The following is a 72,089-nucleotide window of genomic DNA, read 5'->3' on the forward strand; positions in this document are numbered from 1 at the left end:
AGACATTAGAAATAGGTACTTATGTCAATCAAGAAGAATAAAATCGAGACGTCTTTGGGTGCCTTCGATATTTGAATGTATTGACCCTCCAGCACAAAGACCTGTATTTGTGGCATCACTTCACAATCACTTAAGCGAGTTCTCTTTGAACATTATTATCCTGATCGTCCTGCTGTCCCGGCCTAGCACTGTGCTCTGTGTTCACTCCACATTCTGAACCCCATCTTGTCTGCCTGCCCCTCACCTGTTCTCACACATATTTCTTAGGCCTTTATTTTTGTTGTTCTGAACAGTTGGTCCCCCTCCCTTTCCATCTGCTTCAATCATCTATTTTCAGTTTATGGCTCAGGCCCGCCTTGCTCCTCCAAAAAACCTCTATTTATCTATTCTCAAACAGGTGAAAAAGAGCTCTCGCTTCTAAGAGTTATCAGTAACATTAAAAATGAGCTTCATATTTCTCGGAAATAAGCCAATGGCTGTAGGGTTAGGTTGAATTGCCAAATGGTGTAATATGAAGTCAGCATTTGTTTTTACTATTTATAAGAGGAATTACGTAAATTGGTTAATTTCATTTTTTTCCTTCTCTGTACGTACAGTTAATAGGTACTTTAAAATCACCTTACAAACACTTGTCTTGGTATGGCTTTGACTGTTGGTGAATGGCTCATGTTACAATCCTTAGTAACTATTTGTCCTTGTGGGATGTGGTTTCTGTACCACAGGACGTCCGGACCCCCCTCCCCCGCAGCGTGTACAGCAGGGCTTCACATATGTACATCAAATACAGCAAATGCACAGAGTACACAGTCAGACAATTTATTTTACTGAATTTGATTCAAGTTCAACTAAGCATCGTAACAGGTAACAAGATTCAAACATCAGAGGAAAAGCTATTTAAACCACAAGAAAGCAACTCACACAAGTCTATGGGCTACCAATGAACTTTCATTTTGATTCTCAACACCTACGGGGTTGCCAAGTATGGGACGTGACAAGACACCACCACATCCCCCAAAGATAATGACTCTCACCTTGAACGGAAAACATCATTTAAATAAAACACATTTAAAGACACTCCCTTAAGTTTCTGTTAATTCCTAACTGTAAAATATAATCTTAGTAACAGAACACAGAATTCTCCTTGGTTGAAAATCATTATCATGAAAAAACAAAACACCGAAATAGAAACAAATAATTTACTCGTAGGTAGCTTTGCTGCATTACCACGCAAAATCCTAAAGGTGATAAAAAAAAAAAAAAAGCTTGGAAAACACATTTCCCTTTTTGAGTTTCTTGCTAAGCAATGCCATGCTTCTTACAAGCAAAACCGTTCTGTGTAGGCCTGAGTTTCAAGTGTACGTATCTGTTCATCTAGAGCTTGCCAACCGAAGCGCACAGGTCTGGACAACCAGTGGTGCACTAGTGACCTTCGCAGCTGCCAGGGTGGCCAGGCTGAGCCACTGGCAGCCTCTTCAGTTTACCTCCAGGCTGGGGACCGCTGCCAAATGCCAGCAGTTTAGGGTGAAAATGTGCAAAAACCACTGGGACAAAACAGTGTTTGTCCTTTCACTGTGATTTCCTTAAAGGGATTGTAAAATCTCTGAGAACATCCTCTGAGGTTAAAAAAGGAGCAGCTCATAATATGACGATGGGGCAGACACGCTGCCTGTAGGTGTGCTTCTGCCAAGGTGACATGTAGAACGTCCTTCTCTGACAAGGCTTTCCACAAGTGCCCACCAGTCCAATTTATTTTGCTTTCTATTACGAGTACTCAGAGTTTACGGCCTTCTTGGCCAGCCCGTAAGTGACATTAATTCTCCTGAATGAAGCTCTCGCCCAGCTTGCCTCGCCCCAGCTCCCCTGCACCACTGAAAGCACCTGTGGTACAGGGCGGTGAAAAAACCATGTGAGATTGGCTTGTGACTGCAGATGTCTCACCACAAGGTTTAGCAGTGAGCTCTCCTGAAGAGCACTTTTTAAATTCGGGGGCAGGGGGGCATATTTCCTGGTTTATTAGAAAATTGATCTTGAAAGTAACCTAGAGGAAAGGTTAAGTGAAATTCTGGGGCACAAATTATAAGATTGAAGTTTTGTCACCTCTCTTGCCCATCTTTTCGTGCCCACGAGTGGTAACTACCTCTCTAAATTAAAAGGATGCTACCGTATATCCTTTCTTGCATGAGACTGTCCTTTCTTACATTTTCTGTAAAGGGACATTTAGTAAGTATTTCAGGCTCTACAGGACACATGGTCTCTGTTGCATATTCCTTTTTTTTTTGTCTTTACCCTTTAAAAATTGAAACACCATTCTAAGGGTCTTCTAGATTTTCCCTGTGGGCAACAGTCTGCCAAGCCCTGCTCCAGGGAGTCCTTTGGCAGGAGCACATGGGCACCGAACTGTGCAAAGTCCAAGGCTGTTTGGTGCCTTGAAACCCTAATTTGGTGATTTCTTTTGGAGAGTGAGGTGTCCTTGCAGAGGGATCCGAATGCCGGGTATAAAGCAGAACAACTCGGTCTCTACGCTGCACGAATGGCAAAGAGCTGGACCACTAAAAGTGGCTATTTACGGAAGAAAGTCTTAATTAAGGCCTATTTAAATCTGTGCCTATGCTGGCTTGATTTTAAAGGCAAAATCACATACCTAGGCATTTAAAAATTTTCATTCTACAAGTTAGGGCCTTACTATTGAAAAGCTAAAGTATAAACTTACTTTCGCTTGACCACTAAAGCTAGCCACAGTCTACAGGGCGAACCCATCTAAGAATTCAAGAAGCACGCCAGCTGCCTGTACTTCCGGGGTATCTATGACTCAGCATATTTATGGCTGGGTCTTGATACGGAACAGTGTTTACCAGGGAGCAAGGATTTAATATCTGGAGACCAGCATTGCAGAAGCTGGCTCTTTCACAGGGACATGTAGTCCCATCCCCTCTGAAACAAGACTCTCTCCACAGGAGACACAGCTCCTCCAACTTGCTGGGTATCTGAGAGGCAAATACTCTACCAATAATTTTTTCATTGTTAGAATATTCACTTTAAAGAGCAGAGAATAAGAGAATTTTCACTTGTTTCATAAATAAATTTGTAATCTTTTAAGTCAACATACAGTATGCCATGGCTTTAAGTAATTAATAAACAAGATAAAAATCCAACTTTTTTCCCCTAAGTTAAATAATGGCTTCAGAGTCTGAATTCTTTTTCTAATCAATGATTTTTTAAAAAGAAGCTGATGGTTCTCAAAATATAATTTGCTTCCAGCTAGATGAATTTAGCTGTTCTGGAGTTAAGAAGCAGCGTGCACACACACACACACACATAAGGAACTTTACCTAAAAAAGCTATGTATGAGAATTCCCAATGGTTCCAAATTAAATGAATAGGGGAAAGACAACTAATCTCGCATATGCCAATCCAGTCGTCCTTTTCAGATTGTTATTTAAAATGTCAAACTTGTTTTCTTCACAGTGTAGGTTTATTTCTTGTATTAAATTCAGACCCTTTTCTTAGTGTGGATTTACAGTGGCGTTGCCAACACAGCCTCAACCACAGCAGTGATAAAGAGTACTTGTCAAGCTAAGGATGGGGTCTCTGAAATAAAACTGCTGCGACCATTTTTAATTAAGAGGGGGAATACCAACTTGAAGAGGGAAGAAAGCTGGAGCACAACTAAACAAGCAAAGATGTACCACTGAGAAATACTAAAGCACCTGTCAGTTGGCACCAACTCGAGTTCTAGTAACACTGAAACCAGTGAAACTTTATGAATTTTCCAACTCATTCAAAAACATGGTGTTCTAAGGCCCCTGAAAGATGGGATCAAGAAAGTAATCACCTGTGGTAAGGAAAAGATGATGGTAATGGGGGAGTTTTCTAAGTAAAATGAAATGAAACAGTATTTTCTGATATGTGTGTTTTTAAAAGAAAGAGCACTGTATTCCTTCATTCTTTCATTAGCATTTTACACACACACACACACACACACACACACACACAGCACTCTAGTCATTATTTCACATTTTTCAGGTCTCTTCACTATCAGTTTTAAAAACAGTTATTTCCTGGTGACTATTTTTATTTATTTTGGATATAAACGGTTTTGATTTTTTAAATCTGCAGAGAAGACATAGTGACAGATCTGAACAATAAATAAAAACTAAACACCACCCTCTTTATGGTAGAGCTTTCAAGACAGAGGAAAAAAAAATAATTACAGTCAGCAAGTTTTTTGGTTCTGTGAAAAGTATCCCTCTTCCTTCCTATCTCCACTGAGAGACAACGTCTTTGCCATTTCCCTCTAATATCAAAGTGCGTTTGTTTAAAATTAAACATACCTTAAAGAAAAACCAAAAATTTTAGGAATTTTTGGCAGATACCCTATGCAGCAAAAATGAAGTGATTTTCCCTCCTTCCTATTCCTCAATTTAAAGCTATACAAAACAGGCTAAATGCAATACTTCCAGGACAACAGAGTTTACAAATAATGGATTTTGTTTTTGTTCCAAAGAACAAAAAGGGAAAGGAAACATAAAACCAAATGGGAATAAAGAGGAGAAACCCTGAGGTGAAAATGGCTTTTCCTTTAGAAAGTTCCTGGGCTCTGACTCCAGTTCACAAAGTGCCCGCAATCGTCTGGGCTGGAAATCCCTCCTCCAGCCAGAGGGTGGCGGCCGAGCCGCTGCGGAGTGTCCGCCTGTGGATGCGCCGCAGCCGCAGCAGGTAGAGCAGGATGGACAGCAGGACCACCAGGAAGCAGCCGGAGAACAGGTAGTGATTATAGACGAAGGAGAAGCCCCGCCAGTGGGTGTGACTGGCCCGGAAGGTCTCTTGCTGGATATCTCTGCCCACGTGGAAACAAAAATAAACAACCCTAATGAGAGGTAACAGAGAACTAACCTGGCAAGGAATGTGACAGAAGGGAGCACAGGAATGGGCTGGGGGGCCCCGGGTCAGGGCTCAGCTCCACAGACAAAAACTGTAACCTCCTCTTTGAGACTCAGTTTCTTACCTCTAAGATGTAGGATAATATGGCCTAACAGAGGGCAGTTGTAAGTACCGTGTATCCCCCTAAAACAAGACCGGGTCTTATATTAACTTTTGCTCCAAAAGATGCATTAAGGCATATTCTTAGGGGATTTCTTATTTTTTCATGTACAACAATCTGCATTTATTCAAATACAGTCATGTCATCTTCTTCCGAAACATTGTCATAACGTATTAAATGTGTCCATCTGGCTGACGATCTTACCTGGGGCTTATTTTTGGTGTAGGTCTTATTTTCAGGGAAACACGGTATTAAAGAGATAAGGTGTAAAAGTGTCTTCACAAGTCTGTAGCAGTTACCACCATTATAATTTGGGTAACAAAAATCAGAGACATTAAGATTTTTGTGCGGGTTTTGCTAATACACATAAGCAGACGTGGAATCCAACCATGTCTGTGATCAGTAATACCCACTACTCACAAATTTTGCAGTTAATCCAGCTACATGTATTGCAGAAGACACTCAATTAAATGAATCGTGGGGGGTGGGGGTGGGGAGGCAGGCAGAAAAAGCTAAGACCTCATTTATCAGTAAACCAGAGTTCTTATGTAGGGGTCAACTGACAGCTGGGTCTGTGAACTCGAATGGGGAAAACGCAGTCTTTATGTTACTAATCTCTGACTATAATGCAGTATTTCCATTGCATATGAGTGTGGACAACAAACTACTGTAGTATCAGCAGGACTTGTGACTTTGCTCCTAGTGAAACTCACAGATCTTTTATGTCACACTGTGGTGTTTTGCAGGTGCCTCAAAATATCAGTGACACACATCACTACATTGAAGTTACAGAAGGTACTAGTTCTGCTGCCAGACCTTGTTGTTTCATGTGTGAATAAAGAACATAGATTACTGTATCACAGATTTGTTTTCTGTAATGTTTTGATAAATAGATTTCAATACAGTGGTTTCCTCAGTAGCCTATGTATTAATGTTATGCATTAAAAACAATATTTCGAGAAGGGGTCCAAGGCCATAAAAGTTAAGAACTCTGAAATAAATCCTGTGCAGGGGATAGGGAACAGAGAGTTGAGAATAACCAAACCCTCTGTGCTGCATATGATGGGATGGGTAGGATGGGAAGGGAGGCAGTACTGGGGAAAAAAGAGCAAAGTCAAACTTCACTGACTACAATTCTGCCCACGGCCAGTGCTAACAGTGCCCCAGACACCTACAAACCATAGCTGCCATCATGCATCATAATTGCCAAAAATAATCTTCTGATTCTCGTTACCAAATTCAGGGCCATACCTTAAGGGTAGAAAGCGGGTCCTGTAAAGGATTGCACCAAGGGTCCATTGAACCTCCTTGTCATAAACTTGCAAGGCTGTCTTTAAATTTTTATAGCTGACAGGAAATGAAAAGCCGCTGTGAAACACCTCGAACATCCAGGCAGATTTGAAGCACTGATACCTGTAAACACCAAGCACAAACAGAAGTGAGGCTGATCACTTGTCAAAATGAACTGTACACAGAGACGGCATTCCCTTCTGTCGCCAGCGTGGGTGCACAGGCTTCCCAAGGCCAGTGCTCTGAGCAGCCAAACCAACTGTATGCATTGCAGGTTGATGTACTTGGTTTATGCCCCTTGTCCCACAACATAATACAGTCCGCCTGTCAACATCAATCAGCTCATGGCAACTTGGTCTCCATAGGATTTACAATATTGCCAAGACAGATTATTTTTTTCTTCAGGCATTCCATCTTTGATTCATTCAGTAAATACTGAGCAAGTTCCAACTGCTTGGGGCCTCAGTTTCTTTATTATAAAATGAGAAGAGAGGAAGGTCCTTTTCAGCTCTGATATTCTATGATTCTAAATATTTATCAGAGGCTTACTTTTGGCAAAGCAGTGGGCTAAGCAAGTTATGAGATATAATAAATAAGATAGTCAATGCACTTAAATGACTTATAATGAAAGAATTTTTAAAAAGCAACAAATAACTATAAACAAAGCAGAATATGACAAACACCACTTGAGAGACATATGAGTGCTCTGGAGACTCAGAGAGAAGGATAGAGTCTGGCTAAGTGGGCAGAGGAAGACTTGAAAGGGACAGCCTCTGATCTGACTCTGTCATCTGGGCAGGATACCAATAAGCAAAAAAAGAACAGGGGAATTCCAGGTGGAAGGAACAGCAAAACTGAGAAAAAATACGTCTTGAGCAAGATGTGTTTGGGCATAAGTATTGTTGTCCTGTTTGAAAGGAGCCCAGTGATTGATGAGGACAAAAAGGCTGGCACGGCCAGGGTGTGGTGAGCCAGGGGGCCAATACTGTATGCACAGTTTCTTAAAAATGCCCTGGACTTGGCCGTCCACTACTTACTTTAGCCTGTGGAGGTCAGCGTGAGAGGCATACAGTCCTCGGTCAAAGCGCTCCCGTAAGACTGACCACTTTGTTGCACAGTAATCCTGAAAGAAATTTCACCCAAAAGAAATCATTAGTAAAGTTTCATTAAACATTTTAAAAAGGGTTTTATCGAAACCATCAACAAAACAAAGAGGCAACCAACTGAATGTAGAAGATATTTGCAAACAACACCTTCGATTAGGGGCTAATATGCAAAATATATAAAGAACTGACACAACTCAACAACAAAAAGACAAACAATCCAATTAAAAATTGGGCAGAGGACCTGAACAGACACTTCTCCCAAGGAGACATACAAACTGCCAACAGATATACGTAAAGATGCTCAACTTCACTAGCTATTAGGGAAATGCAAATCAAAACCACAATAAGCTATCACCTCACCCAAGTCAGAATGGCTATCATCAACAAGACAAATAATAACAAGTGTTGGAGAGGCTGGGGAGAAAAAGGGAACCCTCATACACTGTTGGTGGGAATGTAAATTGGTGCAGCCGCTATGGAAAGCAGTGTGGAGGTTCCTCAAAAAATTAAGAATAGAATTACCATATGACCCAGCAATCCTCCTCCTGGGTACCTACCCAAAATAATCTGAAAACATTTATCTGTAAAGACGTACCATGTTTCCCCGAAAATAATACCCAGCCAGCCAATCAGCTCTAATGCGTCTTTTGGAGCAAAAATTAATATAATACCTGGTATTTTATGTTATATTATATCACATTATATTATATATGTTACATTATGTTGTTATGCTATGTTATGTTATACCTGGTCTTATAGTAAAATAAGACCTGGTATTATATTACATCATATCATATCATATCATATCATATCATATCATATCATATCATATCATACCTGGTCTTATTTTACTATAAGGTAAACTTTATAGTAAAATAAGACCGGGTCTTATATTAATTTTTGCTCCAAAAGGCGCTTTAGAGCTGATTGTCCGGCTAGGTCTTATTTCAGGGGAAACACGATATGTACTCTGATGTTCATTGCAGCATTATTTACGGTGGTCAAGACATGGAAACAACCAAAATGTCCTTCAATAGATGATTGGATAAAGAAGGTGTGGTATACATACACAATGGAATACTATTCTGCCATAAGAAAAGATGAAATAGGGGCAGCCAGAAGGCTCAGTTGGTTATAGTGCTAGCTCTGAACTACAGGGTTGCCGGTTTGATTCCCACATGGGCCTGTGAGCTGCGCCCTCCACAACTAGATTGAAGACAATGAACTGCTGCTGAGCTGCCGGAGAGGGGGGCTGGATGGCTTAGCTGGTTAGAGTGCAGGCTCTCAACAACAGGGTTGCTAGTTCAATTCCCGCATGGGATGGTGGGCTGCGCCCCCTGCAACTAAACACTGAAAATGGCGACTGGACTTGGAGATGAGCTGTGCCCTCCACAACTAGACTGAAGGACAATTACTTGAAGCTGATGGGCCCTGGAGAAACATGCTGTCCTCAATATTCCCCGATAAAATTTGAAAGGAAGAAAAGAAAAGAGAAGAGAAGAGAAGAGAAGAGAAAGGAAAGGAAAGGAAAAGAAAGAAGGAGGGAGGGAGAGAGAGAGAGAGAGAGAGAGAGAGAGAGAGAGAGAGAGAGAGAGAGAGAGATCTGCACATTTTAAAAAAAAAGATGAACTACAAAGATGAAATACTGCCATTTGCGACAACATGGATGGATCTTGAGATTACTATGCTAAGCAAAATATGTCAGACAGAACAAGTTGAAAACAATATGACTTCATAGACACAGACAACAGTTTAGTGGTTACCAGAGTGTCCAGGGAGAAAGGGATAGTGGAGGAGGGTAGAGGGGGTCAAATATATGGTGACAGAAGGAGAACTGACTCTGAGTGGTGAGCATACAATGTGATATATAGATGACATATTACAGAATTGTACACTTGAAACCTATGTAATTTTACTAACCATTGTCACCCCCATAAATTTAATTAAAAAAAGTGTTTACCAAATTCATATGCATAACAATACCCTTCCAATTAGGAAACACAAGCTTAACTTATGTGTGTGTAGCAAGAAGACCAGACATACACTCAGTGAATACTTGGATTAGCAAAGACAGTGCTTGTTGTCTTAAAATTCAGTCAAAGTTATTGTTAAGAGAATTTCACTGCCCACAACAAATCTCTTCAGAACTGCTTAGTTTCTCCCTCCGTGCCTGCATGTGACAGGTATAAACTTTAGGAAAAGTGAAGGGTACTTTAGCTAGTTCAGACTGAGTATCTATGTCTGTAGTTACACAGTGCGAAGTTCTGGGAACACAAACGATGACAAATGGCTCTGTCTTTAAGAGAAGGGAAAGACGTGCCATCTCTTCTTGAAGTTATTTGTAACAATATTAATAACTAACATTTATTGAGCACTGTGTAAATACCTTTTCTAAATATAGCACTTTAACACTTAAAACGACTCCTCAGCAAGGCTACTATTCTAACATCTATTTAAAGGATGAAGAAACCGAGGCTGACAGAGGCAGTTTGCAACAAGGCACACAGAGAACAGCACTCAGCCTGGGGTCATAGGGTAAGGACAGGCATTTCAGGAAGAGGAAACACCATGAATGAAGATGAGGTGGGAAGTAGCACAGACAGGAGGGAAATGAATAGATGTCTGATACAATTACAGTGTAAAGTTTTCGGTGGGGAGAGGAGGCTACAGGGTGGAGAGGACATGCTAAGGGATTTGAAATTCATCCTGGAAGCAAAAGGGAACTGCTCTAGATTTTAAATGGGAGAGCAGATGACTACACTTGTGTTTAGACAGAACGCTCTGGGAGCGGCTGGAAGATGAATGATGGAGGAGGACCAGATGCAAAGATCAACTGGGACGCTTCTGCCATTGACGGAGGCCTGGACTAAGACAACAAGAGTACATCGGAAAGCAGGGAGGGGTTTGAGACATATCTATGACATCACACAATGTGCCGGATAGTTGATTATATGGGGGTGTCCAGCAAGGGATGAACGAGTGACAGGGTGAAGTGTGTCACTCCTGGGTTTCGGGGAAAGCGACTGGATGGTTAGTGGTGCTGTTAACTGATACAACATAATAGGAACAGAGAGGGAAGAAGATGGTGGGTGTTTGGAGTTGTGACATCTAGCAGGCACCGGGCAGGAGTCAGGACTGCAGCCTCTTCTTGAGAGGCAGCAGCAATCCATGAGCACGGATGAGACCCTCCAAGAACTTGAAGGTCAGAACACCAGGAGCGGAAGTCTGGGCTCACCAAGGTTTAAGGTCATGAAGCGGGGAACCCTGAGAGAGCCTAAGAAACTGTCAGAAAGGCAGGGAGAACAAGAGATTAGGAGTCCTGGAGAACTGTCAGAGAGCAATTCTGACAGTAATATAAAATAATCTGGAAGCCACTGATGACCAGAGTAGTTTATGGAGTGGTAGGCAGAAGTCAGCTCACAGTGGACTTTTTACTTCCGCTTTGCCTATTTCTCTCGCCCAACCAAGGGAAGAGGATTCACAACATGGTGCATGAGAACCTTCCATCCTCCACCTTCTCCTTCTCTTGACCCGGGCCTCCAAATGTGAAAAGAGGACACGACCTGCCACTGTCTGCACCAGTCTCTCAAAAGTACACAGGAGACGATGGTTTCTTTGATGGTTACCTTTGCAGCTTTAGTAAATGCAGCAGCATTGTAGTCTCCCCCCATTCGCAACACATCCTCAGTGCAGTAGTAGAATTCAGAAAAGCCATAGAATTCGCTGTTCTGGAAGTGAATCGGGGGCTGGTAGACCCCATTGAGGGAGGTCTGCGTCTCGTTCGTTTTGTTCATGAAAGGCTGGAGAGTCTCTCGACACAGGTCAAAGTCTCCCGTTCCCCGCAGGTAGATGGTCTGTCCGTTTTGCTGGATTTCATCTTTAATGTCCAGGGGTAGGCAGGGATCCAGGTAAGGAGTATCAGGAACCAGACCAGTCTGCTTCCCCAGGAGCCTACGGGACAAAGGAAAACTTTATCATGAGACCGACATAAAACTGCGTTCTGAGGAAGTGGCTACAAGTCAGTGCCTCTCAAAACGTGTTCCGTGGAACACGATCCCCGCTAGGTGTTCTGTGGGAATACAGAAGGGCTCCCGGATAATTAAGTTAGGAAAAGACACACTCGAGCCACTCTTGGAGATTCATGATACACACTTTCATACAACAGGCACCTTAACAGAGGCCAGTGAAACAACTCCCGGGGCGAGCGAGCCGAAGCTTTGCGGCCCCTGTACACAGCCTGGTGTCCCGGCCGCTCACTGCTCATGGTCAGTGAGCTCCCCTCAGTCTCCTGTTCACGGCAGGGAAACGCCCACCAACTGTGTTATTCCCAGCCCCATCTCTGCCATGAGTGCTTGTGATTTTAATAATATATAGATGAAATGTGGCTGTGAAAAGAAGTAAATGGTCCTGTGAAAATGAGATTGATGCCTTCAGAAAATATGATAAAGACAAGGTGCCAGAAAACTGCTATCAAATTAGGTGTTAGCAAGATTTAAAAAGAACTGAGAAAAATTAGTAAAAATCTAGGCAAATTTGGAATCAAATTGCTTCACAAATGACTTTAAGTCCTTGTTATTCTCTAAAGAAAGCCCAAAGGACACCAACATGAGTGAGAGCAGTATGTGCCAGAGGAAATGACGAGCATGGCCTAAAAAAAACACACTTTAGTCCAGAGCAAAAGGTTGGCAATTAAATGCATAAGTTAAAACAAAATGCTTGAGGTTTGATTCTGTTTTTATGATTCTCTGTTTTAACTGATTTAAAAAAAATGAATCCACTACTGATCCCAACTGCTGCAGATAACAGTGTTTCTATTGTATTACAGGTTTGGAGACGTCCCATAGGAAAATCTTAACTTTGCTCACTAAAATGTACTATGCTTAGTATTTTCAATGAAATTTCCAGGCACGAAGGTCTGTCATCCAGCTATGTATGCTCAATGTGAGGTAACGGAGGAACAGGAATGAGCCCCGAACACTGGAGTTAGGTTTAGTGTTTGATACCAAGAATCCCACGGGCCTGAAAAGTATTTAACTATTAAGAGAGTGCCTGAATTCAGTATTTAATCACAAATAGTAAGTTAAGTTTTTACTTGCCACTTAACTGACAAGTTGTTTATTTGTAAGATCAGGACAACTCAAAATGCACTTGAATGTAATAAACTGAGGTCTTTACCACTATTAAAAATGTTTGATTAATTAAAAAAAAATCAATCATCACTACCAATGGCAAAAAGATAAATAAGCATTTCAAGGCTCAATTCATGACATATGTAAAAACTGATGACTAACATTTATAATTATTATACAAGTCCAAAACTAGTCAAATGCCACTGTTTTTAGTTTCTTTCCCTATATTTTATTAAGAAGTACCACCAATTGTTCATTATATAAGCTTCTTGACAGTAAAACCAATTAGTAAAAATTAGAGTTGTAGAAGGTGTTTTTCCAAAATTCTGATTCAAATATCATTTACAAAATATTTCTATTTTAAGACTATTGTAAAAAAATAATTATACTAAAATGTGCTCTATAATACACCAACTTTAAAAAAGAAACTATGGGACTACCAATCACTTAACTAACACTATTCAATTAATGTCTGGAGCAGACAAAAAACTAAGTTTTTATTCACATATATGAATTCTTATTCACATATAGTTCTTATTCACGTATATGAATTTCTGGAAATGTGATACTAAATGGCTCTGACGTGGTCTTCTTAAGTTCAGGCCTCCACAGCTTTGAGATGAAATTGATCAAAGAAATATATTAGTATTTATCCCTGTGAATTAGGATTTTTCTCCCCTCAAAATTATTTCATCAAAACACACAAAGTAAAACAGTAATTAATAGGATATTTTAAATAACGCTAGATTTCAGGTATTTTTATTCATGCAAATGGCTTTTCTGTTTTTATGGACTAATTTCAAATAATTATTATATACTTCAACTTATAAAGTAAATTTATTTGTTTTATATATTTTCTATACTAGAATTCTTCATAAATGCATTTTTAAAAGTTTCACTGCTGTAAGTGTTTAAAAACCACTAACTTTGACTTAGTCTAGATCATTTCTTTCTCTTGAATAACTTCCTTCACTATGGTCTTATCCAGTAAATAACGGCACAGGCTTGTTTTCCAGAACATCATGTAGTTGAATTTTATCAATAATGACAATCTGATCATCACTTACTGCGCAGGCTCTAGGACATCTGCTGTGGCCCACATGCTGAGTTTCCCAAGGACTCTGCAATCTGGAATGCATTAAGCAGGGCTGAAAACTACTGTAATGTCCTCATAGTGACATTTCTAATCCCTCAAGGGAGGTGGGTCTGAGAGAGAGACAGCCTCCTTTGGACCTGGTGGGATATAGGGCCCAAGGCACGACCTGGTGTCCTCTCACTTCTCCCAGCTCAGGTGGCAGGGAAATAAAAAGCTAACAGTGCTGACATGCTTCTGCTGACTGAGGTCTCCCTGCTTTGCTGGATATGTTTTCTATGAGGAGAGGCCTGGGTTTGAAAGTGACTGCCAAGCAGTGGAAGGTGCTTTACCTGTTCTTTTGAACTGTGTTGGCAAATATCTTGTCTTCATATCGCTGTCGAGCAGCATTGCCACCAAACCCAAGAAACGTGGCCACGTAGACTCGGTACACGTGCTCAGTCTGGTGAACATCACATCCCAGGTTAAATTCAGCTAGCAAGTTCTTCGCTACTTCTTCCTGAAGACATAAGGATAACAAACTTTAATATTTTAAGCAATATAAAAACAATTACCTTCTGTAAAAAGAAGGATCTAAAAAGATTCTCATCTAAATGGAGCAAAAAGTTCTGCTTCTGCATTTTCTTCTAAGGGTCCTATGACCATTCTGACTTAAGGAATTTCAGCTGTGCTGCCCATTTGTGGTATTGCTACAACTTTCTGAAAAAGGAAGTCAGCAATATTTAGTTCATAGCCTCTGATTGAGTAAATCTATTTATGGAATCTGATGCTTTGGAAATAGTCCTAAGTATTGAAAAGTCTCTATATACAAAGATGTCCTTTGCAATTCTGGGACAGAATAAGCTGGATGTCATCTAAACATACAACTCCTAGGAAGGTTTTTTAATAAATTATGGTAACCAATAGTTTATGGAGGAACATGTGTATGTGCTGTCCAAGGACATAAAATTGCATAAACACTAAGATCATAACAACCATATTTTTAAAAACTCTAAATAGGACAAAAAATGAAAAGAAATACATGAAAATGCTAACAATGATTTTTTGGGATGATGCATTAATGGGAAATTTTTAATCTTGATTTTTCAGTATGTTTTCCAAACTTGCTTTGTATCTATTTTTTAATTTCTCTTTAAGGGAAAAACATGACTTTTTACAAAGAGTGTAATACTTTCTGGAAGCATGTCTAAATGGGAAGTAGGAAACAGAGATTATAATATTTGAATTTACAAGGCGTTTTTCTAAGGAGCTTACTTGATGTATCAATAACATGTACTGAGTGACCACTAGGTACCTGGCAATGCATTAGATATATGCACTATCTCATTTAAGCCTCAGAGTAACACTATGTTATAGGCACCTGCATTCACATTTATAGATGAAGAAACCAGCTCAGAAAGGTTAATGGACATGCACAAGGTCACAAAGCTAGTGAGGACGCAATGACGATGCATGCAGCCTAGGCTTGTCCAGCACCAGTCTTTTTTATCCACTACACTATGCTGGGGGAAAGTGTAGGAAACTAGGCTTTGGTATTAATTTAGAGGAATGGAAAGAGTAATAAAGACATGTAGCAATTCAGGAATACATCTGGAAACCCTTGTGGGGCTCTCCACACAAGGCCACCAGCCTACTAGCAAACTACAGGCAGTAACTGAGAACACTGAAGGTTTGGAGGCAAGGCAGAGTAAACCATAAGTTCAGAAACGTGAAAGCAGTGGATGTAAACCTCAGCTTTTCGAGAAAAGTCAAGCAATGTCTGAGGCATTAAAAAAATAGTATTATCCCCAATTGTAACTTCAGAAATCTGATGTGATTCTATTAAGTTTTACAATACCTGTTGAGAAAAGAAGTGGTTGAGGAGACCATATAAACAAAAACTCAAGCATGTGGCTGACATATATACCAAAGAAAAATACTACGTAAGTTCAGAAAACAAACCAGCTGACTTCAATGAACAAACACAAACGGCTTAGGGGAGGACTGCCTTGGTTTCCTCCCGTCTCCTTTCTCCTTGGTTGAGAAGGTGGTACCTCAGGAAGCACAGTAAAGATGTGTTCAGACTCAGAAAACAAAACAAAAATGGATGGAAATATGTTAAATGAAACCAAATCAAAAAGAAGGAAATTTGTACAGATAATAACCTGCTGTGAGGAGGCAAAGCTTACAGTTTTGGGGACTTCGTATGCTATCTGGGTCGACACGCCTCCCATGTCGAGAATACCGGCAGTTCTTTTACGGAGAATGGCTTCGCTGCTTTCACTGCCAGGAATGTTAACTTCCACAACTGCCTCATCGTCTGGAAAGAGCGAGAAACATCCATGGGAACAGAACAAAACCAGAGAACTGGGATCTTTTGAAGAGTCATCTTATTTTCATGGCACGTTTCAAGCATTTCTAGGCCTATTCCTCCCAATTAAAATCAAGATAATTGTGTGAAATAGCAGCTTCTCTCATTACTACACACTCAGCTGTGCCACAAAACTTCGCTCCTTCCTTTTTCGTCCTTTAGATTAAATAGAGAAAGCCATCATTTCCAGTTAGCCATATTAGTTGGAAACGTGATACTCACCATCCTCAATATGCTCAAATCGTCCAAGGACAAAATTAATGCCGATCCAAGCATACACACCTATAGACATTGCACAGGGTGAAGATAAGAATAGAGTTTTTAAATATTTTGTATAACTCTTTATCAGTGCAGTCAGTGCAAACATTTCATTTATTTTATTCCCTAAAAACCTGTAAAAACATCCTGAAATAAGACATTTCTACTGATGTAGTCTATCTTTTCCTAGACTTTTCCCAAGAATTCTAAACTTTAAAATTTACAGTTTCAGTTCACTTACATAGGTTGAAAATATTTCCTAGATGCTAGTTTTCCTTAGAAATTTACAGGTTGTTTTGAAATCTGGAGTTTTTACTTTTTATGAAGTTAAACCTATCAATTGCAAGATTTTAAAAACAAGTTAACTTTGACTTTCATTTCCTTTATCTCCCACTTTCATTCAGTTGCCACATCTGATTGTCTTTTTACAGTATTTCCTACATTCAATCTTTACCCATTTTCATTACCACCTTGATTTAAGCTGTTACTACAGAGACCAAATCAATCTTCCCGCCCCTACTCTTCCACTCCAACCCACTCTATTTTCTGCTATTGGACTGATCTACAGAATGAAGTCCAAACTCCATAGCCTGACAATTCCAGACCCAACATTTTTTACTGAATAAACTTCACATGTAACATTCTGTAAGTACGGTGTACAATGTTACTTTGATACATTTATATACTGTAATATGATTGTCCTTACAGTGATATTTATCACCTTACATAATCATAGTACGACATTATTGTCCATATTCACTATTAAACAGTTGAATTTTTAAAATCTGCTGTAAGTGGACCCGCATAGTTCAAAGGTCAACTATACTGTGTATTACATTTCTATGGCTTATTTGCTACTCATTACAACTTTGTACCGTTAAACACCATCAGTCTTAGTCCCCCTCCCCCAATCTTTTAGCAACCACCATTTTATTGTTTTTCAGGGGGTTGACTTTTTCAGATTCCACAAATAAGTGATATTATATAGTACTTGTGTTTCTCTAATGACTTATCTAGCTTAGCATAATGTGCTCAAGGTCCATCCATGTTGTTGCAAATGTCAGGATATCCTCCTTTCTCATGGCTGAATAATATTCCACTGTGTATATGTACCACATCTTTTTTTATCCATTCATCATTCATGGGTATTTGGGTTGTTTCCCTATCTTGGCTATTGTGAATAATACCGTGATAAACATAAGTGTGCATATATTATATCATATCAAAGCCCTGTTTTCATTTCCTTTGTGTATATACCTAGAAGTGAAATTTCTGGGTCATATGGCAGACCCAGCCTAAATTTTTTAAGGACCCTTCATATTTTCCATAGTGATCGGACCAATTTACATTCCCACTAACAATGCATAAGGGTTTCCTTATCATCACATCCTCACCAGCATCGGTTCTCTCATCTTGATGACAGCCATCCTAACAGGTATGAGGTGATAACTCATTGTGGTTTTAAGTTGTATTTCCCTGATGATTAGTGATACAGAGCATCTTTTCATGTGCCTGTTGGCCATTTTGATGTCCTCTTTGGGAAATGTCTGTTTAGTTCTTCTGCCCATTTTTCAATCTGATTTTTTTTGTTATTTAGTTGTATGAGTTCTTCATACATTTTAGATATTAACTTCTAATCCAATAAATAGTTTGCAAAACTTTTCTCTCATTCTGTAGGTTTCCTTTGCTGTGCAGAAACTTTTGGGTTTGATATTATCCCATTTGTTGATTTTTGCTTTTTCCGTTTGGTGTCATGTCCCCAAAATCATTGCCATGACAAATATCAATGAGCTTTACCCCTACGTTTTCTTCTAGGAATTTTGTGGTATCAGGTCTTATGTTTAATCTTTGATCCACTTTGAGTTAACTTTTGTGAGTGGTATGAGACAGGGATCCATTTTCATTTTTCTGCATGTGTTTCTCCAGTTTTCCCAGCACCACTTGTTGAAAAGACTATTCTTTCCCCCATTGAATGTCCTTGGCTCCTTTGTTGAGTATTAGCTGACTGAATACGCAAGGATTTAATTCTGTGCTCTCTATTCTGTTCTTTTTTGCAGACAGCAAATTATCTTCATTTGCCTATAAAGGTTCCACCCTTTTACTCTTCCCCTTTTATATTTTTGATGTCACCAAATATCTCTTTTTATGTGGTGATTTTGTTACCAAGTTGTAGTAGCTACAGTTATTTTTAATGCTCTCTTTGAACCATTATGCTATAATTGTTTAACATAGTACTCTAAAAAAGTTGCAGTTTTCTAATTCTATTTATCACCTTAACCAGAGCTTTGTGTATTTCTGTCATTTCATTTCAGCTTGAAGAGCTCCTTTCGACATTTCTAGTAAGGCAGGTCTAGTGGCTGGTGAACTCCCTCAACTTTTGTTTGTCTGGTAAAGCCTTCATTTCTCCTTCACATCTGAAGGATAACTTTGCTGGACAGAGTAATAATCTTGACCGGCAATTTTTCTCTCTCAATACTTTGAATATGTCATTCCACTCTTTCCTGGCCTGTAAAGTTTCTCCTGAGAAATCTGCTGACAGCCTCATGGGGGTTCCTTTGTAGATTGCTGTCTTTTTTTCCCCAGCTGCCTTTAAAATTCTTTCTTTATCATTGACTTTCGACAGTTTTAATATAATGTATCTTGGCGGTCTTTTTGTGTTGAGATAATAAGGTGTTCTACTAGCTTTGTAGACTTGTATATTCAGTTCTTTCACCAAGTTGGGAAATTCTCAGCTATTATTTACTTAAATATGCTCTCTGCTCCTTTCTCCTTCTCTTCTTCTGGAATACCCATTAATCTTATGTTGTCTCTTCCAATGGATCTATAGTTCTTGTAGAGTTTCACCTTTTAAAAATCTTAGTTCTCTCTTCTCTTCCACCTGAAACATTTCTATATTACTATCCTCGAGCTTGCTTATTCTCTTTGTTTACTTCCAATGCTTTCTAATGCATTATTCATCTCATTTATTGAATTCTTCAGCTCCAGAATTTGTGTAGTTCTTTTTTAGAATTTCAGTCTCTTTGGTAAAGCACTCCGTCTATTCATCAATTTTATTCCTGAGATCCTAACATTGCCTTTCTGGGTTTTCTTGTAGCTCAATGAATTTCTTCCTAACAGTTTTTTTTTTTTTAATTCTTTATCAGTTAGATCACAATAGTCTTTGTCTTCAGGTTCAGTTGCTAGAAAACTTTCGTTTTCTTTTTGTGATACCATATTACCGTGATATTTCATAGTGTTTGATGAAAAGTGCTTTTGCTGCCGCACTTCAAGTACTGAATATCTTTCTTATTGAGGAAAGGCTTGGTTTACTTTGATTCTAGCAATTTAACATGTTGGTAATTAGGAGACTTCCCATTGTCTTCCAGAAGGTGGTGTTATAGCACAAGTTTTTCGTTTCTTTTACCAGAGCTGAGTAAGGTTGGGAGCATGTGCATAAAAACTGGTGGAGAGGGAAACAAAGGGTGGTTGCAGAGTTGGGGGTGGTATGTGCTTAGTACGTGGTGGTTTGGGTGTGCCCACAGACCAGTGGGGGGATCTTCCAGTGGGGGGGTGTCCCAGAGGTCTGTGGGTGGTCCTTTTGCTGGAATCCTAGGGCAGACAGCAGGTTACACATTCCTTCAGTTCTCTTCGCCTTCTTTCCTTTCCTCCCCACCTCCCACACCCAGTCACTGTGATTTTTTCTCGGAGAGAGAAACAGGTCCCTCCAGCTGCAGCATGCATGGACAGGTAGACGCCTACTTATCACCTTCACCCTCCACTCCTCTGCCAGAATGTTTGTACCAGTCCGCTGCCACCCCTGCCACTGTTGCCTCTCCTGCCACTCACCTAGGTCCGCAACCTCCTCTAAGATCCAATCCACCTACCTTTGGGTACATACATGAATGGATCATTTAGGTGTACCGGTGTGCTGTGCAGATGTGCTTATTTTTTTGTTCTGCAAGTCTGATTAGTTATAAAATCGAAGGGGAGAGAAAAAAGGGATGACTCATGCCGCCATGATGATGATGTCACCAAGACCTGTCCAACTTTTACTACCGTGTTTCCCCGAAAATAACACCTACTCTGAAAAAAAGCCCCAGTTAAGATCTCAGCCAGATGGACGCATTTAGTACGTTATGACGATGTTCCAGAAGAAGATGACATGACTGCATTTGAATAAATGTAGATTGTTGTACATGAAAAAATAAGACATCCCTGAAAATAAGCCCTAAAGGAGCAAAAATTAATATAAGACCCAGTCTTATTTTTGGGGAAACATGGTATTACCAACAGAATTCAAATGGGCTATAATCCAGTCAAGCTAAAATATTTTTGTTCCTCTGTCTGTAGCGCTGCTTTTCCAACCTGTGTTGACTCAAGCCATGGTTTTCTGTCTGGAATGCGCTTCCTATCCCTCTCTGAGCCCTATCATACCATGCTCTGCATGCTGTATTTATAGCTACCTCGTTAGGCGTAGTTCAAATGTCATTTTATTCATGATGCCCTTAGCTAGTAAACAAAATGGCTCCCTCTTTCAAATTCCCATGATACTTTTTCCTTATCTTCCTACAGTCCCTAAAATTCTACCTCATATAGCAGTAGACTGCGAACCCCCCTTGTCTGTAAATAGCACAAAAGCAATTATCTGAATTTCACACAATTTTGTATTCTCTACAGTGCTTTTCACAGAGGAGGTATTTGCTAAAATGATAGATGATTTTGAAATAAGTGCTTTTTGGTCTCTATTTCTAGCAAGGTATTCCCCAAATAATTTCATTGACCTGTCATTTCATTCTCAATGGAATCATTTCTTTGAAGTTTTCTCAGTGTATCAAAGTCAAGAATAATTTCCCCTTTCTAGTTAGTAAATTAGTAGAAGGCTCCATTCAATAACTCAGTAATTATCATAATTCCAGAAAGGTGTATAGCCTAGACAAGGAACAGAAAACTTTTCTATCAAAGTGAGTCCAACATTTGTTTCCTAAGTGTGGTGAAGACAAACTAAGTTATTTTTTTAATGGCTTAATGTTTGGATAATAAAGACCAGCCATGTAAGAAGCTAATTTTGCCATTTAAAAATTATAATATTTCAAGGCTATGGTTTTCCGAATTGTAAGCTATTAAGAGTAATTTAATAAAGTATACACAGGGGAAAATGGAGACGATTTAAAGAAATAGTTTCAAGTTGAAGACCCAGATACCAACCTTCTTGTTTCCCTGAAATTACTTCTGCATGAGAATCAGAAAACAGGAAGTCAAAGCGCAAGGGGATATCAGTCAGAAGATCTTCCAGGATGGCTTTCTGCTGGCTGTAAGACAATCCAAAAATTTACATTATCAAAATATTACACCCTGAATTTTTGTTTTTTAAAAAAGGATAAAAAACCACTATGGTCTGGTTTATGCTCTATGGAAACAGTACATTTTAAAATCAAAGCAATTCATTGAAAAGGTTATTTATTTTAGGAAAGAATTTTCAAGAGTTGTGGGAATGTGATTCCTAGATTTAAAACCACAAATGCACATAATCCTTAAACTAATAAAATAGAAAATCAGTTTTTAAAATAACTTTATAATTTACTATTTATACTCATACATATATTAAAAGATATTTGGTGAGTTCTGGCTGAGGGAACATTTCTGGTACTATTTTATATTTGAAGAAAGAATTTTTAAGGTCTTCCTTTTGATGATGATCAGAAGAGGAGGAGGACAAGGGACAGGAGGGGGAAGAGGAGGAAAATAAAATACCACCAGCACCACCACCTCCACCACCACCATCACCACCATCACCACCATCACCACCACCACCTCCACCACCACCATCACCACCATCACCACCAGCACCACCACCTCCACCACCACCAACACCACCATCACCATCACCACCACCACCACCACCACCACCACCACCACCACCATCACCACCACCACCACCACCACAGGCCTGGCCTGCCCTTGTGCAGAGGATTACCTTTCAGGAAGGATTCTCATTCCAGCTGTGCAAAGAATGTAGAGAGGGGTCTCTTTGTGTTTTGCCCGTGGTACATGCTCTGCAGCAAAGTTCAAGAGTGGAGAAATGTAATCACTGACTTTCTCTGGAGAGGTAGCAAATTCTGAAATGCCTACAGAAAAAGGACACTTCTGTTAACAAGCAGCTATTTTACCTCATAAGTTATGCTTTTTCAATGTGGCTAATTTGAAAGAAATTCAAGCTACACACCTTAGTCTCCTAGTATTTTCCTATCCCTCTGGCAATTCCTTCCACAGTTTCTCTTCCTCAATGATAGTGGTACTGAATATTCAGTCCTATGCTCTCTTCTCACTCATCAAAAAAAAAAAAAAAAAAAAAAAAAAAAATCACAGACCTGACTGAGTATCTACATATGTCAGACATTTGGGATTGATGGCACATGAGCTCATCCCTGCCCTCAAGAAAAGTGCTATTTTCCTCAGGCAAGCTCACTCACTCCCATGGCCACCATCATCATCTATGTCTCGAATCTCCAACTCTTATCAGTACCACCCAGATCTCTTCTCCAACCTACAGATCTGTATGTGGTAATTGTCCACTGGACAAGGCCATGTGTTTGTCCTCACAGCACCCCTCCAACTCAACCTACAGAAATCTGAACTCAACATCTACTACAAACCTGCTCTTACTGCTTGTTACCTACCTCAGTGACCACCATCATTGGCCATCTAGTAGCCCAGAATTCTGAATAAAATTATTCTCCCTTACCCCAACAAATGTTCTGGGTTTCATCAGTTGCCTCTCACTTGGTTCCTCTCATGTTTTCACTTCTCCTCATCTCTTTTCATCTGGCTAACTCTTGCTCATCCACTGAGCTGCTTCCTCTATGCAAGTCTTCCCGAACAGAACCCCGAAGATGAGCTCTTATTACATTCTATGCCTACCCTTATCTGTAATTGTAGCACTCATTACACCTTATCGAAATTACCGATTTACTTGCTTATCTCATTTCAACTGTAAGTTTCTTAAGGGTACAAACTGTCTTGTTCAAATTTATATTCTCAGCATCTAACACAGTGCCTGCCAAAAAGTAGGTGCTCAGCTAATATTTGCTGAATAAGTATATAAGTGAATGAATATTTCTAGCTGTCATTTAGCCTATAATATTAAAGATGAGGGAGATTTTAGAAGTCCAAAAATTCCTTATTTCACAGAATAGGAAATTGTGGACCCAGAAAGATTAAGTGATTTGTCAAAGCAATCAACAAAAACCAGACTGAAATCCAGATTGTTTGACTCCACATACAATACCATTTCAATGGACACCAAGCCCAAAACTATCCAGAATCTATTAAGGATATTTCTGGAGCTTTGCTGTAATGCTATACACAAGAGTTCTTGCTTCAGGACAGAGAAGTGTTATAAAAAGGTTCTTGAATTTCCACTTCAAACACTTCCTATAGCATTAGAGAGAACCATGTTAAGCCTGCTTTTAATGGGATTCTAGGGTCTACCCTGGGATGCTGTTGTAGCTTTCCCTTTGTTCTCAAAGGAAAACTCCAAGGTGTGAAAGGTTTCATCTTATTCCACGAGAGCAGTTTAGTCATTGATGGAACCTGGTATGTGAGGCTAGATGAAATGCAAAGTACTTTATAGAGTTTCAGTTTTTAGTCCTCTTACGAATTTTGACTTGATCAATATTATTTTACTCCTGAAACTGTTTCCATATTAGGGATACATAAAAATTTCAGGGGGCAGAAAAATAGAAAAGTAAAAGTCATTCACTAAGGCTTATAGAAAAAATAATCTTCATTCATGGAACTGTATTTGGTATCAAAATAATGCTGTACAAGAAACACAAATTAAGTTCCCAGTCTCTAACCTAAAAAATGAGGTAGAGAATTTGATTTCCAATATGCTGTTGTCCAGATGCCCAAACATCAATGAAAAACCAACGTGTTGAGGGCTGCCTGAAGAAGGAAGTGGGGCCTGAATTATTCAATGAAGAATGAGTAGGATTCAAAGGGTCTACAATCTATGTGGTCATGAACCATTTTATAAGAACGGGTATTTTATCATTTTAAAGCTGAATCTCCTTTTCACTCATATTTTTGAAATAGGACATAAGCTATGATTATTTTTTATTAACATCCTCTAATATTTTAAAAGATAAAATCCTTGGATTGTCTGTATTTTAATATTTTACTATCTAACACACTAGCAAGATGAAATAAAAGTGCTGAATCTCTATGAAGATCTATGGTTCACTGTTTTAAATCAGTGATTACCAACTAGTAAGATACAAAATGCCTATTTCAAGGTATTCCTGACACCTTCCATTCCTAATAGTTCTGACAGAAGGGGGCTGGCTGCACATGGAAATGTTGTAGATACAGAAAATGGTTAAGAACTACTGATTTAAATAGTCTAACAGGAAAGGCAAATCCCAATTTTTACATAACACACTGACTTAGAAACTGTGGTATCATTAAAAACTGGACATAATGGTTATCAACTCTTGTATGCTCTATGGTCACCAATATTAAATAATCTAGATAATTGGAAATATATTAGAGCAGCAATTTTTAAAAATGGCATATATACCAATGTATTAATATAGATTTCCATGAGTTATCTGAAATTACCTTGCATTAAGAATAGAAACCAATGGCTACCAAACAGGGGAAAAAAATCCCTCCAAAATTAATGTCAGCCAGCAACCATCTGAGCAAACACCATGAGTAAGGCACTATGATACATGTGGCAGGAAACAAAAGAAAGGCGTGGTGTTTGGACACTTTATTAAGGTGTTAGTCACCTTATGCAAGATGGATAGAAAAGAGAAAGTGAAACACGGAGACCAACTGGGTCCTGGCGTGAGCTCTGAATGAGGGCGATGACTGTGGGGAGAAAAAGGGGAAGATGTGAAAGACATCACAGAGATGAAAGGACAGAACCTGGTTATCAATCAGATCTTTGTTATTTACATACCGGGTTTTATTTTCATAACCACTGGCTTTCGGTTTTGATCCCTCATTTGTCTGATATCCAACAGATCGTGAGGATTGCCATTATGCCTGGGCCAGCAGTAGACAAATATCCGAGACCCACTGCTACCACAGTCTACCACGATGCCATAGTTCACATTGGGGTTATTGGTGTCTGTAGCTTCAATGTCAGTAACTCGGGCCCAGTACCTTGTTTAGAAAAACAAATGTGCACTTTTATTGAGATGGAGAAGATCATCCTAAACCTAACAGAGCAAATTCAGTAAACAAATACCAAGTCAGTGATTTCTAAGCTGTGCAGTAGCACCGCTATAACATTTTTACAAATGTCAAGTGATTAGTCAAAAGTGATAGTGATAAAGATAATCTAAATCAGATACGCACTCATTATTCCTTAAAAGATGTTCAAAGATGTTCTGAGAAGTAAAACTAATTCCAAACTATCAACATTACTGAAAAATCAGCTTAGAAGATATCATAGGAGAAGCTTATGTTTAAATCCTCTTATGATGTAGATATGGTGGTTAATAATTAAACAGTTTCTAACAGTTTAATTTTTCATGTCATGTTGTATTCAGTACAACATCTGTTTCCTACAGCCACAGGCTACTTAAATTCCAACCTAATCCCAGAATCTTGAAACCATGAAATGAAATTGTGCACCCCATCTAGAAAACAAATGGTGTTTCTTTTCTCTTACCTTTGAAACTTCTTGTCTCTGGAGAGCCGCCCGTACTTACTTCGGATTATGACAACAGAAAAGTATAAAAGTGAAACAGCAGCAGCTAGAATGCTAATAACAATAATTTGCCGTAAGTTGGTATTCAGAATTCGAGGACAACCCACTGGAGAGATGCTAAAATGCCAGGAAGCAGGAAAAAGACAGGAGATGCCGATCCTGAAATTTCGAAAAACAGATTTTAAAGCATATCTGCCCCAAAGAGGCCTCCCCTCACCTAAACTGATTTGAAAGTAAGACATTCAGTTTGAGCTGCTCCTGTTTTCCTGCCGGTAGGTACCTGTGTACCAGCATCTTCCATATTATTATGTTGGTACATAACCCATTATTATAAAATTATAGGAATGAGAATTAATCCCTGATGGTTATGACACTTCTGTGTTTTCCCCCTTTCTTGAGTGTATTAATGTAGATTTTCATTTGTACCCTGTTTTGGTCTAACAAAAGAATTAGAGACAGTTTCTAAAAATAATTTCAATAAGATAAACACTTAATTCTATAATGAAATCAGGTTTAAGGATGATGAAACCAAAAGACAAGTTAGTACACAGAAGTACATGTAATAAAGTAGGCCTTCAAAGCTAAATGAGCATCCTGCGGCCCAAACCTTGCCCATTAGATTAGAAACGTACAGTCATGCGCCGCATAATGATGTTTCAGTTTCGATCAACAACGGACGGCATATGGGACGGTTCTCATCTAAGATTATAATGTAGCTGAAAAATTCCTATCGCCTAGTGATGCTGTACCACTGCAGTGCAACACATGACTTGTGTGTGGTGATGCCGGAGTAAACACACCTACTGCTAGTCACACAGAAGTATAGCACATACCATTATGTACGATAATGATAATACATGACTGTTACTGGTTTATGAATTTACTATACTTTTTATCGTTATGTTAGCGTATACTCTTTCTACTTACAAAACAAAGTTTGCTGTAAAACAGTATGCCGTGTTATACTGGTGGCAGCCTCAGTTTACCTTATCTCTTGAGCACATTATTTTCTCTTGTGCTTGAATTAGTCCTGTGATGTTTGTACAGGTTTGTAGCCTAGGAGCAACAGGCTCTACCATTTAGACTAGGTGAGTAGTAGGCTCTACCTTCTAGGTTTATGTCAGTACACACTCTATGATGTTCGCAAAAGGAAACTGTCTAACAATGCATTTCTCAGAACACATCCCCATCATTAAACAGCGCGTGATTGTAAATAGCTCCGGAGGAATAAGATTTTCTTAACACTGGATTCCACAGCACATTTCTCCCTGATGAAGAAAATAGTATCTTTAACAATATCCCCATAACAAAGTCAACAAATAAGTTTTGTATGTCCTGTGCTTTTAGAAATATTCCTGAGACATTTCTGCAAATAAATACTTTTCTTCTCAGTTTATGTGAAGAATGAGAGACTATTACTAGACTTTAAAAAAAAGAAAATAAAAAACCTTGTTTCCTTTTGGATCAATTTTGTTGTTTTACAGTTCACTTCTAGTCTTCCCTTTAAAGAGTGCTTCATGGACTAAAATAGCTCACAGAAGGGGGAGGCATCCTGCTAACCCAATGGAATTTTCTATTTGTACTTTCTAGCCTCCACGTGGATTCTTGGGCCGGTCATGGAATTTATCATCCCTCCCCACACCTCCAAGGCTTAACGACAGTTCTCCTGTGCTCACTACAACCCCTCCCCGGTTCCAACGTGCACAGCCCTTTACTATAAACTACATTAACCTCTATAGGATCCACCTGGCATTATCACTTTCTTTCTGTGACAGTCACCCCTTGGGGCCCTCGAAGAACAAAGGTGTCAAACAGAAATGTAGCACAACTTTGAACACTTTTCAGTTGGGATTTAGATATTTCTTTCCTCTCACGAGCTGCTTCTGTGGCACCACAATCTTGGGTTTTATCATAGTATCAGTGATCAGGCCCCATCACTCACCTCCCCATGCTGACGGGTCAGAGGTCAGGCAATGTCCGGAGAGTCAGTCTTCACACACCATTATAGGAACAACGGGGTCCTCCCAGAGTTAGAGCCCTCCTGTTCCAGGAAGTGAGAAAAATCACAATGATGGCACAGTCCAAGAACACGTCTACATTCTTTATCAACTGTGTGTTTAAATCCAACCACACATAATCTGGTACATGATCCTTGCACTGGAGCTGTCAGAGGGTTTATTTTGAGCATGGAGCGTCTGCATTAGCACTGATCTAGTCCCTGTCTATCTTGGTCGTCTTATCCCCTGACAGGAAGACTAGACAGATATGGGCCCCATGCTCCAGCTACCTTAAACGCAAGCTGCAGGTCACTGAAATGCCCCACACTCCTCTGCATTTGTAGAATGACTCTCTTTTGGTCCACCTGGTGGAGTTCCTACGGAATCCTTATGACACAGGTCAAGCACGATTCCTCTGTGAGGACTTCCCTACTCCTCACATCCACAGTATCTGCTCACCACAGTGGTGGGCTACAGCATTGTACTCTGGGTTGACTTTTTCATCCCACGGCAAGCCCCTCATTGGCAGGGATAGCCACTTACTCTTCTGTTTCCCCAGAGACCAGTGCCTATCACACAGTGATGAGCCACCACTGTTTGTTTCATGGATGGCTGGAAACAGGAGATACAAAGATGAATCAGACATAGATTCAGCCTCTTAAAGAATTTATAATGCAGTAGAGGGGAAACTCACTCTCACACACACACACACACACACACACACACACACACACAGTATTAATAATGCCTACCTGACAAAGGGGAAAAAAATATCACTTTATTTAGTTCAGGTTTTAATATGATGTACTCACTGTAGCATATACCCAAAACTTAGGACAAACAATATTCGTGATTCAAAAGTTTAAGCAAAAAGAAAAAATATGTCAATTATTTAGGTGTTTAAATGAATTTCAATGTGTTTTTATAAAGTAGCTAGCTATCTTTTAGTATTTGAATATAGTGAGATTTCTACATTACACTTTCATTAGAATTCCAATGGCTAAAAGATTTAAATATTAAAAATATCCATAAAAATATAGATGAAAATGTAGGTAAATATTTACATAATCTTGGAATGGGTAAGACAATGAGAACAATGTCTGAAACCATAAATGAAAGAAAATACGTATATACATGGGTTTAAGACTTCTGAATGTTTAAAAAAAATATCCCTTCCCGAATACACAAGGCTTGAGAAAATTACTTGTAACATATATAACAAAAAGGTAAATATTCCTTACATATAAAAAGTTCATAAAATAAATACATAAAAGGAACACTAAACAGAAAAATGAGCAACGATAATTGGAAATTAACGAAATAAGAAATGCAAATGGATGATAAAAATAACATCATTAGTACTTAGAGAAGTATAAATAAAAACAAGATTTCACCATTATCAGATTGGCAGAGATTAAAGTCTGAAGATACTTTGCTAACAAGGGGGAGGGGAAAAGGTCATGAATACTGCTGGGCGAATCTAAATAGGTACTAACCTTCTGGGGGCATACGGGGAACAGATATGAAAGCTTTTTAACTTGCTTACCCTCTGCTCAACCTATCACACTTCCAGAAAGTCATCCTTAGGAAAATAGGGTAAAATCACTAAAATATGTATACAGATGTTTAGCATAGTATTGTGTATAAGAGCAAAGCATTGTTACTAAACTAATGTGCATTACAGGGGGTGGGTTAAATGAAACATGGTCCATTCATGCAATGGATGCGATGTGACTATTAAAGGTGATGATGCAGATCTATATTGACCTGAAAGATGTCCATGATTTAATAAGTGAAAAAAACTTCATTCAGTGTAGAGGGGGGAAAACAGTGGTTAGTAGTGAGATAATGGATCATCTTTATTTTCTTTCCTAGGCGTGCCTGTATTTCTTAAAGGGCACATATTAATTTAATCATCAGAAGAAACAACAGAACTATTTTTAACAGCTACCTTGACTGATAGCTCCGTTTTCCAGCATCAAATCCTCCTCTGGATGTATCAAGAAACCCTATCTTAAAAACACTTCATCACATAGGAATTCCAGTCTGAACATTTTTTAAAATTGACAATCATGTGATAGCTGAGCTAAGAATGAAAGAAAAGAATGTTTTAGTTAACAGCTTAAAGTCAAGGTCCTTGGGGAAAGAAAGGCCTTTAATGATTTGATGATGATTATTACTAAGAAGGGATACAAAGGGAGCCCACAGAGTCACAAACCTGACTCCAGATTTCAAGGAGTTTGCAAGAACTCCTTGCAAGGTTACAGAGAAAATACTAATACCCAGGAAATAATCAAGAGCATAACAAAAGGAAATGTTAAATTATCCGGACTATAAGACTTCAGATAAGAGCACAATGAAGGCTGGTTAACAGGAAAAGATTCCTAGAGGTGGGAGGCCGACTTTGGATGGGGGAGAACAGAAAATATATTTCAAAAGAGAAGATGCACTATTAGAATGATCAAAGCAAAGTGTCTGTATTGGGACTTTTTTTTTTGACATATGTGAGGAATTCAATAAAAACGGATAAATAGATATTTTTGCAAGTTACAAAGCCTGTATTTAAAGACAGAGGGAAAATGGGACAGCTTACAATTGCTGAAATAATCACTTTTATTTAGGACAAAAGTATGGCTAACTATTACCAAGCAGTCAACAATATGGTAATTTGATCTTAAAATGTAAACTCCAATTGTGTTTGCAGCTAAGAATCTTGGCACCAGCATTTAGGGAGGCAAACTCTTAGTACATAAAACTGCCACGTTTTTAAAAGGCCTAAATTGTGTTAGACCTAACATCAGAGAGATGCATTAGCTTTCATGATTTCAGCTAGTCAGGTCCTCCTTAGCTGAACATTCTTTAGTAAAGCCCATCCTGGCCCTGGGTCAACGTCTTTGTCAATCTCTCACTGACAGTTCTGAGAAAACCAGTTGAAAACACAATTCAAATCATTTGCAAAGTGAAATGGTTCCTGTGGTGAAAAATGCATGAGGCAATGAAACAGACAGCAAATTCTCGAATCACATGCAAACAAAATCATAGACAAATGAGGCTCTGGAAGAGCTAGACCTTTGAGTAAGAAAAGGTAAGATAATGTGAATGGTGCTTCAAAAAAGAATGATATCAATCAAAGGATTACAAGAGGACCTTGAAAAATCAAAGCCCACCCACACTGAGGCAGAATTTTGTAAGAAATAACGATCTTTGTGAGAGAAGCCCAAGTGAAGTGAAGGATGCTGTGTGGCGCTCGGTTGTGGGAAAAACACATCAACACAACTTGATTCATTCTTTAAGAAGAAGGCAAGTAGCTGCATTTATGACCTACATTTTCTTCAACATTTATTTTTAACTTTAAATTTTTATTGTTCATCATCAACTCCTACTCAAACCTTTTTCTACCTCTCACCATTCATTTGCAAAATTCTGGTCCCCATTTTAAATCTTTTTCTGGTCACACTTTTCTGCATCACCTCTATAGTTATCCAAACCTGCAACTCGGACTTTCTTCAAGTTCCAATTCCACATCCTGAGTTTATTGAGGACACCCTGTTACGGCAAATTCGTTTCGTCTAAGTCTGTAGTCAAAATCTTTTGACACAAACTAATACCGCCTTCCAAATTTCCAGGTCTAAGAGGGGTATCGCCATTGTGTGGGGTCGCTTGGTTCTAAATTTCTATTCCCACTCACCCACTTGTTGACAGATGACTGCTACATCAAGGCAGCTCCCCAGGCAGGTCACCCACCTTCTGCCTTCGCTGTGAACACCACTCTTCAGAAACACATCTTTGTAAAACACTACCTTCAAAATATGACCTGCTCAAGAAAACTCTGGAACCTCTGGGTCAACACCAATTTCCCTGTGTGCTATATGAAACCTCCGTTCATCAACCGATCCCCTCTAATTTCACTAACATGCTGTCTCCTTGCCCCAGATAACATCTTTCTGCCCCAGTGAGGTGTCTCTGCTCTCCAGCCACACAATTCTCATTCTTGCCTCAGGCCTTCACTAATGTCATTTCCTTTAAAATGTCCTGCTCTCAATATTGCACTTCTTTTAAGGCACAGGTCAATATTTTTCTTTGTCAAGGTTTAACTTGTTATACTTTCTAATGTTTTCCCGCACTATGAATCTTCGCTTTACTCATTTAAAAAAGCCATGCTGAATAAGCATGTAGAGAATATACATATAGGTGAAAATATAAACCCTGAGATGAACGTTAGTTTCTCCTTCTTTTTTCTAGACTATATACACAAGGGTTGAGATCATGTATTGCTACCTTTTAGGGCTAGAAGAATGTAAACCACAGATTCAACATGCCACAAATACAAGTGGTGACGAATCAATGTTAAGGTAAATACAGAAACAAACTACTTACATAACTTAGTATTCCACTTTATAATTCTGCCAATGTACCAATTCACAAACTGATACAAAGACAAGGTAACATCAAATAGAAGATAACAAAAAGAATATGACTTCCCTGGGCCTCTCCGAGGCTAGAAAATTAGGTATTTTCATTACACAAAGCAGGACAGTAAAGACTGCAGTGTGAAATTAAACTAGAGATTTCAGTCACTAATTTGGAAATCTCTAATAACCTCTCCCGTATCTTCTAGCACAGAAGTTCATGAATTGTAAAGCATCTCTTTTGTTTCCTAACAGTGACAAATGTTCTCTGAAAATGGTCTGCACCAGTGTTCATCTAACTGGGTTTTGGGACACCTTCCAGAGAACGAGAGAGCGACTCCCTTAAAAGGTGCCCACGCATTACTCAAGCCTGAGAAACATGCCCTCACCAAGACTTTATCGCCCAGTTAGCTCCATTTTTTCAAGGAGAAATGTAAAGCATGAAATTTAGCAAAAAAGGGGTAACGATGCTGAACGTGTCAATGTCATGATAGGGGGCAGGCGAGAAATACTGGGTCCTAAGTGCAGCATCCCGTCTCCCCGGCCAGGTCCCTCCTCAGGGTGGGCTGGATCCGCCCACACTACGTGGGAGAGGGACAATCCAGCGCGGTCACCGGAGCCCACGCGACAGCACGACTGCCAGGCTTCTCTGCCAGGGGCTGGGGGAGAGCACCTGCCGCCCGGGGTCATGGGCGCTGACGGCCGGCGCGCCGGGATGTGGCCGCGCCGCTGGGCTGCATGGACTCCCGGGAAGACCCACGGCCGGCGCGGGGAGGATCGCAGGCAAAGGGCTTGTCCGCAGCCGTCGCCGCCCCGCCGGGGCCTCTCGCTCCAACCGTCTCCGCCCGGGCTGGCCGCTTCGGCCGCCTGCTCTCCCCTCTTCTACGCTGGGAAGGCCTCCTCACCTGCTCGGCAGCGATCGACCCCGCGGCAGGGATTCCCAGGAGCCGGGAGCCGCGAGTGGAACGCATCACGGCTACCGCGGCGAGGCGGCGGCAACGCGGACCCCGCTCCCCCTACGCTCGGTACCTTCCCGGTAGCCGAACCTCCTACCGGCCGCTCCCGCGGTGCGTCGCGGCCGAGCCGGGAGCGCGCACGCCAAGGGGCGGGGCCTGCGTCTGGGGGCGGGGCCTGCGCCGGGATGACAGGCTTCGAAGGCTGAGCTGTACCATGTAACCACGCCGGAGCCCTTCTGCGCCGTGGGTGCCAAAAGTGAGAGTAGTGTCAGGGAAGTAACCAGTACTGTGGTTTGGTCACCGCCCGTCCTAGCCCGCCTGGTTGTCAGCGAGCCGCAATGTGCTAATGACACCGCGGTTTATCTTTCTTTTGTGCTCCTAAGGATTGTGGAAAAATAACATTAGAAAATCTAACAGGCACTGGGCATTTTTGCTCAACTTGAAGTTGAAATTTTTACAACTCTGCCAGTAGGTAGCCCTATTTTACAGATGGGGAAACTGAGGCTCAAACTCATTCAGCGAATCTCTTAAAGCCCACATAATTAGTAAGAGCCAGGATTTCATCCTTGCCAAAAGTTGCATATATCAGCGCTTATTCTGGGGGAGACAAAAGCCCCCTAACACACGCAATGGTTATGAGAAGAACTGGTAAGGTGAGCAGCACCGATTCCTGAGGTTGACCCCATGACCTGATACTTAGCTCAAGGTTCCTGTCTCTAGCTTGACCAAAAAAAAAAAAAAAGAAAAGAACAAAAATACCCAAACAACTGCCTTGAAGTCACAGAGCTGAAGAGAACATGAATGAGAATCATGGCTTCCATCCTTTTTCCCCCGTTTTTCTGTTCTCTTTTTAAACAGGTGACTACAGTGCTTTCCAGAAAAAGGAAGTGGCCAGTCAGCATCGCCACTTTAAAATGAAAAAAATTTTTTTTTAAATGAAAGCCCTATAAACGTCTACTCTGTTACTTTTGTCAAATAAAACAAGCTTGGACAGAACTACTAGTTATGCATTTTAAGCAGAATCTTTCTTTGTCTAGCACCAGCTTAGGTCATCTTCTCCTTGTGGTAATGTTTCATCTCTGGTTTCAGATACTATTCATGGAAGAAGGCGAGCATGACCAGGAGCCTTGTGCTTTAGAAGTAAATACTGTCTTTTTACTATTACTCCACATTACAATGATAAAACCACAGATTATTCCAGCCAAAGGGACTGCAGGAGCTGTCTAGTCCAAACCATCTCCTTTTACTGTTATGGAACCTGGAGCTCAGAGAGGTTGGGTGATGTGTGCAGAATCCCCTGGAGGCAGCGAGGAAAGTAGAACCAATAGTTCTGACTTCTACGTCAGTGCTCTTTATGGCTCTGTTGCTATATCAAAAAAATGACCATTTGGATAGCTTACACATTAGAAACCTCTGTGACTTGTACCTTCTCACAGCTAGCTCTGAGACGCTGAAGTAGCTAACTACTAATATGCTGTGACTTTAGGTCCAGGCTCCCTCACAGTTGTGTGTCCTTCAATGTCCTTGCCATTTGAGGTCCTGGTTTAGCTTACGGTAGCCTCTTAAGGAGGCCTTCACTAAAATGCCAGATTAATATTATAACATCATCAGTATTTCCTAATAATTCATATATAATAATTATCTGATAAGAGCTAGGATTAAAAAAGTGTGAAAACATGTAACATTGTGCATCTGTTTCGTAGATCTGCTATAATAAATTACCCCAAACTGGGTTGTGTAGAACAACAGAAATATAAACTTTCACAGTTCTAGAGGTTAGAAGTTTGAAAACAAGGTGTTGGTAGGAATGTGTTATCTCTGAGGACTCTAGGGGAGGGTTCTTCCCTAGAAGGATCTGGTAGTTGCTTGCAACCTTTGGCTTTTCTTGGTTTGTGGATGCATCACTCTAATCTCTGCCTCTCTTGTCACATGATGTTCTCCTGTGTGTCTCTGTGTCCAAATTTCCTTCTTATAAGGAACTCAGTCATATTGAATTTAGGGCCCACCCTAATTCAATATGATCTCTTCTTAATGTAATTACATCTGCAAAGACCCTATTTCCAAATAAGGTCACATTCACAGGTTCTGGGTGGATATGAACTTTTTTGGGGGATACTGTTCATCCCAGTAGATGAGAGGACCATCCCAGTCTGAGTCATCAGTGAAGACTTCTTTGATGAAGTGATGCTAAGTTCACACCCATAAGATGAATAGGAATTAACCAGGAAAAGGATGAAGTCTGGGCTTATATGAAGGAGTAGTGCTTCAGGCAGTAGAAACAGCAAAGAGGCTCTGAAGGTGGAAAGAACACCGCTGTCAGAGTGATCCATCAACTTATTCTCACTTATAATATAGTATAATAACATATCATTCTCCTTCTCAGCATCCTTCATTCATTCCTCATCAACTCTAGGTTAGAGTTGAAATTCCTAGCAAATCAACTCTGGGATTCAGTGGGGGTGATTAGATGTCATTGACAAGTTGGCCTCACCCACCTCCTTAGCATGACATCCCAAGGCCACAATCAAGAGCCTTCCAGCTTTTTACTCTCATGTCCTAACACTTCCCCATACATTTTCTGTGTTCTAACATTTATTACTGGCGTGCTCCCAGACCATTCCTTATTTTTATGCTTCTGTATCTTTACACACATTTTCCTATGACGGAGATAATTCCCTTTCTTGACTGCCTAGGGGGAAAAAAAACCAACTACTCATCCTTCAATTTACACCTCTGAAGTTGCGTTATGGTCACATGTCCCCAATCTCTCCAGGTGAGAGAGTCTCTCTCCTTTATCGCTCTGTACCATTGTTTGGTATGCCTACTGTTGGTCTTTGCTGCCATCTTATTCCTCTGTGTATTCCTTGCCTGGAGCAAACATGAGTTCAACTCAACAAATACATTTTTTGTGCCTGTGACCTGTTCCTCCCATGCCCTGCAGAACTGAGACTCTAGCTCCCTATTTTCCACGGGCAGAAATAGGTGTCACCTCCCCTATCCCCTCCTGCTGCAATGCTTCTGCTTTTGCGTTATCTCCAAATTCATCCCTGTTTGAAATCCACACTGTTTTTTTCTCGAATAGGTGCTCAGTAATGTCTTCTTGAACTGAATTGAATATGTTGTCTTGTTCAAGTGAGGCTAACAGCTTCACCTGTCAGAATCTTTGGAATTCATATTTTACTATCCAACTTACTCATTATCCTTCTTAGCTGTGAATAACATTTAATTGTATATGTGTCTTATCTCCCATATCCTTTCCCACTGGACTGTAATCTCTTTGAAGACAGGGACTGTGTCCTCTACTTCATACCCTCCAGAGTGCTTAACACAGTGCTGGCACATGAACTGAGTAGTGAATAAATGAATGAATGAATGAATGCTATTACTTTCCTTCTTGATCAGAGGGCAACATTTCTGAAGACAGAGCTTATGAAGAGAGGTCACTCCTCTGCTTGCCACCCTTCAAAGTCACTGAAGAGGGGACAGAAAAGAGAGAGAAAACAGTGGATGATGCCAAGATAAGCTCTCTCTTTCCTTACAATATTCTGATCCTACTTGCCCAATTGTGTGCCTCACAGGAAATTGGTTAGCATTTTGGGGCTTGGATGGAGCATTTTCCACTTGGATGATGCAGGTCGAACCCTACTGTTACATTTTTATTTATTTATTTATTTTTTGCCATTTCATTTGGAAATGGGGACAAGGAGTCCAACCAATGTGAATGTTCAATCCCACATCTTTCTTTGTGATGTCTTCTCTGATCTCCATGTAAAATTGCAAGTTTGTCCCCAGTCTTTATGCCCATTGCTGTTTTCTTTTCTCCTCTGTAGCACATATCACCATCTGACATACTATGTATTTTATTTATGTTGTTAGTTTACTGTTTATGTCCCTATATCAGTCAGAAGGCAAAAAGCATATAGGTTATTTGAACACAAAAAATTTAATATACAGAATTGTTACCTAGTAGAAGGTGATGAATTACTAAAAGAGGTAAAAGAAGACGTTTCGTGAAGCAGTTCAGAAAAAGCTGGTACAGAAAACCTGCTAGTACCTCCGGGCTAGGGGAGTGTGGACAGGAAGAAATTGGGGACCTGGGGAGTGGCCCCCCGCCTCCCAAAACCCACCTGTTTGGGTTGTCCCCATCCCCAGGCTGAGGTTCAGAGCTCTCCCAGGAGGCTAGGACTGGCTACATAATATTCAGACTCAGTGCGTATAAATAGAAGGCTCCTTGTTTGAAAATTATTAAGAATTTCAAAAGTACAACAGCACAACATGAAACCAAATGTGGGGCTTTTCTGAATGCCGGGCATCATGTGATTGATACACAGCTCTGTGCAGCTCTGTGACTCCTGCAGGAATGCATAGCATGCTGCTGGCAAAGAAATTTGCCGGACAGTGCAGGCTGGCCTTGATCTGCTGTGGCCCCAGCATGTCACTTGGCCTGGGCTGCTCTGCTATGCAGAAATGGCCGGTGGAGTGGGGAGACTGTGACTTAAGGACAGGGCCACAGCCTTGGTAGTTTACTGACTTTCAATGTTAGAGAAACCACAGCTTTATCCACTTTTCCATTTTGTCATCACAAAGGTATGTTTTTCAAGTTAGAATGACAAAACATTTTATTTATTTGTGTATGTTTCTGGAAATGCCAATTCTTCACCCCACCCCAGACCGACTGCATCAGAAACTCTGGGAGCCAGGCCCAGTAATCTGTGTTTTAACAAGCTCTCCAGGTGATTCTGACGCATGCTTCAGTTTGCAGATGATACCCTAAGACATAGTATAAGGACCAGTGGAGCAGTGGACATGGTAAAGTGAAGGCGAGAAGGACGAGAACGGAAATATATTCGAAATGAGAACTTGAAAGGTGGAAACAAGAGTCAGGGACATACGGTGGACAGCAAATGCAGCTCAAGGAGACGTAAAGCACTAATCAGACACAAAGTTCCAATCACAGTGATACAAGATGGCTGAGAATCCTCAACCTGTCCTTCCAAGTCCTGAACCATTTACTAGTTATGAGGCCCTGGGCAAGTTAGTAACTTGTTTAAGCTCCAATTTTCTCAAATGTAAAATGGAGATCGTATCACCACCTGTTTGGGTTGTTCTGAGGATTAAATGAGATAATCCAAGTGAAGTGCTAAGCACAGAGCCTGGCATGCAATGCACTAGTAAAGTGAGCTGTTTATTATTTAAAAGCAGTTTATGGTTTGGTAGAAGAATCAAAGTCAAGAGAGAAGATGAGGTCTCAGTAAATGCCTTTCCTAATCATACCCTACCCTACACATACACGTTCATTGCTAATGAGTCTCTCGTTCACTTTTCTCATCTGCTCAGGAGTTGTTCAATCATCTAAATGTTCTTTGTATCTGCAGCATCATAAAAGTGTCTTCGGACTCTAAGCCAGTGTCCAGGGGCTGTGCCTGCTTTGGGGTCATCTCCCTTGGCCTAGAGCCCACCACAGCTCCCATAACTGCAGTTCTTAGAAGGCATTTCGGACATTAAGCAGCCCTGACTTTCCTTGTTCACACAGGCCTAGTGTATGTGGCTGGCCTGACACAGACAGCATAAAAAACGATGAGTAATGCAGCATCTGCTTTCACAGTTAAGCTCTCAGCATCTGGGGAGACAGGTAGAGACAGGTGTTGCCATCCCTCAGGGCCATGCCTAGTGCAGTGAAAGTTTTCCAAATACACAAAGGGTGTCAGGTCAGGCTCAAACGTGGCCTCGCAGAGCTGGCCCCGCCTGGGAAGGACCTGTGTGTACAGCTGGTTTCCTGCTCCCCTGCTGAGAACACGCCTGGCCTCCTGACCTGCCACGCTATTGTTTGTTGTGTTTCTAAACAGTATATTCAGAGCCTGCGTTCTCAGCAAGAAGCCTGCTCTGCATCAGGACGTAGGTCCAGAGGTTTAAGTTTCTTCCTGCCCTATCCCTTAATATATAATGATTATAACAGACAAGATAATTGAAGAAGGTCCAGTAGAATATTTATCATGCCTATCATAACACCATGCTTCATTTTTTGGTACAGGTCTTCCATGTGTATAGATCACTTTACATTTTTGCCATCATGGCATACCTCGGGCCATATGGGCAGTGAGTATATATACTTTGGGTCCCTTTAATTACTCAGTGCTTGGTACAATCCCTGCTACATAGCATGTGGTCAATAAGGGAATTATTGAATGAATACTATTTTATAATATGCGGTTTCCCTTTTGCATAATAAGAACGTTTCCCTATGTTTCCATCATATGAATACTTGTAATTTTTAATGGTTCCATAATGGCACAGAATAGTAATTAAAGGTTTTCTCATGTTGGAATTTTGACTGTGTCCTTTGTTGTTGTGTTTACTATAATAGATCATCTTATAAAAATTTCTATGCACATTTTATTTAGCATCTTAGTTTCAAATAAAAATTCCCAAGAATGGAATTACTGTGCTGAGGAGGTTTGGATAACTTTTGATTCAATGAGCATTTCTTAAGAAGCCAGAACTTTCTGGTAGAGACCCATTTGTGCCCTCTCTATAGTACATGCTCATATATTTATTTCTAGAGAGTCCAAATCAGTGATGAGGGGCACAGAAACCATCCCCCAGAGTCTCCTAATTCAGAACTCTTTGAAGAGTCTGAAGGCATTCACTGGAGGCCCACTAGATAGGACGGCATAGACCTTTTGGTTTCTAAGTAATAAATTAGATGAACAGAAATGACACTCCCCCCCCCAGGTCCTGAAACAAAATCCAAAAAAAACATGGCCCCTATTAGAGCAAAGTCTCTGGGAGGCAGCATAGCTTCAGACAGTTCCTGTTTTGCTGATGAATGAGACTCTGAGATCTCAAAACCTACAGGAGGCCTGTATTCACTTTCAGTGCTCCTCTAACAAGTTACCACAACTTTAGTGGCTGAAAACAATGCAAATGATCGTACAGATCTGCAGAAGTCCGACATGAGTCTCACTGGGCTGAAAATCAAGATATCCACAGGGCTGCATTCTTTTCTGGACCCTCTAGGGGAGAATCTGTTTCCTTACCTTTGCCAGCTTCCAGCTGCCCACATTCCTTGGTCCACGCATGGCCCTCTTTCTCCATCTTGAAAGTCACCAACATCACATCTCTGTTGGACCCTTCTCCTGCTGCCATTGCTTTCCCTCTGACCATAGCCTGGAAGTGTTCTCTGCTTTTAAAGGACTAGTGTGATTATATCGGGGCCACCTGGATAATCCGAGATAATATCCCCATCTCAATGTCCTTAACCTTATTCATTTCGGTAAAGTCTCCTTGGCCACAGGAGGTAATGCATGCACATGTTCTGGGGATTAAGATGTGGACATTTTTGGAGGGAGAGATTACTCTGCTTAACAAAAGATCTAAAATGGAGATATATTTTAAATGAAAAATATATGCATTCACAGAACATATGACATTGTTTATATACATACATAATGACTAACTTGGATGAATCAAGTGTAAAAGTATGAGCTCAGAGAACTTTTCAAAACCCAGTTGTATTCAGAGAAAATCTTCTGGGATGCCAAGTAGACACCATCACCTTTGATGCCAAGGTCAAGCCTGCATCTCTGGACCATTGAATCTGCCAGTCTCCTGTGGGGACAGAGTCCCAGAGAGCAGTTTCCAGGCTCTTGGCCTCGTGTGGAGAGGTGCTGGCTCAGTTATTAGATGGCCATCAGCTGTAATCAGATGGCCATCCACTGTGGCTGGGTGGCTGTCAGCTGTTTCCGGTTAGCCATGAGCCACTAATATAACTACCGTGGCTACGCTGGCAAGGGGGTTGGTTGGTTCGCAGAGAAGTCAAAGGCGGATTGCGGCTAGCAAGTGCAGTTAGCAAGCGGATGGCGGATTGCCTATCATATGGATCCTACTTCCTGTGTCTCGCCTGGCTGTCAGTGAGACTGGGGTGCAGGAAGACCTCTCATTGGGGTACTGGCGGATGTTTGCTCTTGTGTCTCGACTAGCCACTATCGAGAACATAGTGGTATGACTCCCCTATCTATGGCTCCGTTGTTGTTCCTTTTCGGCCTCACCAGGTCCTGCATTCTTGTGCGGGGAGCGGGAGCAGAGACCCTGCATGACACTCCCTTCCTGTTCAGGTTTATGCTCTGCATAACTGCTTGCCCTGTTGGTAGGTGGGGCTGGGGCTGAGGTGTGGCACGCCAGGCAAAGGGAGGGGACAAGAGAGAAGGAGGGAGGCCCTGAAGGTGGCCTGGTACCTCGAGAGACTGCGGAGGCTGCTCCAGTTTCCTAGGCTCTGTTTATGGGGGTTCCTTTTGCAAGAACAGCATTTTCTTCTTTGGTAGTCCTCATCCCTTTACCTTCCCAAGCTGCTAGATGTTTCCTACCTGGATCTTGTTCTTAGACGTTCCCCCGGAGACGCTCTTTGATGAATGACCCTGCCAACAGGTGGGGTGTGTGTGTGTTGGGGCTAGTGGTGGTGGTGAGGCTAACATCAATGGAAATACAAAGGAGAGTATAGAAGGGCATTCAAATTTCTTTCTGGAAAGTCTGGAAAGTGAAAGTGTTGGCTGGAGAGGCCACTGAGGTCAGGGATACAGCTTTTACAGCAACATGGAAGGAAATAATTTAGGGGGGGATGCTGTGATGGGTTCTAGGCCTGAGGTTCAGGGCCCATTCATTACATCTGACTGAATCTTAGCTTTTCACAGATCATGAAAGCTAGTTGGCACCAGATTCTTTTCCCAGTCCTGCAATGAGGCTTCCAGCTAACCACTAGATGGCACCCGAGCTGTGCATCCCTGGGGCCTGACAGGACAGTCTGAGGCACCTGTGTGGAGATGGGCCTATCACCCAGCTGGACAGGGTTACTCACAGAGTTCCACCTGATAAGACACAGCCACCCCTGTCCTTGGTTTCACTGAATTCTATTTTAGCATCCATCAGGCCTAAACTAGGCGGTTTTCTGCTCTATTCTCTGGATCCAATCATAGGCAAAAAAGGATCTTTCTACCCTCCGCGCCCCTCCACCCTCCCCCGGGGCTCCCGAAAGAAAACATGTGTCTTCCCCAATGAAAACAGATTTATTTTGTAATTGTATTTTATGTGTTTATAGGCAACATGGTGCCAGACTGACTTGGCTTTGAGTTTTGGCTCTTGTTTCCTGGGTAGTCCTTTCTGGGCCTTAGTTTTCTTCTAAAAAGAACCTAATCATCCTTGCCTGACCAGGTTGTGGAAGAGTAAACTGGCAACAATAATGCAATGTGTCTACCACAGTGCGTAGTGCTTAATAGGCACTTTCTGTTTCTGGTCCTCTGTAATGTTTGGAACAAATGAACAAACTAGGTTACAAATAGAGCTACCCACCTTGATTTTAATTGACTAATCTCCTATGACTGGAACACCAGGTTTTTTGGAGGATTCTGACAATTATATCATAAAATCCCTGTCTGCAGGTTCTAACAATCTGATTGGGGGAGACAAGATTAATCAAAACACATTTAAGAGTGAACACAGAAGCTAATAAATGAAAATGATTAAAAATATATGATACAGACTGTTTATAATTAAGTTTCTATTTCTTCTAACGGCTCAGTTTCTCAAATTCTGACATTCATGGGGTTAGTTTACATCTGTATTATTTGTTGACAGTGGGCTGTTTGTCAGATCCTGGACATTTTGATGGAGAAGAAGAGGACTCCTTTTGCAGAAGGGACATTGTATCCAAAAGGCAGGCCTGAGTGGGAATTCAGTAGGCATCACGAGAGCATCAGGCTCCTAGGAATGGGATGGAGGTGTCCGGAGACAGAAAAAAGTAATAAAAAAAAAAGGAAGTGAGAGGATACTGGAGACAACATCTAGCCACTGCACCATTTGGCTGATGATTTCTTCCTATAAGTGTGAATAAAATCATAGAATTTAAATTTGGAAGCTACCTTGTAAGTGTTCTGGCTTGATTGCACACCCAAAATAAGAGCCTTTATATAACATCTTTGACAATATCTTTATATAATGTCAAATCATTGCTTACACACTTTTAGGGACAGGGAACTCACTACCTTGGCAGAAAGCCACTTCTTCATTGAACAATGTTACTTGTAATTATTAGCTCAAAACTTTCCTCTAGCTTCTACACATTGGTGCTAGTGCTCTGGAGCCACAAAGATTGTTTCCTGCCTCTTCCAGAGGTCAGTTCTTCAAATTGCCAAAAGCTGCTATCAAATAGCTCGATATTTTGATTGAGAGTCTGTGAAGTATGGCACTTAGATCTCCTGAGATTTGGCGCCAAATCCCGTGAGACTTCAGGTGAGCGGGAGGGGCCATTTCGCCCCTTGGCTTCCCCCGCTACCCCATGACCCAGCGCTAGGTGGCGCCATGGGCCAGGCCCCATTCTGGTGCCTTAAGTATTCAGGCAGTAACATGAAGATTGCTCACTTCCGAACCGAAGAAGTTATCAGTGCCAACCCCATCACGCCTTGTATCCCTGCTTTCCGCACTGAAGACCAGAAGTCCAAATCCCAGCCTCTGCAGGGATTCGACATCACTCTGACCCTTATCTCTATTCTGCTCTGTATGTACCTGATGTGGACTTCCGATGTTTTGCTGTCGGGTACCCTGCCCTCTTCCTCTTGATGACAGCGTTACAGTTTTCCTGTGAAGAACCATTCCCTTCCTTGCCAACATGTGGCGCTGGTGGGTTCTGCTCCCCAGGGGTGGGTAGTGGACCCAGGCCCGGGGGGTTAGAGGTCCCCCCCTACTAACCACAGTGGAGGGTTCAGGTTGGGTTTCACTGGTGTAATGAGGGAAGAGGCAAGCACTGAGGACCATGTCTGCCTGGAGCTGTTGGGCACCACGCGCGGCCGTGTGGGGAGAGACTGCCTGAGAACGTCGCCAACACAGGAAAGTGGAGCAGAGAGACTGAGGAGAGCACCCTGGCACATGGTTTGGGTCCGCGATGCGTCTGGGACTGAAGCCAGCAGCCCTGCTAGATTTCCAGGTATATGAGCAATTACATTCTCTTTTCTTTTGCTAAATGTAGTTTGAGTTGGATCTCTGACATTTGAAACTGAAAAGTCCTAATATAATCCCTAATCTGACGCACCCTCCCACCTGTCCCTCTGAGGGGACATTTCATGGCGCCCTCGTGGAACACGTGTGGTGGGATCAGCACACTCCCCTGTGTTCTCCCCTCTTCCCTGAATGCACCTCCCACCTCCTTTCATTAAGTGACCTTGGTGCTCCCTTCAGGACACTGTTTCCCCTGCTGGGGAAACTTGAAGACTGTCGATCTTTTTCCCCTCACCTTCGAGAACCTCAGGGCCATCAAGTGGGTAGGAGCCCACCTTGTTCACTACTGCCATTTAACAACGACTCTTCTTCCTTCTACTTTAGCCTATCAGTTTCTTTCAAGCTCAGTCTCCACCTGTACTTACAGATTGTCCCTGACAATCTGGCAGTCACCGCCACACACGCACTGATGACTTCAGCTCCAGGCTCATTGGCTCTGTCTCAACCGTTATTCTCAGCCACTTCAACATTCACATAAATGATTCTTCCAACACACGCGTCTCCATCACCTCAGCCACCTTAGTCCTCCTTAGCACTGGTAACCACAACACATCCCAAATCTCATATTCACGTCCCACTTTCTATCATCCTTAATTTACATAACTCACTCTAGCACCCACAGTGCAAAACATTCTTTGACCTTGAGACAGCCAATTCACGTGATCCCCACATTCTGGATCCTGTGGTCCATCATTATAGTCAATGCCCTGAAAATAGTCTAAATACCTTTGTCAGTCTTTTTACCATTATATAATACTCACCATGCCATTGATGACTTATTTATACTGGGAACTTAGAGGCAGACACAGAAATGACAGAGGTTCTGATGTGCGCTTACTTTACCCCTTCTCTGGGTCTCTCTTCCCAGTTGCTGGTCCTGCTGATCAACAGTGAACTAGGCCTACCCCAGACACTTTGGTAGGAACTCACAGAGGCAGTAGCCATGAAAAACCAACAACTGTCCATGAACTTCTACACCAGCCCCGTTTGTGGTCCTACTACAGCAGCTGGTTGTGGTTAGCTTCCAGAATTCCTGCAAATGCCCATTTGTTCCCCAATGCCAGAGCTGGTAAGCTGGTTAGTGGCTCTCTGATCTTTCAACTCCAAATTTGGACTTTTACTTCCCCAGCCACTCCCAGGATTGTGTAAGTTCTAATTACTATAACAAGCTCCTTATTCCACAATGCTTACTTAGCGCAATCCCAATGACCCACTTTCTTTGAGCTAGCCCTAGAGAAGTTGAATATTCATGGAGAAAACACACAATCCTATTGACTGTGTGTACTTTAATTCATGACACACAGTAGTCATCTGATTTTGTCTGTCTGGAATCCTTTCCCCTTCTTTAGCTAATAACATTACAATTTTGTTGGATGAAGTATTCATCCCCCACTCAACACAGTATTGGTAAGACTTGTAGTAAAATCGTTCTTTACCTCAGTCTGGCCCATCAGATGCTCTCTCCTTAGAATTTGAATGTGGAGGGATGACACTTATTCATCCCAACAGCTGCATTCTAGAACTGTGGTCATGAATTCCTGCTGTTGAGATCCCAGTGCTAAGCTAGTCTCTCGTACTCTGCTCCTTCAGCTTTCCCTATGACCATGTGAACTCTCTCCATTCTTCCAATAGATTGGTTGTCTCACTTCGCCAGAGCCAATGTCTGATGCTTGCACAAACCTCAAATAGGCCCTCTACTCTTCCCAGCAATTATGCTACATCTCCCCGGTCAATATGGACTCTCACTTTTCAAGGCAGTTGGTTATTTGTATCTTCCCTTCTCAGATTTGCATTCTGCCCCACCACCTCCAATCTCATACCTCATTAAGAAAATGGAAGCATTTGACATCTTCCTATCACCAAGTCTACAAACCTACCGGCAGCTGAACTCATATTTTGTGTTTCTTTCCAGTGACGATGCTTCCCTTGTAAGCGTTGTCTCCCTGCTCCTATCAAAGGCCAAGCCCTCCGACCTGTGCTCTATACCCATCTCCACTTGTTATCGCAAAGATTATGTGCCTGTATTTCTCTACCCTCCCTCTTTCCTGATCATTACTTTCCCTTCCTCTACTGGATTCTTCCCAGCAGCACACAGTTATGTCCCAATACCGTCCACCTTTTAAAATATATCCTTTCTCGACTCAATACCCTCCATTAGTTACCATGCCATTCGCTGTTCACCATTAACAGTGAAACTTCTGGAAAGGGTTGTTTCTACTTTCTCTCTTCAACTGAGTTCCACTGAGCTTCCATTCTCAACACTCCAATTACCGCTGCTCTTGTGTTATGGTCACAAATGACTTCACTACCATCTTGCCAAATGCTGCGGTTACTTCTCTGTTCTCATTTTCCTTGTGTACTCAGCACAATCTCTCCCTTATTTTCTAAGTTCCCTCTCTGTTTCTGTGACACCCCAAATTCCTGATTGCCTCATTAATTGCTCTAAAAGATTGCATCTAACTTGCGACCATTTTCCCTCCTTTACTTCTTTCATAGTGTTTATCATACTAGAATTAACTTACGTATTTTTTTCACGTCCTAGCTTATTTTCAGTCTCTCCCTATATTTACACTAGAATGTGAAGTTTTGGGGGGCAGAAATTTAGTTTTTGTTGTCTGTACTGTTCAACTGGCGCATCGTAGGTATTCAATAAATGTCTTTTGAAAGATAAACATGACATTTCCCCCTGGCCTTTCATAATCCAGGTCACCTTTCTTTTGGTATATTCAAGTTGGTCAGTATCCCTCTAAAAACATGGCCCTGTTTGAAGGCCCAGATGACCATAGTTACTTTGGACCCTGACAAAGATTCTCTCCTTGACCTAATTCTAGTTGGGCTTCTCCGAGCAATCTTCTCAACTGGGCCCTGCCTTTTGGGCTTCCATGTTCATTTCTGCTTAGCCAACTTTTAGCAAGAATTCTGCTGGGTCAGTTTAGAGAAAATCCCCCTTGATTTCTGAGCAAATTCGTTATCCTCTGCGCTCAATGTCTTACCACCCTGGCCTGCTTTCAGCAAAACTCCTGTCAGGTTGGTTCAGTCAGAATTCCGCTTACCCCTGAGGTTTCCTCTTAGTAGTTTTTCATCCACGGCCCCAGCCCCTTGGCTATAAATCTCCGTTTGTCCTCGTAGTATTTAAGTTGAGCCCAATTTCTCCCTCCATTACAAAACCCCATTGTAGTAGCGCTCTTCAAATAAAGTCTGCTTTATCATGTATAACAAGTATCACGAAAAAATTTTAACAACTCTTAAGTTCCATGAATACAGCCTAAAATCACTGCAACTTTTTGGAAGCCATAACCAAGGCTGTCACACTGAAGTACATGTAAATGGGGCCTCCCTGGAGTTGTGCAATTTGGTGGTTACCTATAATTACATTGTTGACTAGCACTAAGTTGGGGAAATTAACTCCATTTTCAAAAAGTTTTAGTAGACATGCTATTAAGTCAGTTTTCCTCCTTTCTGTGTATAGTTTCATTTTCTTTCTTTCCTTAATTTTTTTTTTGGGGGGGCGGGGTGGTTGGAAGGAAATCTTTATACTGTCTCCTACGTAATAGGAAGAGTTTTGGAGTTTAGGTCCATTGAGATTGAAATCTTGCTTTTGTCATTCAGCATATTAGTTGCATGCTACCTGAAATTTTTGTAATCCTGCTTTATCCATCTTCATGAAAATGTTGAACAGGATAGACCTATGACACACCAATGGAGACCTTCCCTCCGGCTGATAATGAATAAAAGATCAACCCTCTATAGGCTTCCCTTAGCACGTTATCATCTTAAGCACTCCTGACTCTCAAAATACTCAAACACCAAGAATATTTCGGAATAAAAACAATCAAATTGAATTATGTGTGGAAAGAGCATTGGACCCAACACATTAGGTTTCAGTTCTTATCTTTGATACTTACTAGATCCATGAATTTGTACAAGCCACTCAAATTTGCTTTAGTGCCGTATAACTCATCTGTAAAATTAAGATATAAATGATTTTGAATCTAGTTGCAGGGTGCTAGAGGAGTGAATCTCTAGAGGTACTACATGAGTGTTTGAGATCTAGAATTCTGTAACTTCCATAAGACAGGGCCCTCCTCATGAATTTAGCCTCTGCTTTAGTGTCATTTATAATACTGAAGCATTGTGGGAAACTCCCAGTAACCACCAATAAGATATAAATTATGATATACATACACAATGGGCCATTTTGCAGTAATCAAAAATCATTGTAGAAGGATTCTTAAGGATGTGGAGAAATAAGTGAAAGATAGGATTTTTATATGTAAAATTATCCCAGAACAAAGTGGAAAGAAATATGTGAAAGTGTCAGAAGTGATTATTTGGGGCTAGTAGGATTATTAATCATTTTTCCCTTCATTTTATTTAGCTCTACATTTTAACATTTTTATAAGTGTATATACTGTAAGAAAAAAACTGGAAAACATTTTGAGATGCCTAGTATATATATAAAAACCTTATAAATATCCATGCCCTTTAACTACATGAATTCCATTTTGGGAATTTAGTTTACGGAAGTAGTTAAAATTACAGTATATGCTGCATACAAAGATATTAATGTGATGTAATTTATAATAGTATAATTAGAGAAGAATATATTAAAATCAGAGGCAGACTTTTAAAATTGTGTATAAAAAGTCGGTAATAACAAAAGCTTATGGAGTAATGTTAAGGAAGAAAGTAGAATAAAATTATATTCTGATTACAACTATATTATTTTCTAAAGGCAAAAAATAATGCTCCCCAAATAATCTGGAATACAGAACGATGATTGTCTAGGGTGGTGAAACTCAAGGTAATTGTAAATGTCATTTTGACTTTTCTACACTTTTCAAATATAAGCACTTATTATCTGTGTAATGGGAAAAAAAGTATAATTATTTTAAAATAAAAACTACCTGCTCTATGGGAGGGAGACTGATGAGTTGTGTTTATCTCTTTCTGGGGAGCCTCTGATGGTCGGGTGGAGACAAGACTGATAAACTGCTGTCCCTATTCAAGGGCCCCAGGGCCTTATCCCCAGAGTAGGGGCTCCTCAGCCCCAGTCACTCATTGTCGGATGGAACACACTCCCTCCCAGCCAGACATAGCCTGGGCCCCAAAAGTGCAGCCCAGATTGTGGGTCTCTCCCATGGCTGCTTGAAATCCCCAGAGAGACAGGGAGAGGGACTTCTACTCACCTATTATTTTACCTCAGCCTATACCAACCAGAAAAATCCCCTTGTGTTAGTGCTGGCAAAAACGTGGAGAAAACGGAACTCTCGTGCACTGCTGGTGGGAATGTAAATTGGTGGAGCCACTATGGAAAACAGTATGGAGCTTCCTCAAAAATTAAAAATAGAACTCCCACACACTCCAGCAATTCCCCTTCTTTCTCTCTCCCATCTTTCTTATCCACCACAGAATCTACATACAGTCAACTCTCAAACAGCGTTTTTGACTGAAAGATGGAATGAGCCTCCTCCCCTTGCTTCTCCTGCCTGCCCTCTTTTCCTGTCCTCCAGTCTCTCTCCCGCTCACCTCCACATACATACGTGTTTCCCCTTCTGCCACTGTCACCACCAGGCCAACACAGCAGCTTTAAGAAGCTAGTGGAGTCGTTGTCTTATTTTGCTCTGATATTCAGAGAACCTTGAAGGCTTAGGGCAGTCCAGGTGGGAAGAGGGTCCCCATAAGGAATTCAGGCACTTGGAATGACTCAGTGGCCTGGTGGCCCTCACAGGACCAAACCCTCAGAGGCTTCACCTCCCCACCTTCTCAGAGGGACATTTTTCAGCAGGCCTGCTCTGATTTAATGGAAAGGCTTGGTTTCTGTTAGGTCAGAGAATCTTAGGTTCCCACCACACATATGGCTGTTTCACTAAAAAGGGCTGCGCTGGCTGGAGACTGGAGGGTACACATACTCTCCTACAGCAGCGTGGTGGTTGTGGCGAGGCAGTCCCAAGCTCTGTCATCTGAGGCACAGTTGAGAACTCCCCTCCTAACTTTAAAAATCCCTGAAACAAACTGCGAGAGGGACAGCTAGCAATAACAACCTTCTACAAGGGTACAGCACTTCACAGTTTACCAAGCTCCTTTGCAGACAAATATCTCACCTGAACCCCATCCACACCTGCTCATGTGGGCCTGCTTCACAGTCTGGAACACCTGACAGCTTCTCCCCAATCCAAATCCACTAGTTCTGTCTTCCATCAGTCAGTCCTCACAATCAATAAGTGTCTTCGGAACCCCACTATGGGCTGGGACACCTGGAGGGGCTCAAAAGGCAAGCCAGCCATAGCCCCTGCCTCAGAGTTTCTGAGGAGCTGGCTGAGGAAACAAGATAAAGACACAGAAATTTGTACCCGACCCATGTGTGACCTCCGCCAAGTCACTTTCCCTATCTGCAAAATGAAGGTATTATACCAGAAGATTGCAAGGACAAAATCCCACTTGTTCATGATCAACTGAGCACACCCCACTTAATGAGAAGGTGGGGATACTGAGACCCAGGGATTAGGACAGTCCCAGAAAATAGCTGGAGCAAAGCCAGAAAAGAAAACCACAAGATTTGACCCTTAGAAGAACATTGCTCTGTTACTAGGAATAGGACTAACACTCAAGAATGAGCCCAGTGGGGGCCTCGTGAGAGGGGAGGAGAACCTCTATTTCCCAGTCCTTTTGTAGCTGACAAAGCCCAGAGAGCTTTATCCTGGTTTGGGTTTCCCCTTCGTGCTCAGGTGCTCAAGGAAGAATCAGCTGGTTGCTTCTGATCCTTTTCATTCTCAGGGTACTTCAGGGTACCCTGAGAGCAGTAAGGCTCCAAATGAGCCATTTTGAAGCCACCCTGTTTCCCCCAAAATAAGACCCAGCCGGACAATCAGCTCTAATGCATCTTTTGGAGCAAAAATTAATATAAGACCCGGTCTTATTTTATTATAAGACCGGGTCTTATATAATATAAGACCAGGTATAATTAATATAATATAATATAATATAATATAATATAATATAATATAATATAATATAATATAATATAATATAATATAATATAATATAATATAATATAATATAATACAATACAATACAATATAATACTGGGTCTTATATTAATTTTTGCTCCAAAAGATGCATTAGCGTTGATTGTTTGTCTTATTTTGGGGGAAACACGGCATATTCCTTAGAAACCAGAAATGGTGTCTGAGTTTGGAGGACTGACTGAAAAGAGACACCTAGAGGTCTGGAGATGAGGGACTGACCTAGTCTGGCAGGCTGCCTTTCCTTCGAGGCAACGGGGTAAGAATGCACACAACTCGCTGCGAGACCTAAAGAAGGAAGCATTTGCATTGGTTCTGTAGGAAAAGAATGAGGATGAGCGATCTAGAGCGACTTGTTCACAATATTTGGTTGCAAAGTCTTTTTCTTAGTTGTGTTGCCTGTTTATTCCATGCTGACCCGGAATGCACATTTTGAAATTGGGTGAAATGGTTGCCCTTCCTGACCATGTCAGAGCAATTGGTTATGATGCCACCTTAGATTTGGAGAGCACAATATCATTTTCACAACACTGCATACACATGATCTTGATTTGTATGTAATTAGTATTTGTATATAATTAGAACTAGATGGGCTACTCTTTGCAACGGCCATTTCACAGATGGGGACCCTGAGCTTCAAAGAACGGACTTGCAGAAACCCACTGTGATGCCCGGGAGGAGGTGAACCCCAACGGTCCTTGCCTAACTTCTTAAACCCCACAAGCCCATATTCTCTCAGAGTTTTCTTTCCTTTTCATTCATTGCTATATCCCCAAAGCTGTTCTATCCATGAATTTCACTCACTCCTCCAACTAATCACAAGGAGACTTATTGCTTTCTATGCCCTAAACTTGGCTCTGAGTTGAGGAGAAAATGATCAGAGAGTGGGCTAAACTGACCTTGTCTATGATCATCCTATAAATTCCTATTTGTGAGATCCTTTGAATGTTTAGAAGAAAAAAAATCACATTTCATCCCTGTGAGGTGAGGTAGAAAGCACAAACAGTGTTTAACAGGGGGGCAGCTGTTTCCAAACACCTACTCTGCCAGGCACTTCACATATCGTCACCATGTCATCTCAGGGACCAACTGGCCTGGGAGGTGTGGTTACTCCCCAGATTCATTAAGCAACTTGCCCAGGGTCACTTGGTGCATAAGTGTGGGGGCAGAGCCTCAGAAAGTAGTTTCCAGGCTCTCGGCCTCACATAGACAGGTGCTGGCTCAGGTAGTAAATGGCCAACTGTGATTGCATGGCCATCAGCTGTGGCTAGTTGGCCGTCAGCTGTAACCAGTGAGCCATTGGCCACAATATAACTGCTGTGGCTACGCTAGCAGGAAAATGGGGGCTAGCAAGAAGATGGTGGCTGGGCTGGCGAGTGTGGATGGCGGTTTGCGGACAGTGTGGATCCAGCTTCCAGTGAGAGTATAGTGCCGCCAGCGAGAATATAGTGGTATGACTCCCCTACCTATGGCTCCGTGGGTGTTCCTTTTTGGCCTCACCATATCCTGCGTTCTTGTGTGGGGAGCGGGAGACCCCGAATGACACCCCGCATGACAAATGGCGCAGCGAGCAGGGTCTCCCGCACGACAATAAGTCAGAACCAGGATTTATTTCAAAGCAGGTCTGTCTGTTCCCCAGCTACTCTACTGCGGTGGTGGCAGCGTGTGATTCAAACTCAGGTCTCCTCACTGCTAATCTAGCACCATCTTCACCTTCCACTCAGCCGCTACGCATGGATCCATGGTCTGAAGTTTATTTTTGTCCTATGTCTAAAAGAAGGCACCTGGAAATAAGGTTAGATGAGTAGGCTGAATAATGGCCCTCCCCAAAAGGTACCCGTGTCCTAACCCCTGGAACCTGTGAATGTTACATTACATGGTAATGGGAATTTGCAGGGATGGTAAATGAAGGACCTTGAGATGGGGGGATTAGCCTGGATTATCCAGGTGTGCCCTAAATATAATCACAAGGGTCCTTAAAGAGGGAAGCAAGAAGATAGGAGGAAGTAGGATGTGAGGATGGAAGCAAGAGGGTGTGAGGAAGGGCTCGGGAGACAAAGGATTATACATAGCCCACAGAAGCTAGAAAAGGCAAGGAAACACCCTAAAAGCCTCCAAAAGGACTCTGGGCAGACACCTCGATTTCCATCCAGTGAAACCGATTTCAGATGCTGGCCTCCAGAACTCCAGTGAGAGAATAACTGTGTGTTGTTTGAAGCCAGCAATTTGTGGTAATTAGTTAGAGCAGCCACAGGAAACTAATACTACAAGTACTATTTACCTACTTAAGAGAATAAACTAAAGCATTGAAAGCATATCCTTTCATACGTAAATAATCTATAGTAATTCCTTGCAAGAAGAAGCCATGATTGCTTCTCTTGGCTGGCTCTTAGATATTTGAATTAAAAATCATTTTAAACAGAGAACAAACTGATGGTTGCCAGAGGGGAGAGGACTTGGGGGACTGGATGAAAAAGGTGAAGGGATTAAGAAGTACAAATTGATAGTTACAAAATAGTTACAGGGATATAAAGCACAGCATAAAGAATATAGTCCATAATGTGATAATAACTGTGTATAGTGCTATGTGGATATATGGGGACAGAGCCAGAAGTACAGTTTCCAGGCTCTCATCCTCACATGGAAAGGTGCTCACTTGGGTAGTAAAGGGCCATCAACTGTGATTGGATGGCCATCAGCTGTGGCTAGTTGGCGGTCAGCTGTAACCAGTGAGCCGTTGGCCACTAATATAACTGCCGTGGCTACGCTAGTAGCAAAATGGGGACTAGCAAGAAGATGGTGGCTGAGCTAGCAAGAGCGGATTGCAGTTAGCATGGCGGATTGCAGCTAGCAGGTGAGGTTGGTTGGCAGAGAGAGGTAGACGGCCGGTTGCAGATAGTGTGGCTCCTGCTTCCTGTGTCTCCAACCCAGCCGCCAGCGAGACCATAGTGGTATGACCCCCCATCCATGGCACCGTGGGTGTTCCTTTTTGGCCTCACCATATCCTGCGTTCTTATGTAGGGAGCGGGACCAGAGACCCGGCATGACACCCTGCATGACAGGATACTAGACTAATAGGGGAAATCACTGCATAAATTATATAAATGTCTAACCACTATGCTGCACACCTGAAAATAATATAAAATAAGATTGAATGTCAAAAAATAAATACATTTCAATTAAGGGACTTGAAAAAAAAATCATTTTAAGTTACTGATAAAGCCAAAACTATACAAGGCCAGCTGTGGCAAGGCCTAATTTTATATTGGGGATATGGAACTTTTGTTTATGTAGTTTAAAGTAAATTTTAAAATCCCTATATTGGGCTTCCACTAATTCAGACTGACCTCCCCTGAATGTATCTTGGAAGGAAGTATACTTATTATATAGGATACAAAGACTCATATGTGTACTTAGCAAGAAGGAAAGAATTTGCAAATTACCTTTGTGTTCACTTTCGTTTTGGTGAAGAATTATTTGTACAGTTATATGTTTCTGTCTTGGATGGAGATGTCTACATAGAAACATGTATCTTTTTGGCACACAATGTAATTTTTCAGCTTCATATGTATGATATAAATAGTTTATAATTCGAAATTGTATAATAAGGCAAACACATCAATCATTAGCTTTGGGACCAGATGTGTAAATCAAAAAGAAAATTCATGCTTTGCTTGTTCTTCTTCTCCCAGGAGTTAACATGTGGATTTCAGCCTTGCAATGTTTCTTGGATGTGGTTTTGCTTTTTGCATAGCGTTATTCACAAAGGTGATGTTTATCTCACACATCATCTTGCTGGCATTACCACCAAGTAGACAAGTTACTGTTTGTAATATGACTGTTTTGATTGTAATGCTTTTGCTGATAAACATGGGTTTGAACAATAGACTACAAACATCTAGTTGGCATAGACTCAGGTGCAAGTCATGGCTCTCATTAGGTGTAGATCCACCTGCTTTCCGAAGCAGCGAGGTGAATGTCCACTGGGGCTCATTTAACAGGGAGTGAAGTGACAGACCACGGACAGTCACTACATACTTAGAATGGTGTTTACCATTCTTTTCCCGGTGGCAGGATTGTCAGCGTTGTGAAGGCGTCTTGCTGGTGCACAAAGAAGTATCACCTGCTACACCCTCTGGACTACAATAGAAACACAAGTATGAAACATAGGATACAAATCATTAGTTCTCTTCGAATAATGCTGACTTGGAATTGGGAGAATAGTTGGAGACCTCAGTGAGGAGTAGATGTGAAGCTTGAACTGGACCTTTAAAAGAGAGAGAGACATTGCCAATTAAGAAAATAGACTCAGCCAATGAGAGGTGGACATGTGGGATATGCCTGAGGCCTGCAGTTAGACCCTGCCAGAAGGAGCTTGCATGCCTTTGATGCAAATTTTGGGTCCCAGTAAATATCTTCTCTGCTCTGTACTGTCCTCAGGGTAGGACATATATAAACACTACTGTACATTTTTAAAAGGCTCAGCAGCTGTTGCTTGTCGGAGGACGCTAGGGTACACCCAGAATGCCCGGGCATGGTACTGAGTGCCCGGGCATAGCTCCTGCAGTCTAAGGCAGAGGACCACCCCACAACACGTTCATTAATGGCCCAGGCTGGTACAAAACACACAAGGGGTGCATTTTAGAATTCTGTCTATATGTTTCGTTTGGGGTTGGTGTTAATTTGGAATAAACATACTTATGGCCTGTATCACATAATTTAATTCAGATCCTGTTGGTCAGCCCCATCCTGTGAATTTTGTCCCCGCTTGTGGATTGGGGTTTCCAAGACCAAGTCCTATTCTTCTGTCGTATCCTCCTCCACACCTTGCCCAGTGCTACACCCAGAGGGGTGCACCCTAAACCTAAATCAATCTGCGATGTCAATGGAAGGATTTGGTGGGATTTTTAAATCAATGTATGAAGGAAAACTCAGGAAGATAGGGGGTACAGAAGAATGATTCTTTCCTACTATCCAAATCCTCAGAGTTGCTCTACTACTTTGAAATCAACCCCTGGTCAGTGGGGGCCTCCAGGGTGGCCATCAGCCCCTGAGCCACTCCGAGTGCTCTGCACTGAAGATGGTCCAGGCCTGGCTCCACACTCAGACACAGGGCCAGACCAGGCCAGGGGCTGCTGATCCAGCCCGAGCCTCCCTGTGTGACAGCACCGAGTGGGGCGTCGTTTCCTCACCTGCAGATCTGGAAGCAGTGAGCCTGACAGTGACAGCAACCTGCTCTAACAGCCGGATCCAAACAGGCTATTGCAGGACAGCCATACCAACCACATCTTCCTGTGGGTATCAGGGCAGATGTGCACTAGTAACTCCCTTTCCAGGAATAAGGAAACCTTCTTCCCCTTTTGGTGACATGTGCCTCTTGCAGAAGGGCACAGCCCTGAGAAAGGGACATGCCTTGGCTCATACAATCATAGGCAATAGGTGAAAGACAAACTCTTGGTCCTTGACTTCTAACCCACAGCTTTGCCCACTGGGCCACAACACCCTACCTAGCTCCTGGGTGGCCATCAAAGCCAACTGCTTATCTAGAAAATACTTTTTTCTCATTCTCCCTTTTCTTTTTTTGTTCCCTGCCTCTATTTATTTTTGTACTTGTTTTATTTTGTTCCAGACACCCTTGTTGGGGACGTAGATCAGGGAGGCCCAAAATATCTGGACTGGGTGGGCTACAATCACTTGTGGACACATTGGCCTGCAGGGCTAACTCCTCCCTAACAGCTGGCAGTTGGAGAGGGGAGATGGCTGAGGCTTCGAAATCTGGAGAGGCACAGCTGTAGTGCCGCCCAGCTGAGGACTGGCTTCCTGCCCATACACATGGCCAGATGGTGTCTTTGGGGTGCTCAACATCCCACCCTCATCCCAGACACAAACAGGGCCCTGAAGCCCATGTCTTCTCTCCAGTGGCTTCCTATTGCTGCTATTTTGTCAAGAATAAAAGGAGAGGTTCAGAGACTGCTCCCTGATAGTATGTGACAGTCACTTACAGCCTCGAGCCTTAAATCACCCGTCAGGGATGAACCCATTGGAGGCATCTCTGGGGAAGTTTGACAACACCTGCTCTGGTTTGGTTAGAATGAATGTGGAGCTAGAGAACCTTCCTGCCCATCAAGGTCTGAACCACCCTCCTAAAAACAACGTGTTGATCTCAGAGTAGAGAATTTGGAAAAACCTGAAAAATATAAAGAAAAAAAAATCACTCCCAATTCTCCCATTAACATCTTGCTGTTTTCACATATCTTTTACACAACTGAATCACCCCACATATACAATTATGTATCCTGTTTTTAAACAATAACCTTTCCTTATTATAAAAGTAATATATGTTCATTATGTAGCATTCAGAAAATTGGAGCACAGAGAAGAAAAGAAAATGACATTTTGTTGCTCCACTGAGATATAACAAACGTTACTATTTTGATGTTATCTTTCTGGTCTTTTTAAATAAGCATTAATATACCACAGGAAGGAAAAAAGCACAGTAGATTCATACTTTACTTACTGTTTTTGTAACTTTCCTTTTCATTTAATTCAGCATGGATAATTTTTATATGATTAAATGTTCTTTTCCCGCATTTATGATGACAGAACATACAGATGTGCTGTGTTTTATTTAACCAGTCATCTGTTGTTAGACCTTTGGTTTGGTTCTGATTTCTCCCCATCATAAAGAGGGCCCATCGGAGTGAAATCCTTACATTACTGTGTTCTGCATTTATACCTCTGAATCCTTCCCGTCCTGCACCCTCACAGATTGTGGTGAGATTGTGCCTGATAATGGACATGACAGTGCTTTGAGAAATCCATACGTTGCTGCACGTACATGAGGGGTTATTGATGTCTGTCAGTTAATTCAGGGAGTAGGTGGTGTTCATGGAAATGGTGCACATACTACGCAAAGAATAACAAGAAAAGCAAACACACGGTACATTCCTATGGGCCAGGTACTGTTCCAAGAGCTTCATTTTGTTTTTAACATATTTAATCCTACTGCCAACCTTATGAGGTATGTTCTGTTGATTAACTTAGCTTTTAGATGAGGCAATTGAGGCACAGAGAGATTAAATATCTTGCTCAAGGCCACAGAGCTAGGAAGTGGGGTGGGGCTGGCATCCCAAACCATTCAGGCTTCCAAGTCTATGCATGTAAGACTCTTTTAAGAAGCCGGTTCCCCCGAGGACAGGCCACTGGGAAAAGGTCGGAGAGTGTGAGGGTGAGCAGAGAGTAAGGTTTCGGTGCACGTATGACATCCCATGTGTTAGGAGTAGGGGCCTGACAGAGGCCTATCTGAAAGGAGCTCATCAGCCTTCAGGCTCTGCCTCAAAGATGGAACGCTTTGATAATAGCACAGAGGTGATTATTTAAAATAGTTATCTTGTAGAGACACACACTATGTATTTAGGGATAAAATGACTCGCAATGTGTTTTGTTTGCTCCAAAATAATCATGAGGGAGGGGTAACAAGTGATACAAAATCAGCATTAGTTGAATTGGTTGAAGTTGGGAGGTGGATATCTGGCAACACTCTCGTATCTTGTATTTGCCTGGAATTTGTCAATGCAAAACATGTTTTTAAAGAAATCTCAAATCACTGGCTAGTCCATGAATGCCCTTTGAAGCGCAATTCCAACCCAAAGTGTAAAGGTTCAGGGTAGAAGATAGAAACAAGCTCAACTCTTAATGGCAGCTTTCTAATACAAAGCTGCCCCACTGTTGTTAGCGTGTGAGAACCTCTCCCGAGGGCCAGCTCTTCTGTGGGATGTTTGTTGATTCATTCTAGAACTATTAGTTTTCATCTTGAGCACAGGGATGACATGTGAGGGACACCGCTGAGTTTGGGAGGGGAAATCCAGGCAGACCTCATTTTCTGCATTTTGCGTTGCTGTGCTTCACCTGTGTTCCTTTTTTTAATGCAAACTGAAGTAGGCTCACTTTGATTGCGCCGCGCTTTGTTACCATGGTCTGGAACCAAACCTGCAATATCTCTGAGGTATGCCTGTACAGAAACCAAAAGGTAATAGCATAAGGTAAGGTAACAAACAGTTCCTCAAATGTCCCAAACTGCGTAGGAGGCTGAGGGGATAAGGGAGGAAGCCATGGGTGTGTCCCCTGCCCAGTGTTTAGAGTCCTGGAGGGAAGGATGGAAAGAGCATGGAGCAAGGAGCTGGGAGCATAGGCAGGAATCGGGGAGTGGTCTCTTTTTCTCCACCCACATCCTTTGCATCCAAGGGTCCCGGGGCTCAGAGCTGAGCCTGGGTCAGAGGCAGGATCCAGGATGCTGCCACCTTTTCTTCGCCCCCTCTGTTTTTATACCCACGGGCCCTCACTTTGCAAAGGGAGACTTACTTCCCAGGGGGCCCAACCAGAGAGAGACAAAGCTCCTCTCCTTCCACGCCTTCTCTCTGCCTTAAGTGGTGGCAAAAGTTAAAACAGACCAACCTGCTTCGTTCTTCTTCAGCGACTTAATTTGCCAGGAAGACTAGCAGTGTAAGGGGATAGATGTAATCAACTCCAAAACGGATTTTACATTATAAGAGGTAGATTAATAGAAAATAATGCCCCCAAAAGGAGAGGTGGGCTGCGCCCAATGACAATGAACTAGTTGAAGAAACTTTTGTGTGCTGGAAAGAGCTTAGGCCTGTTAGGATCACGTGCTTCTCTTCTACCAATAGAAGCTCAATGAGGCTGCCCCCTCCCCCTCCCCGTCTTTGTGGAGCCTCCTCTCTCCAGCGAAAGCCAGTGTTTAGTTCCTGACGTTACTCACTAGGGTCTATGCCAGGATTTAGGGTAATAGAGAAAACCGAGGTCTGTAGCTCTGCAATTAGGCCTCCTCCTGGATTTCAAGCAGGGCCGATTTGTAAATATGCCTGATTTTTCCCGTCTGGAGGCAACAGGAGAGGGCCGATGCGGCTACTGGGGAGGCTGCCAGTTTTTTTATTTGCCTCTTTGTGGTCTTGTACCCCAGGGCCACAACTCAATGGCGAGTCACCAGAATCACCGCAGCCTTCTTCCTCCTCCGCCCACCCTCCCCCAGCCAGCTGTGGCCCTGATGGCTTTGCTCCAGACGGGAGAGAAAAGTGAGGAGGGAAATGGGAGTGAAGGAGGGCACCCCAGGAGTTACCCTCTCTGTGGATTAGAAGGAAGCTGCCAGGAGGGCCCATTAGAAGCTCTTCAGGATCCCAACGGTACTAGATGCAGAGTCATTGGGATCCTGAGTATTAATTTCCATTTTGCTCCATCAAGCACACACATCGCCATAAACAAGACAGAAATTTCAGCTCTCACTGCTGCCAGCCAATCCTGAGAAGCAGGAAGTAAGACTGAAAAGTGGCAACAGTAGGATTATCACATGCTCTGTCTGCCTGTGCAGAGACCTGTGCCTGGAATAAGGTACCCTGAAAGTGACCGTCCAGGGGTGTGTTCACTGAGGGGCAGGCACACACCTTTCCTGGGCACAGAAGGAAGCTTTCACAGCACCCATATTCCGCAAGGATTCTTCAGTTTTTACATGGAAAAGTCTTTTGTTTTCTTATTCCTCGCTTTAAAGCCTCCCCCCAGATTTCACCAAAGCCTGTTAGGAGTTCATCTTCCCTGTGAGATTTGTTCTCTCGCTTATGTGAAGAGGACCTAAGCTATTTTCTTGATGGCAAGGCCAATAGCTAAAGCCAGAGTGTGTTATCTCAAACACGAAAGTGCATTCATTAAATAAAAAAAAAAAGCCAAGGAAGGAATGAGGGGCTCCCAACCGACTGCACAGGTCAAATGGAATTTGGAGAATTGCGTTCATTTCTGAGTTTCAATTTTCAAAGAAATGTTGACTATTTTTCTGCATTTCCAGAGGAGAGACCAGGATGTTGAGAAATCTAGACCATGTCCTAAACGTACTAGGTTGAGGAATCAGGAATGACAAGCCTGTGAAAGATAAAACTGAAGGGGGACATAAGAGCCACCTTCAAAGCAGTGAGAGCTTGTGTGGGCTCCAAAGGGCAGAACCAGAGCTGGGGGATGGGGAATACTGGGAGACAGATTTTGACCTCATAGCAGCAAGAACCTTCTAATAATTAGGCTGTTTAAACATGAAAAGGGCTCAGTGAGGCAGCCAGAGTCTGGACAGCCAGTCCTAGGAGAAGCACTGTAGGGACATTCCAGTATTGGGCAGAAATTAACTCTAAAATTCTGTTGTTCTACAACTTTCTGAAGTGCAAATTCTGTATATCATATATTACATAAATGAATATATTGAAAATTTTCAGTGGCTTCTTAGAAACATTTAACCTTTTCTGTAAATGTTTTTGTTTACAGAAATGAAAAATGAATGAAAGTGAACAATGAAAACCATGGATAAGTTTTTTAAGTTATTTTCAGTACTTTGATTTTATATGTCTTTGTGTTCCTCCTAATTTCAGATCCTGTTTTCTTTCTTTTACTTCTACCACTATGTCGTTATGTTCTGTGTGTGTGTCTCCCAATTTGCGCAGGTTTTCATTCATGCCTTGGATGGTATGGATTTGGAAAATGGAGGAGTTTAAGATCTGGTTATTTGTGATATGATTAGAGCAAAAACATCTATAATATCTTGTCTAGTCTCGTACGTGTTTCTTTATTCTTTTTCTCTCTTCTCCAACCATATCTTCCGGTCAAGACCATGTTTGGGTTTAAGAAAAATCATTCATGGAGAACCCCTGACATCTCTTGAGCATTCCCGGAGTACCCTCTGTTCATTTCTATGTTTGTTCATCACTGACTGAGTTGCTTAATTTTTATTCACTTTTTTATCTCCCATTACTTTCAGCCAGATATAGTTCAAGGGAAGCTGGCGATTATAGTGGAAATGAATGAATGAGTGAATAATAAAGGAATTAGGAAACAGAAAAAAAAAAAGAAAATTTATTTATGCTCATAATGTTACAAGTAAAGGAAAAAAAAAAAGAATTGCCAGAATGATTCTGGAGGAATACATACACAGGCATGTACAACCAAATTGAGGTTGAAACAAAAAAAAGAAAGAAAGAATGAGGACTTTCCATAATACTAGAAATAACATATACCGCAATTATAGTAGTTAACATAACACTAGCAAAACAATACACATCATTGAAAACAGAAGAAAGTCCAGAAACAGAGTCAATTCAGTATATTTAAAGTCCCATTTAAAATCAGTAAGGAAAAGATGACTTATTCATGAAATGACTAACTCTTTAGGGAAAAAAAAGATCCCTAGCTCAGCCTTCAGACTAGAAGAAAATGTCAGAAATAAAACCAGGGAAATATTGGAGGAAAATATAAGTGAACATTTATATAAATTTTGGAAAAAAGACTTTCTTAAAAAAAAGAAAAACACCAAAGACAGAGTCTAAAATGAGAAATAGTAATATATAATAGTAACATATTTAACTGAAAAAAAAATCTGTCTGTCAAAAACACAATAAAGAAAATGTAAAGGCAAATGGCAAAACAAAGAGGAAAGTATTAACAACATACATGAGAGTTATATCATATTAAATAAGAAGCTCTTACTAATCAATAAGAAAAAGAGGAATACCTCAATAGAAGACAGAACAAAGCTTATGAATAGTAAATTAATCAAGAAGAAACACGCGTGTCCAATGGACACATGGCAATTGAGCTTTGTGACTGATGGCAAATCAAAACTATGAGATTCCATTGTTTGTCTAGCCAATGGACAACACTGTTGAATGTAAACACTTAGCATTGGCTTCAGTTTGGTGAAGGAGACTCTCGATTATGGATGTACACGTGAATTGATGCAAATATCTCTTTTTGGAGGTATATTTGGCAAAATATCTTAAAAAGCCTTGAAAATATTCAGACACTTTGATAAAGGAAATTTCTGCTTATAGGATTTTTTTCTGAAGAAATAATTAAGGCTGCATGCCAAGCGCTCACTGTAGGAACGTTTGTTCCAACATTGAGCAGGAACTGGAACCAATCTAAATACCTAACAATAGTGACTGGTTACATCAGTTTTGACATGGCCTACGGTATGTAGCCACTAAAAGGTTGTAGACGGATCATTAATCGCATGGAAAGATGTTCAAAGTGCATACTTTTGTTGCTGTTGTTGAAGTAACTGTCATTTATGTTGTTCTAGTTGGTTTGTTTTAAAAAAAATTGGTACAATGTGAGCAAAAGAAGTGAGCTTTAGTCTGGAAGCTTAAAGAAATGGAGCAAAATTGTGGCTTGACAGTGCTTTGGTATCTCAAACCATCCTCCTGGACACAACCCCAAATCACTCAGCCTCTGGCCTGGAGAACTTCTCCCTCCGTATTTTGGGTGTTGTGACTCTGTGTTACTGTAAATGGCACACTAGGGCTGGAAGAATGAACAGTATAGCAGCTGGTAGCATTCCTGGGAACTCGCTGTCAGGTGGCTTCTGGTTCATCTCCTCCAGGCCTGGAGCTGTGCAAGGCACTGAACTGTACATCCATCAGGTCAAATCTACCCCTGTCCCACTCTCTCTAGTTTACAGTAAACATACCTTCAGGCACAAGAGCCCAAAAGCTGGCTACTAGGCTAGGGCAGGCTCTGAGGAACCTGCAGTCTTTCTGGAGAGACTTTGCTTTCCCCTCTTCTTCTGTTTCCTCCCCTCTCTCCTTTCCCTCTGTGGTTTGTCAACTGACCCTCTTTAGGGTAAAGCTCAATCTGAACATTGGTAGGAGATTTGGGACACCCACAACCTGGAGAGAGCATTGTGAATGGGCCTAGACTTCTGGAATATTGTTCTTGGACAGGGCCTGAAAGAGCATTTCCCTCACTCTATAGACACAGAAATGGAGGCCCAGAGAGGTGAAGGGACTTGTCCAAGGTCACATAGCTACTCCCAAACCTAGGCCTTCAGTTTAGAAGCCCAGTACCCTTTTCCCAAACTTTCTCACAGTGGGGTCCTTTGACATTGCCTGTCTGAATCACCTGGCATGTGTATGAGGGAGCACAGGAGATGGTGGTTGTGGTGAGTAGAGTTGCTAAATGCAGATTGCTGGGCCCTACCCCAGACCTACTGAATCAGTATCACCAGGAGTGGTTCCTGGGAACCTGTATTTTAGCATCAAGCAATTCTTAGGTAGTCCTGCTTCATTTCAACAACATCTTGAAGTGTTGCTTCTGAATGATCGATGCAGAGTAGCTATCATTTATAAACTGTCTCCTAGGAAACATAAAAAAAACATACACTATTAGTTGTCACTGGACAACGCCATGCCCTTGACAATTAGCTATTGTCCATTAAGCCACAATCATACAGTTGAATATTCTGAACAATCAAAGCAAGTGGGAAACAAATGCATCTTGTGTGGCCCCTTTAAAAACCCTTCTTTGCCTGTGTTCTGGGGTGGGTGTGTTCGCCTTGGCAGGTCACACATGGCTTATCTTATCATACCCACCACCTCTCTGAGACATCTTGCTTCATACATGTGTCTCTGGCCCGAGAGCAGATGATTTCTGATACAGGGCTGAACCCACCCTTCCCCTAATCAACCAAAAAGGACCTGGCACGTCAATGGGAGATAAACACAGCTGGGATCTCCCCTGTAGGAGCATCTTGGGAGGTTAAATATGACATGTAAACAAGTGATGGACAGGCCAGCGGTTTCCACTTAATGCCCACGGAGGGCCCTTTGCACAACTTCGTCAGCTGTGCTGGGTACTTCCAAACAGAATTAAATCGAAAGAGAAAACCTCTGAACCCAACTGGATCCCTGGGGACTCCATAATGGCTTGAACCTTGGGGAGGATTTCTCCATGCCCCTGATGGCTCCCCGCCTGCCTCCCAGCAGGTCCTCACCTGACTCCAGATGGCCCCCTCCCACTGGTCTGTCCAGGTAGCAGGCAGCAAAGACAGAGCTGATTTCAAGAAGGGGAAACTCCTCATTCAAAGACAACCTTCTTGTCAGCAAGGCCTCAGAGCGGGCAGGACAGGACTGCAGAAGTTTTCTTCAGCCTGTACTTATTTCATTTTTTCAAAAGAGGTAGAGAAAAGGTAGAAAAAGGCTGCCACTTTAATTTCTCTGAAAGTTGCGATAGTAAACAAAGCCAGAGGCTCCAATGGTTTGGGGGAATGGTATCCCCCAAACCCAGCTCAGTGTCCAGCACTAACATTAGGTACTCAGAAAACATGTGCCCAATAGAGGCCATCAGGGGGAAGGCCACTTCCTGCTGGCTGGCACGCATTAACACCGGGGTGACTGACCACACAGTTTGGGTTGTGGGCCAAAGACGTCCAGGCTCGGAAACCCACCTTTGATTTCTCAAGGGCTATTTTGTATTTATCAAACACACAGGATTAATATATGAAACCGGAATGCTAAGGTGCCCATGGGTTTACAGTGAGAATTAAATGTGCTGGATCTTCCTCTCTGCAGGCAATCCTCATAGGAACCAAAGGGTGATCTCGATTGTGACGTGGTGACACAGAGCCAGAAGCAGGGAACTAAATGAATCAGGCGTGTCTTGACATCAGGATAACTAAAGGGGCTTCACACAGCCATCCAGCCAAAGGCAACGGAATGCTGGCATGCCACTGGCTCCTATGTGACTTGGCATCATGGAGGCTGCCAAACGGTCGATGTCAAGGTCTTACCCTTCCTTCATCTCAGCCCCAACAGGTGCCACTGAGGTTTCTATCTATGACTCTCCTTTTACTTCCAGACTTAAAAACCCTTTCTGATCAACCCCATTCTTTTCCCTCGTTTTATGGAGCTATAATTGACATACAGCACTGTGTAAATTTGAAGTACACAGCACGATGACGTGACATGTATATTGCAAAATGATCGCCACACTGAGCTGAGTTAATATCCATCATCTCATATAGGTACAAAAATTTTTTCTTCCCTTGTGATGAGAACTTTTAGGATTTACTCTATTAGCATCTTTCAATTATACCATCCAGCCCTGTTAACTGCGGTTAACACGTGGTACATTACATCCCCAGGACTTATTTATCTTATAACAGGAAGTTTGTGCCTGTGAACTACCTTCACCCAATTCCCCCACCTCCACCCCCATCTCTGGTACCCACAAATCTGATCTGTTTTTCTATGAGTTTGGGTTTTTTTTTAATACCACATATAAGTGAGACCACATAGTACCCCCAAGTACTAACTGTCAGAAATTACGTATCAGGCTCCTAGACAGAAGATCCGTTTAGCCATTTTTGTTTGATCTCTTTCTTCCCTAGCTTTTCTGTGCTGTGGTATACATTTTTTTCTTTTCATATTTTTAATATGGCTACCAGAAAATTTAAAATCACATAAGTGGCATGCATTGTATTTCTGTTGGGCGGTGCTGGGCTAGACTGTACTTCAAAGCATTTAAAGACCATATCACATATAAAGCACAATGCTCATAAAATTAAAATGGGCTTTTAAGGAGTCTGTGAAAGAGCTTGTGTTCTCAAACCATCGTTCACAGCCACCTTTTAAGTGAGGGAACACAGAAGCTGTGGCATGGGAAATCGTGATGGAACTAACAAGGTAACTTGCTTATTCACCAGTAAAATTGACCCTGAGAGTACAATAGTGGTATAGCCAGTGCGATGCTTTATATCTCTCATAAGACATCCTGGCCATAGTAACATCCTCAGAAGCTATTTGAGGGAGTGCCTTCCTGAAGACAGCTCAGCACCCTCTGTGAGTGGCCAGGAATGCCCACATGGGCCAGAAGAAGGAAGAGTGGGAGGCAGTACAGAGTTCCTGGAGGAGCCCCAGACAGTGTCAGAAGACCTGGGCCCTGAGTCTAGCTGGGCGTGACCTTGTGTCAGTCAAAAACCACTCTCGGTCCCCTCCTTTGTGCAGTGTATGGGCTGTAGCACAGTCCTGTCCCTTCTCATTCCTCTTCCTTACACTTAGTACCTGGGAGGCCTAGAGCAAATTACTTGACATCTCTAAGCCTCAGTCTCCTCATCTGTAAGATGGGGCCTGTGATACTGATGCGTTAGGGAGTGGCGCAGAGGTCATTAAGATAATCCCTGCACAGCAAGTCTCAGTAAATGTTAAAACAAAAAAATAAGAACCAAAAGGTACCTTACTGGCCATTCCGTCCATCTCTCACCCAACCTCAAGAACGCTCCTATACGCTCCCTGATATCCAGCCCTGCTTGTTCACTGCCAAAGATGGGAAGCTTACTGTCTCCTAGGGCAGATCCTTCTGTGTTTTTTAATTTTATTTTTATTGTGGGAAAACATCCATAACATAAAAGTTACTATTTTAACCCTTTTTAAGTGTACAGTTCAGTGGCATTCAGTACTTTCACGTTGTTGTTCAGTCTTCCCTCCATCCATCTCCAGAACATTTTCATCATCCCAAATGGAAACTCTGTACTCATTAAACACAGACTCCCCATGTCCCTGTCTCCCCAGGTCCTGGGACTTACTGTTCTTTCCGTCTCTAGGATTTTGACGACTCTAGGTGTCTTAAATAATTGAAACCCGAAAGTATTTGTCCTTTTGTGACTGGCTTATTTCACATCATGTATTCAAGATTCATCCACACAGTAGCATGTGTCAGAATTTCCTTCCTTTTCCAGGCTGAGTAATAGTCCATTCCGTGTGTAGACCACATTTTGTTTATCCGTTCATCCACAGATGGACCCTCAGTTCTTGAATGTTTTTAATTGTCTGTTCCCTTACACAGTGAGCGGAAACCTGCCTCCCCATGGCCTTTGCCCCTGTGTCCAGCTCTGCCCTTGGTGTCCACAGTGTCAGAATGACCTCCTTCCCACAGGAATCCCTGGTTTGAAGAGAGATCCTGACCCCCCCACCACCATCTCCTCAAAAGTTGAACAATCTTTTGACTATTTCATAATTCCCAGACCCTTTGCCATTGCAGTTCTGATCTCCTCTTAAATAAGCATTATCCTAAACTGTGCTGACCTGTACTGTGCTTTGGGGCTACAACTTCTCTTATCTCAATCCTTTACTAACACAGCCGAAAAATGCGTTGCCTTTATTTTGGCAGCCATATTTCATTGATTCATTTATTGAACAAGTTTTATTGGGTACCTCATAAAAGGTGAGGCAGTTCAGTGTCGTAGCTTAGAGCTTGAATCCTAGGTCAGATTCCAAGATCCTTTCCTCACTATGTGCCGTTGGGCACGTTTCCTGAATTCTCAGAGCCTTATCTATAAAACAGGAATAATACTAATAGCATCCACTTGGTCAGGTTGTTGTCAGGATGAAATGAGTTAGTTCACGTAGAACATTAGAAGAGTGCCTGGTCCTCAACAAACATGTGATTTCTCCGTGTAGAACTCTGTGCCAGGTGCTGAGGGCACAGCAGTCAGCCAGGCAGACCATCTATGGGCTCCTTGTGGTTTGCAATCTAGGGAAATGGTTGGACAAGTAAACCATTACATGACAACCAGAATTTATTCATGGGCAAACATGTAATTAAAAGATCTTTTTAAAGTAGAAATAAACCCCAATTACACCACAGTGTAGGAAGTCTTATAATGAGAGAATTACAGGGTGATATGGGAGCATGAAAGTGGGGTACCTAACTCTCCCTCATTTACTCATTCATTCATTTATTAAAAAATGAATCTTTATTAGGTTCCTACCATGTGTTAGTTACTGTTGTAGAGTCTGGGAAGTAGCGGTGGAACCAAAGATCTCTCTCGAGGCGCTTACATTCTCTTGGAGGAAGACAGACAAAAGCACAATAAATAAAACTACAAATGATAACATGGTATTAGCCATTAATAAATAATAAATACAACTAGATTTACCATCTACCGGGTGATAGAGCTGGCATGGTTTTTGATAAATCATCTGCTCCATGGGAATGGCAATGAGGACTTTGGGATGACTCCGGGGCTTCTGGCTTGAGCAACAGGAAGTGAACGTGTGAGATCAGGGTGGCTTCCCAGAGGCGGTGACATTTACACAGTGACTGGCGCCGATCCAGGTGAAGAGAGCCAGGAAAAACATTCCATAACTAGAGCTTCTACCAAGCTTATGGACAACTACAGAGTTGTGTGAAGTCTTGTAGCCAGTTTGGGAATGCCCTGTCCTATCTGGCTTATCCATTATGTTCAGGATTTAAGGGTACAACTCTATATTTTTAGAAATTTTAAAAACAACCTTGACTTTTAGCATTCCAAGAAGCTACTCCTCCTAATATTGTGTCTTCTAAGAGGTTGATAAGTCTGCATTCCATGGCCTTTTCCCGTCGTTTGATTAAAAAAAAAAAAAAAAAGAAAGAGTGTTGAATTGAACCTGGTCAAGGACAGAGTTCTGTGTCACACCTCCCTTCCTGCTGATATTCTCCCCATTAATTAACCCTCTTGGGGGTAGAGCTGCAAATCAAGCCAACCGTAAGGTAATATCACACGGCCTGTGTTTCTCCATCCTGCTCCCTTAATAACAGTCCTAAGGATCAAATGAGATAAGATATGTGAAAGTGCTTGAACGTTCTCCCGAGTTATACAAGTTGTCATTATTTACTATAACTTGGCTACCAACTTCTGGGAATGAAGAGACACAGGGACTAAGGGAGTACCCCCGTCACAGGACAGAGCAACCAGGCTGTCTTTGTACCTGAATAAATGTGCTATACAGTTATATACTGTATGGGTACCAAAGATATCAGTTTTGAGAGCTTGCCATTGCTCTTGATGTAACTTTTGTGGATGTGAAACTAATGGTGAGAATTTGAATTGGTCCTTTTGATTATAACACTGAAATTAAATTTAGCAAGTTGTGTTCATGCCCTGGTTTTATATACTTGCATTTATCAGAAATATTTTGATAAAAATTTTCTATACTTGCATTTTTTTTGTGGGGTGGGGAAGAAAACACTAAGAAAGCAGAATTAACTGCTCCTTAAGCGACATAAAATCTCTGGTGAACATAAACATGCTATGAAATATGTCCTGACTGTAGGAAGAGGTGATAAACATTTGTCAAACACTAAAGGGAAATTGACATTAAAAATATATATATACACCTATATACACACACATATACACACATATATAATTTTTAGAATGTCTCTTTTAATCCTGTGAAGTAGGAATTCCTGTGGCCACTTTATAATTGAGAACATAGACTCAGAGAGGCTAAGGAATCTCTCCAAGGACACACAGCTAGGGAGGAAGTAGTAAGTCAGGACTTCTGACTTCAAAGTTCACCTCTTCTACTATGCTCTGCTTCCTTCTCAATCGATTGCACACATGTTTATTGCTATCCTGCTATGTGCAGGAACCTGTGCTAGGTTCTGGGGATATAAAGGAGTAGAAACTAGGGACTCTGGTCTCCCAGGTCTTAAGATCTAGAAGGGGGACCAAGGCATGCACCGAAACAAGCCACAGTACAAGGTAGTAAATGATGACTGTCATGTGGGTGACGTAACACACTCGCCCTAGAGAAGTTCAATGGAGAGAAATGTGTGTGCGCTGTCAGAGGTCAGGGAAGGCTTCCTGGAGGAAGTGACATTTTATTTATTCTTTTGCATCTCTTTGGCCAATTCTGTGCCAGGCATTGTTCTAGGCATTGGGAACACAGCTGTGAAGATATGACACCCAATGTCTGTTTTTGAAGCTTTGTGTGTGTGTGTGTGTGTGTGTGTGTGTGTGTGTGTGTGTGGTGTGTAAGGGACAAAAAGAATAAACAAGATAATTTAAGAAAGCCTTGGAGGCTATAATTTTTTTTTTTTTTAAGTGATGGGGGACTGGTTTAGATTGTTCTCTCTGAGGAAGTGACATTAGAGCTGATACTTGAAAGACAAGAAGCCACCCATGGAAAGAGCTGGCCATGGATGTTCCAGGAATGGTAACAGCAAATATAGAGCCCCAAGGAGGGAGCCAGACAGGACGTGTGACTGGAGCCTGGTGTGCAAGGGACTTGGAGAATGAGCGGCCAGAGACCATGCAGGGCCTGGGAGAGCCCGGCCTGGAGAGTATGGCTTTGGTTCCGAGGGCAATGGGAACTCAAAGCTGCATGCTCCTTGAAGAATGTGCAGCTTGGGATAGCATGAAGGAGTACAAACGTGACTGGGGACTTGAAGGTCCCTCTGTTCCTAACCAGGAGATACCAATGGAGACATAGGAGCAGCGGTCAACCTGGATTCACTTCTAACGTGTTGGAGGAAGAAGAGTTCATCAGTGAATTTTCTATAGCACAGGTTTCCCAGACACCTCACCCTTGTCTGCAGGGAGGGAGGGAAAGAGGATAAGTAGGGTATTTTCGTTCTGGATTGACATCATCTACAAATCTCATCAATACATGAGGATAGATCTTATTTTCCCTCCAAAATACATAAATATTTCCTCAGTTATAGTTATGTATTGACTTACACGTGTAGGAAAGTGTAAACATTTCCCAAATTTCCACAAAGTGAACACACCTGTGTAACCAGTACCCAGGTAAAGAAACAGAACACAACCAGAATCCCAGAAGGTCGCTCTTGTTTCCTGCTGTCACAGGGTAATTTCTAACACTAGCACTTAGTTTTGTCTGACTTTGGACTTTACATAAAAACAATCATATTTGGTCTATATTTTGTGTCTGTCTTCTTTTGCTCTATATGAGGTGCGTGAGATTCATCCATGTTGTTGCCCTGAATTGGCTACCATTCATTCTCATTGCCGTGTAACATTCCATTGTGTGAACATAGTACTGTTTAGTCATCCATTCTGCTATTGATGGACACTTGGATGGTT

General features: G+C 41.7%; 1 protein-coding gene across 3 annotated transcripts; it reads right to left on the reverse strand.

Moving 5' to 3' along the window:
• Window positions 1-802: 802 nt before the first annotated feature.
• Window positions 803-33,473, reverse strand: ENTPD4 (ectonucleoside triphosphate diphosphohydrolase 4). Of its 3 annotated transcripts, none has more exons than XM_019714760.3 (13): window positions 33,279-33,473; window positions 27,910-28,008; window positions 25,929-26,126; window positions 25,212-25,417; window positions 22,221-22,371; window positions 21,452-21,555; window positions 16,232-16,291; window positions 15,828-15,958; window positions 13,992-14,158; window positions 11,064-11,388; window positions 7,369-7,454; window positions 6,293-6,454; window positions 803-4,837 (listed from the first exon to the last, which is right to left on the reverse strand). In XM_019714760.3, exons 2-13 carry the CDS (start codon window positions 27,915-27,917, stop codon window positions 4,609-4,611), a joined length of 1,827 nt encoding a protein of 608 aa, XP_019570319.1. In that variant the 5' UTR covers window positions 27,918-28,008; window positions 33,279-33,473; the 3' UTR covers window positions 803-4,608. The 3 variants fall into 3 exon arrangements, with proteins under 3 accessions (XP_019570319.1, XP_019570309.1, XP_074194327.1); XM_019714750.3 differs by having other exon boundaries at window positions 15,804-15,958; XM_074338226.2 differs by lacking the exon at window positions 803-4,837 and adding an exon at window positions 4,932-5,064 and having other exon boundaries at window positions 15,804-15,958.
• Between the last annotated feature and the right edge of the window lie 38,616 nt (window positions 33,474-72,089).

The sequence above is a fragment of the Rhinolophus sinicus genome, chromosome 15 (genome assembly GCF_057876585.1).
Source record: "Rhinolophus sinicus isolate RSI-liver-muscle chromosome 15, RSI-T2T, whole genome shotgun sequence".
NCBI classification, from domain to species: domain Eukaryota; kingdom Metazoa; phylum Chordata; class Mammalia; order Chiroptera; family Rhinolophidae; genus Rhinolophus; species Rhinolophus sinicus.

Excerpts from the sequence above, each read along its gene's own strand:
- ENTPD4 (XM_019714750.3), bottom strand. Across the intron at positions 21,556-22,220 it reads ATGAGAATCCTTCCTGAAAG|CCAGCAGAAAGCCATCCTGG; the intron begins GTAATCCTCTGC and ends ATTGTCTTACAG. Across the intron at positions 7,455-11,063 it reads CATTTACTAAAGCTGCAAAG|GATTACTGTGCAACAAAGTG; the intron begins GTAACCATCAAA and ends AATTTCTTTCAG.